The sequence below is a fragment of the Glycine soja genome, chromosome 5, assembly GCF_004193775.1.
Source record: "Glycine soja cultivar W05 chromosome 5, ASM419377v2, whole genome shotgun sequence".
In the NCBI taxonomy this organism is placed as follows: Eukaryota; Viridiplantae; Streptophyta; class Magnoliopsida; order Fabales; family Fabaceae; genus Glycine; species Glycine soja.
In genome coordinates, this window is record NC_041006.1 from 29,998,472 (window position 1) to 30,070,560 (window position 72,089).

The 72,089-nt window shown below is 33.8% G+C and overlaps 3 protein-coding genes and 1 long non-coding RNA gene across 8 annotated transcripts in view; 3 read left to right on the forward strand and 1 right to left on the reverse strand.

The window, feature by feature from the left end:
* The window catches only part of LOC114412483 (pentatricopeptide repeat-containing protein At5g67570, chloroplastic-like), a 6,027-nt gene extending 2,321 nt beyond the window's left edge, over nt 1–3,706 (forward strand). The window contains 6 exon segments of the mRNA XM_028376405.1: nt 87–200; nt 701–770; nt 773–793; nt 884–1,041; nt 1,668–2,105; nt 2,592–3,706. Of these exon segments, the coding sequence (XP_028232206.1) occupies nt 87–200; nt 701–770; nt 773–793; nt 884–1,041; nt 1,668–2,105; nt 2,592–3,392 (1,602 nt within the window). The 3' untranslated portion in view covers nt 3,393–3,706.
* A 1,019-nt stretch (nt 3,707–4,725) lies between these two features.
* Nucleotides 4,726–12,626, reverse strand: LOC114412485 (telomere repeat-binding factor 2-like). Of its 5 annotated transcripts, none has more exons than XM_028376409.1 (8): nt 12,489–12,626; nt 11,557–11,828; nt 11,118–11,329; nt 10,111–10,198; nt 9,386–9,469; nt 7,949–8,295; nt 6,961–7,446; nt 4,726–5,152 (listed from the first exon to the last, which is right to left on the reverse strand). In XM_028376409.1, the coding sequence occupies exons 2-7, from the start codon at nt 11,704–11,706 to the stop codon at nt 7,329–7,331; spliced, it is 999 nt and encodes a 332-aa protein (XP_028232210.1). In that variant the 5' UTR covers nt 11,707–11,828; nt 12,489–12,626; the 3' UTR covers nt 4,726–5,152; nt 6,961–7,328. The 5 variants fall into 5 exon arrangements, with proteins under 5 accessions (XP_028232210.1, XP_028232213.1, XP_028232209.1 ...); XM_028376412.1 differs by having other exon boundaries at nt 6,961–7,363; nt 7,949–8,301; XM_028376408.1 differs by having other exon boundaries at nt 7,949–8,301.
* Nucleotides 12,627–32,308: 19,682 nt separating this feature from the next.
* On the forward strand, nt 32,309–36,788 carry LOC114412486 (NADH dehydrogenase [ubiquinone] iron-sulfur protein 4, mitochondrial-like). The gene is made up of 5 exons (XM_028376413.1): nt 32,309–32,519; nt 33,027–33,115; nt 33,531–33,660; nt 36,263–36,292; nt 36,445–36,788. The coding sequence occupies exons 1-5, from the start codon at nt 32,388–32,390 to the stop codon at nt 36,502–36,504; spliced, it is 441 nt and encodes a 146-aa protein (XP_028232214.1). The 5' UTR covers nt 32,309–32,387; the 3' UTR covers nt 36,505–36,788.
* Nucleotides 36,789–38,927: 2,139 nt separating this feature from the next.
* LOC114411601 lies at nt 38,928–40,311 on the forward strand. Its single transcript, XR_003666498.1, has 3 exons — nt 38,928–38,980; nt 40,091–40,174; nt 40,256–40,311. It is a non-coding gene; the product is annotated as an uncharacterized LOC114411601 (long non-coding RNA).
* The last annotated feature ends 31,778 nt before the right edge of the window (nt 40,312–72,089 follow it).

Consider the following 72,089-nt stretch of genomic DNA (forward strand, 5'->3'; position numbering starts at 1 on the left):
AACAACTAGATATTTATCATCTAACTTTCTAATGAATGCCGTTTTTCAGCTTGATTGGATCATCAAATTTCTTCAATTGCTATTAGGTGCTTAATGCTTGTGTTCCATCAAAGCAGTGGAAAGGTGTGTCATGGGTGTTTAAGCAACTGAGGAAAAGTGGTCTGAAACCTAACGGAGTAACTTATGGACTTGCAATGGAGGTAATTACAGGATTACAGCATCTGACTTCTAATAATTTATCAAGTGTGTATATACTGTAATATTGAAACAGGAAGATACAATGTAACTCAGTTGTTTTTTTTTCTTTTCTTTACAAGCTGAATCTAATTGAGAATCGCTATTCTGAATCTGTAGTTCTTGTGCTATCATGTTATGTTTAAAAAATAAAAAATAAAGCAAGATCAGCTGTTCTTGGGAAAACTGGTTCCACAAGATCTATTTCTCTGATTTATTAAGATAATTATTTTGTTATAATGTGATTAATGCTATCTTCCCTATGTAGATGGATTATATATCCTTGTCTGGTGGCTCAGATTTCCACTATATTCACAAATTAACAAGCTACTTTGAAGTTATATTTTATACCAGAGCCTTTATGGCTGAATGGGAAAATTATTAGATGAAGAAAATGTTATTATCTTCAGATGTTATTACCCTCAAAGCATGTTTATATTCAAGTCTTACAGGTGCTTGTTATAAGGTAATGCTGGAATCGGGCAATTATGACCTTGTCCATGAGTTTTTTGGAAAGATGAAGAGAAGTGGGGAAGTTCAAAAGCCCTTACTTATAAAGGTAGTTCTTTACTTCATTGGTATTATTTGCTACTGATATTTGGCAGCTGATAACCGATAGCCTGATATATATTTTATCTCCCTTCTCTAGTGTTGGTGAGAACCTTCTGGAAGGAAGGTAAAGTTGATGAAGCTGTGAAAGCCGTCAGGGACATGGAAAGAAGAGGAGTTATTGGAACAGCCAGTGTATATTATGAACTAGCTTGTTGCCTTTGCAACAATGGGAGGTGGCAAGATGCTATTCTGGAGGTACTGTGTTTAATCTCTTCGAGTAAACCGCCAAATCTGGCTTTGAGAAATTTGGTGGTGGACATATTAGGTTCTGGGCACATTAGTCCCTAGAAATGACTAATGTGGCCTTTGGCCAACATTTGTTGTTCCTTAGGGTATGTTTGGATAAGGGATTAGGTGGGAAAAAGAGGGAGGGAATGATTTATGGTTAGACTTTCTATTGTTTGGGAGTCTTCTAAAAAGAGGGAAAAGGAACGAGAATTTACAATAAACTCTCCAAAACCCTCCCTTACATACTTTTGAGTTCCCCAAAGTGGGGGTTCAGGAAAAAAGTATATTAGTTTAATTATGCCAGTTTTTGCTCCTTGTTTTTTTTTTAAAAAAAAGTGAAATTGTAAATTTATATTGTTATTAATCGTTGTAATTTACTAATCTTTCATTTCCTTCTCCTGGGAAATTAGTAACAGCCAAACAAGGGAAAGAGTTTACCCTTCTAACTCTCGACCACACTGTTAGGGACCATGGTGGGGTTTTAGGTTATGAATTTGGTTGTTTACTCTTTTCTTTTGCATGTATGTGGTTAGATGAACATGTAGCTACTATAAATCCTTATTAAGATGCATTGTCCTTGAATATGGATGCAGGTTGACAATATTAGAAGTCTTCCTCGTGCCAAGCCTTTGGAGGTTACTTTCACTGGCATGATTAAGGCTTCCATGGATGGTGGACATATTAATGATTGTATATGTATATTTGAATACATGAAAGACCACTGCGTTCCTAACATAGGGGCCATAAACACAATATTGAAAGTTTATGGCCAAAATGATATGTTTTCTAAAGCCAAAGTTTTATTTGAGGAAGTCAAAGTAGCCAAATCAGAATTTTATGCCACCCCAGGGGGTGGTAATAGCTCTGTTGTCCCAGATGTGTACACATATAACTCAATGTTGGAAGCTTCAGCTAGTGCACAGCAATGGGAATACTTTGAGCATGTGTACAGAGAGATGATTGTTTCCGGCTATCAACTGGATCAAGATAAACACTTGCCATTACATGTTAAAGCTTCAAGAGCTGGCAAGGTAGAGAATGTACTTATATTAGATCTATGCTTATTTTATATTTCTGCTCATAGTGTCATATCCTATGAAGTTTGTGACTTTCAAACTATATATGTACCTAACAGTGCAGGTATTTCATCCATCAATTCCCTATCAAGGTGAAAAAAGACAATATTTTATTTTTTATTAGTGTGAGCACAATTTTCATAAATTATTTTGTACTGTGTGCAAGCATATATATAAAGCTTGAAAGAACAGTTCAGCTCATATGTAATATTTAGGCTCCTGCCCAGGATCTCAACAGAACCCTTTCTTTAATCCTTTAGAATCAGACTAACATTTGTTGATGATTTTCAGAATTAATTAGATTCAACTTCTTTTCTTACTTATTACTAGTGGCCAGTCAGTCAGCCAATGGAACCACAAAAAATACGTCTTAGTGGTTTATTTACTTTTATGTGTTTTGCTAAACGTTGAATTTGATGGTATATTTTGGTTTCAATGCAGTTGCATTTACTGGAGCATGCATTTGACAATATTCTGGAAGCCGGAGAAATTCCTCACCATCTTTTCTTTTTTGAATTGGTGATTCAAGCTATAGCTCAGCATAATTATGAGCGAGCTGTTATTTTAATCAACACCATGGCTTATGCGCCATTCCAAGTGACTGAAGAACAGTGGGCAAACCTGTTTAAGGAGAGTGAAGACAGAATTAGTCTTGAAAATCTAGAGCGGTTGTTGGATGCTCTTGGTAATTGTGATGTTGTTTCAGAACCAACGGTCTCTAATTTAACAAGATCATTGCAAGTTCTTTGTGGATTATGTACATCTAGAAACTTCTCCAGCATAATCCTTTTTGGAAGTGAAAATGCTGTCAATGGTCTGAATGAAGGAATTGATGATGATGGAAATGTGCCAAAAATTTCCAGAAGAATGATGATTGAAAGTGCTGAATCTGAGAAAGATATTCTTGTTGGTAATTACCATGCTGAACCGGAAACGATTGCCTTTAATTGTGATCAAGTCAGTGGAGGAGATAATAACAATGTCATGCTTTTCAGGCCTCAAAACTCTGATATTGAAGATGGAATAAGTTCATATGCTGATAGTCTGGAATGCACTAATAATCTAGCACTTGACAAGTTCTCCGATGAATTGAATGAGAAGCTCTGGGATGATGGAAGCTCTGAAGATGATGCTGGTGAGGAAGTAATTGACAACCCCTCAGCATATGAAATATTAGAAGTATGGAAGGAAATGAGAGAGGAGGATGGGAGTTTGTTGCACTCTGAACTTGCTTGTGGCTAGTGATTGTGAGTTGCTTTAGTGTTTAACATATGCTAGCTGAACTGTGAACAGGGATAGGAAGATGTAGCAATTTTATCGTAAATTAGCTTGTTCTGATCAAGTATAGTGATATCTGGTACGATGTTATTGGAACAAGAGAATGCAATTAAAACTTGTAAATGTTAGCAAACTTTCCCTTGGTCACAATTTTTTTGTTAGAGGCGGAGGCACAGGGGGATTATTTTGCAATACTTATGTAAAAGATAGGGACTATTTTGAATTTTTCATTAAGTTAGGGACTAATATACAACAGAGGTACAAAGTCAGGGACTAAATTGTCTATTTACTCGTTTTGTTATCATCAAATGACGTGGCACCAGGCACGTCCATGTGTCATGCCACGTCCATGTGTCATGCCACGTCATCCTTTAGTGCCACGTGGATAGTCCACGTGGCACTAAAATTGACCTCACTAACGGCGTTACTTTAAAATTTAACGGAAGGACTATTTTGCAACACTTATGCAAAGATAGAGACTATTTTGAATTTAATATTAAGTTAGGGACTAATATGTAAAATAGGTATAATCTCAGGGACTAAATTGCCTCTTCACTCTCCAGATCCCTTTGGTTTGGATCTCAACCTTCCCTCGTCGACCGGTGACCAAGGCATCAAATAGCCAATATACCCTAGTTTCATTTTTTTTTTTTTAACTTTTGATTCTCTTCTTTTGGTGGGAATTCGGTACCCAAGATTCAAGAATATTCATTATTCCTAATTTCCTTTGTGCATTTGAGTTAATTGATGATACACCCAGGCTTTGACCTAGTATCATGTTATCTACATTATGTTGTTTATCATGTTTCCAATTGCAATTCTTAAAGAAGCATATTAGTTGCTCGTAAAAGTTCGTTACTACCCTTTTGTTTACATGCACCACACTAGCACGCATAACCAAGTAACAAGTTACATTACACAATTGTTTCCCTAAGCAGTATAGATGAACTACGATTGTTAATAAAGAGCAAAATACTATTAGCTCCCAAGGTTTTTCAAATGGCATTTATCTACAACTTAAGCCAAAAAGTATTGACTATTTTCTAAATTTGGAACAAATGCTTCCATACACTTTACACATACATTGTCGTATTGGCCTTTGTATGGGCAAAAAATCAAGCCAACAGATCAACGATGTTCACAAATATAATTTTGACAAACTTCAAAAGGAAGTCATTTTATTACTTAGTAAGGTGAAGAGAGAAAGGTGAAGGGAGGGAAGTAAGGTGAAGAGAGGGAAGAAAGGTCACAAGTTCGAATTCTCCCCATTGACATTTATAATAAAACTAACATTTACTGATAATAATAATAAAAAAAAGTAATATAGTGATGTCTTAGAACAAGCATCCTTGAATATATGATCTGCATGTCAATGACAATCCATATTGCTATTTGAACACTAAAAATTGTTTCCTTCATTTACTCTACGCGGATGTCAATTATTCCATTACAAAAAAACATGGCTATTTCCACTCTTCCGTTACTGCTTTGTAGCTTTCCCCTCATTGTCTTCCTTTATAAGAAAAGGTTAAAATAAAAATGAATTGAAAAAAAAAAGCTGTTATTGATTCCTGACAGAATATTTCATGAATCATCCTGCATATTCCAGATTTACAAGCCGAAAATTATGTACAGTTACGAAAAAAACTGGCAGGAAGCACAGCAGCAGAACTATCATCTCAAGCCAACTCTGCTGATGATGAGCATGTGTAAGTCCACACCATCTGTGAAGAATTCACAAATATTAAACAGGGCTAACTAAAAAAACTAATAGAAATTACCATGTAGCATTAGAATAAACGAGCAAATTAATGCTTAGAAAGAATTAAGAACTAACAGAAATTCCTTCTATATATGTATCAGAATAATGGGGAAATGATTATGGGTTTAAAACTAAACCGACAGATATAACAGAAACTACTTTACAGACATCACAATAATGCACAACACTAATTAAAGCTTAGAAAAATCTTTTTAACCACATTAACTAACAGACCTAGGCTCCTTTCACAAGAGATGGACTCTTGGTTGCAAGAAAACGTAATGGAGAAAGTTACTTCTGAGTCCTTCTGGGGTGTTTTTATGACTGTTAGGTTAATTTTGATTCCATTCAATGAATAGAGTTTCATTCCACCTTGATAAACCTATTTGGAAAGTCCAAACTAGGGTTAAATCCTTCAAGTCATTCCATGTTGAAATTCAAATCAAATTGGTAAGTCAATTATGATCTTGAGAAGTGATAATGCAATGGAATAATTTCCAAAAAACTTCTCATAATTTATGTCTTTCTCAGGGTATCTTACATGAATCAAAATACCCTTACATACCTCAACGAAATGGGAGTGGCTAAGAAAAATTGTCATCTTAATGAAATTGCTCATACTTTGTTGTTGCAAGCTAGCATGCCTTTGCATTTATAGGGGGGTGCTGTTGTAAATAGGCACTAATTTATGATAGAATATCTTTATAAATATTCAGATTCAGATTTTATTTGTAATTATTAGTATAGAATTTTTGTATTTTCCATCTTTCACTAAATAGGTTTAACCTATTCATAGTTTCCATCTTTCACTTAATAGGTTTAGCCTATTAATAGTTTCCATCTTTCCCTTAATATGGATTAGAGTCTGTATTGAATCATCACATAATTTTAAAATTTTCCTCGTCTCCACCGCCACCACATAGGCCGGCAACCACATCAGAGAAGCGTTGTCTCTAGATCAAACCATTCTCAAAGCTGCACATCCAATCTCCTCCTTGTAGCACTACTCTCACATCGTTGCCAATTAGCCCCACTTTCAGGCCCAGTGGTCAACTTTCCCTAACCTTGTCCCACTTAGGGACTATTTGAAAGCTCTAATTTCTCCTCTTTGAACAGGACACCAACAATGCCCTTTTTCCATCATGGAGGAAGATAAAAGTTCCTCCTGCTAGTCCTTGGGTCCCAATAACCGAACCTTGCTAGGTTCATATCCAGTTGTGTTTTTCATTGCTAAGGAGTAGGGTCTATCATATTATATACAACATACGGAGACTGAAGGTGTTGCCTTCCTGTCACCAGGCAAACTAAGAAACTTGGGCAATTACCCAGGTTTGGCTTCAACATAGGCATCTTGGACATTCATCTTTTAGTGTTCGTAAGTCTTTATTTCCTTACTTGTTTACAAAAGAGTCAGTCAAATCTTTTTTTACTCTTATCATTGAGACATTTGTCAATTCACAAAACACCACCGTGCAACATTTTTTCTTAGTAATAATAGAAGTCTAAAACCTTTTAATCTTGTTCATTCTGATGTGTGGGGACCAATTACTACATCTACTATACATGTGCCTAAGTGGTTTGTGTTGTTTATTAATGATTGTACTTATGTCACATGGATATTTCTCATAAAAAATAAATCTGAGATTTCTCAAAATCAATTTGGAAAGTCTATCAAAAAGATTGCAGTCTGATAATGGCACTAACACTATGTATGTGAATAATTTTTTTTCCAAATTTCTCAAATGGGGTTGCAAAATGAAAAAACTTCACCTTCTAGAAATTGCTGGAGCTCTACTTTTCCAGATGCTTGTTCCCAAAACTTATTCGGGAGTGTAGCTGTCTTGACTGCTACGTATCTGATGAACAAGTAACCTTGTGTCTTGAGTGGTATTAGCCCATTACAACACATGTTATCATTCTTTTCCTCCCCTCCTATCATGTCTAGTCTCCCAACTCAAGTCTTTGGATGTGTTTCCTTGGTTCACTCTCACAGTCACCACCGTGGAAAGTTAGATCCACAAGCTATCGAATGTATTCTTATTGATTATCCCTCAAACAAAAAGGGGTATAAGTGTTATCACCTTCAAAGTCGTCGTGTCTATGTCTCTATGGATGTCACCTTACATGAAATTGAGCTTTTAATACAAGTCCTCAATTTCACAGGGAGAGTAGTCTACAAGTTGAGTTTGTTGTTGAGTCATTACCAATATTTTAAATCCCGGATAGTAGCACATAGTGGCCAGCCCCAAAAAAATGCTATAGTGGATAGCAAGAAAGCCAATATTGTGAAATTTTCTATATAATGTATACTATATACATAAAAATTCTCAAAAATGATAAAAATTACTCAAATTCATGATACTCATAATCAACAGCAAAAAGGCATGTGTCTTAAACAAAACAAACAAGTAAATACCAATAGAAGTCAAATGCCATAATAGACACTGTCACGAATTCATGATCAGTTTGGTAAAAAATTGGGCTATAAGATGTTTTGAGCAAATTACCCACTTGAAGAAAAGTCTAACCACATACAGATCAGCCTCTAATCAATTAACCAAGAACAAAAGGCAAAATAATATGGATGTGAAGATACTAAAGGAGTGACAGACTGAAAAGTGCAGAGAACCAGCATACTATTGGAATAATTATGATGTGATAAGCATTCTAAACATGAAAATAAAATTTAGATCAAGTTATGACCATCTCATATTCTCATCTACAGGAATCAATATAGATTTCTTGGTGAGGAAACTACCAAATATGAAGCATTTTGCATTTTAGCGCCTTCATTGCTGCTTTTGCAAACACTTGAGCAGCCTCAGCCTCAGCTTCTGCAGCCTCAGCCTCCCTAGCTGCTGCCTCAGCCTGTGCAATTGCAGCCTCTGCCTCTGCAACTGCTTTTGCAGCTGCAGCAGCTGCCTCTTGAGCTGTCAAGCCCTTCACTTTCGAAATCTCTGCATCAATTTGGGATTTTGAAAGGATGTTGACATCATCATTCTTATGTACTTCTGAAGGATCTTTGGGCTTCTCTTCCAAAAGTACCAATGAAGAGCATCTTCTTTTCTCAGAGACAGTTGAACTTGGCGCAATTCTGTACTTATGCTTTTCCTACCAAGAGATATGTTAGGAACCAAGAATTGAAATGGCAAAGAAAAGAAAGAATTTTATTGAATATGATGAGAAGAACAGAAAATGGGAGAGAAAACTCTCCTCCAAGGGTTTCCCCTTCACAAAGGATTTCTCCTTTCACAAAGAGCTAATGCTCAATCTACAAATGATAAGATCCCCCTCTCTCCTATCCTTCTTCCCCTATTTATATATGATAAACCCCTCTAACTAACCAACTAACCCCTTAACTAACTAATCAATATTCTAACCGTAGTAACTAACTCCCCCTTCCTCATAGTCCTAACAATATGTACAGGATCAACTTATTATATATTGAATTTAATTACTTGCTAAATGAGCATGTCACAAATATCGGTTTACTGTATGGGGCAATTTATCAACTCAAATAGAATTCTCTTTCACTAAAGAAATGCCCATATATGCACATTGCAATTGCCACAAGAAAATATATATCTAGTTATCTATTTATATCTATAATGATATGCTAGGCCCATTCTACAAGTATATAGGAGAAAAGGAAAGGAAAATGCTGAGGTGGAATTTGGAAAAGGGAAAGAGAGAGCTGTACTGAATGGACAGATGGCAAGCAAGGAGAAGGGAAGGGAGTCTGAGGAGGAATTAATATTAGGAGGGAAATAACAGGAGGTTATGCAAGAATCACTTGAGTGGTTGATGCCAGGGTGAGCTGAGCAGTATCCCAGTCTCAAGGTTATTAGGGGGTTTTCCTATCTCCTTTTATTTCTGTTTTCACCATTGTAAGGAGCTTAGCTCCATTCCATCACTGTTTTCAGATTTCACTCTTGTGTATACTCGGTTTTGAGAGAACCTATCAAGATACTATTCAGTTTCCTATTCCAATTGTTCAGTCTTAACATGATATAACCAATTAATCTCATTGTCAATCATTTTCTTTTAATGACTTCCAGTAATATCAAATATTTGTCACTGTCATACATGAAAAACTTCAATATGGCCTTCAAACCAGATTGACTATGTCTATTACACAGGTTTATAGGCAGAGCTTAGTGTGCTTTGCTACAGCATTAACTGATAGAAAAACTACCTTGACTATTTTGCCACTTGCCACCATATGCTTCAGTTTGGTTGACAGCAATTTACTGAGATCAGGTGGTGACCGATATTTTTCCTAAAACACATGAAAAGTTTCAGAATTACTTGCAGTTCTGAAGACATGTAAACCATCATTATACTGGTATTATTAGCTGTACGGACTATTCACCAACGTTCCAAAGCTAAATCACAGGTCATATTCAAAGCCAAGATATCCAGCATACAGCATAGATTTTTTTTCAACCATTGTTGTAGAGAGAAAAAAAAATACAGGTTTATACTCACCAGGTTAAAGCACATACAATAGGTTCATTAAAAATTAAATAAATAAAATGAAAAGTTGTCACTTCTGTAATAAGTTTTACCATGTACGTAACATGATCATAGCTAGTTGAACTTACTAGCAATTAACAAAAAAAAATAGCACTTTATGGACCTAGGAGAGAAATATTTTCAATTAGTTTCAAAGATTTCTGATGCTGTCAGATCAACCACAAAGGCGGCTGGTACATAATTATGTTAAATCATTTGTTACTATAGGGGAAAATAACATTTATTTATTAAGTCAAAATTAAAACCAATTCATTCAGGAGGGGGAAGGAAGAGGCACACAAAGGCAAGAATTAAAGTAATCTATAATAGCACTAAAATTTTGATGATCATATGCTTCTTGGGTGTTTAGATCTTACAATCATTTGTGAAGTGAAGTACAAATACCTCTATGAAAGAAGCAATGGCAACCTTGTCAGAACCCTTCTGCTCCTTCATATTGACAATGGCCTCTAATATATGATTATCCACCAACCTGCCAACATTACTACTTTCATAAGTCAAAAGTATATATATTGCTGCATAATTTCAACATTCAGAACAAGACAAAATGCTATCAGAAGTGACATCAAACATGAAAACTGTTTATCAACTATTTGCCATTGCAACTTGAAAGTAGTGCCTATGTATAAATCAAATGAATTTTTAATTTGGAATTAATACACACTGGAATATGACAACATTAAGATAAATGTACCTAAGTATGAATTCCTTTAGCAAAGAGTCAAAGTACAAAAACATTGCTAATAATTTATAGTATTTTCCTATAGGAAGCATATGAGGATAGAAATTGGAAAATGTTTAGTGAACATCAAAATGGACAACAAAAAGTAATACCCTTTGATTCTGAGGTTTATTTTTTAGATCGTGTATACAAAAAAAGATAAAAAGAGATAGAGATATTTGTATATGGTGTCACATATAGTGTCAATTTTCTGATATTCAAATAATAGAAGTGAAAAAGAATTGCAAATAAACAAATAATTATCTAACAATATAATATTTCCCCCAAAAAATAAAAAACAGAGACCCATAGCATAGCTAATATGGTCTTTGATCTTTCTATTCCTTTTTCTCTTTCTTCAATCCAGAAAGGTAACAAAACCATCTTTTTCATATGTGTTTGCCATGCTAAGAGCAGAAACAAACCTCAGAAATAACATGTGAATGCAAATTAGTCTAGTGATTTGTTCAATCATAAAAATTGGATGACAGCACACAGCTTTATGCAATCTTGGAACTAAATACTTGTAAGGGATGTAACATCTACAAGTTTACAATCCCCAGATACTATTCAAGAACAAAATTAAACAAATCAAGCATCATAGTCATTAAGCTAATTTCTTTTCTCTAGATAATAAATGGCAGATATGTTTAACTTGATCTTCTGTAACCTTGATATTTGTTCTTTCAAATTGGGGGATTGCAATGGTCCACCAGAAACTGCTATGGGCTTAGTATCAAGAACTTCATCATTTCGAACTATGGTACTCAAGGCCATATGGTTATTATCAATTTTGGGGGCTGGTAGGTTCCTTTTAAGAGCAAGCTTTGCCTTCTGCCGGGATCCCCATATTGCTGTCACATTTATATTCCTCCATTTATCCTGTTCACAGTTCAAAGCATATATACTAGTCAAGCCAAGGTAAGCCATAACTCGGGAAATTTGATTGAAGCAAAGTACAGTAGCAATATATACTGATTTTATGATGCAATACGCAGATGATCATTTGGCTAGTGCAATTGTAACATTCCCAACCCAAAAGAACAGAATAATAAAACTTCCTTTCTGCAACATTTTCCACAACATGCTAGGCAGTTGAGAAGACATACCTTGAGATCCACATTCGAACGCATACGCAAGATGGCACTGAACTCAGGATCTGTAAGTATGGTGCGCCATTTTCCTGCCCCATGTTTGAGTACTCCAGCTTTCAGCGCCGCTTCTTCTTCCGCAGTCCATTTCTGCTTAGGAGCACCCATTGAAGGAAAGCCTACAGCTTTTTATGACACTCTACTAATTGCTTCTACTCTAGAGGAAAGCTTGGAAACAGGGTAATTCCCTCTTCTACTAGTGCATCTTTGAACAAGAAAAAATCTGACTACTGTTGACCAACAAACGACACCAACAAGGAAAAAAATCGCTTGTCAACATGTGATTTTCAAGGTTGAAAAATAAAACAACAAATCAATGAAATAAATAAAACTCCTCCCACAAATCCCAAATATTGACCTCAACTCCCATATTCACTTCAATCTCATCCCTAATATCCACATGTTCAAATACATAGGTGGCAAAGGGTATTATAGCATTGCAAGAAGCAAATAGAAACATGTTTGCAATGTACTATTGGCATGCCTGTGCTATTAGGCCTCATGAAAGAAAGTTGCAATTTTGGACACAACAGAGAATAATTAAGCATTATGCGTTACGTAAAATAGCAAAATCCGAGGATTTCAATGTTCCAGCTTCAAATTCCATTAAATCAATCAAATGAAATTCACGTTGAACTAAATGACAACGAAAAGGAATGGCTTTTCCGCTCACACGGACAAAGTAACAATATTTTGAGTAAAAATAAAAATCACAACAGCGACAGTAACACAAACTAGAACCACATGCATTCAACTGGGAAGAGAAATGACTCACTACACGTTTGATGAATGTCAAAAATTACAACTTTCTTTGAGAGAGAAAAAATAATATAAAAAAATAAAGAGAAAGGGAGAGAATGAAAAAACAGAATCGGTGGAAAGAGGTGTACCGAATCAACATGCGAATGTGAGAATTGGAAAAGTTGAAGTATTTACACAGAGAGAAATTGAATAAATCCGAAAAATTTTGCCAAAAACCAGAGAAGAATGAGAGACATATGAAACGAGTTCTATTCAACCGAGGCAAAATATAAAATAGAATAAAAAGTGTCTCTTTATTTATGTTTCTGATTAAAACAGGTCATTTAGTAAGAAAAATACAAATATAAATATAAATATTCTACACTTTCTAAATTGTCCTCTGAATTCATGGGAAGGGTAGACGATTAAGAAGGTTACTTTTTTATATATAAAATATGGATTTAATAAAAAAAATTGTGTGATTATTTTTTATAAAACAATCCTACTCAAAATGCACTAAGTTAAAATTAGTTGATAAAGTATTAATTATTTTTTTACATTATATAAAAAATAGGTGTCCAGGATATCTTAGTTGAGGTCGAAGGTTTTATAAATTTGATCTATTTGATAAAACTATTATTTTAAGAATTAAAGTATTGTTTAACATTAAAAAATTGATGCTAAAAAAATAATTATGAAGATTTAACTTAATTTGTTGAATATGATACATAAGTATTGTAAATATTTTGATATTATTTTTTATTTTTACAGATAAAAAAATAATTATCATAATTTAATAAGTAGTTTCATATTTTGAAAAGAGAAAAATAATTCAAATTAAATCATAATAGTTTGGATAATTTATTTTTATTAATTTAAAAGTATTTTGTTTTAAAGTACTTGTTATATTTAGATAAACATGGAACCACCCTGTTAATAATTTTTATAAACATTAAATTTTATCCATCTAATTATTAAATTCAACATTTTAATAAAGTCAATTAAATATTTAAAATTAATTTTTTTTTTTATGAAACATTTTCAAATGCACCATATCTTTTAAACTAGGATAAAATATATTTTTTGTCTTTCTAAACTTATTAAAATTTGATTTTAGTCTCTTTAAAATATTTTGTCTCATTTTCGTTCCTTTAATTTTACAATGGTTCTTTTGTCCCTTAAAATTTGAAATGCATGTTTTTTTATTCTCAAAGTGCTTTAAATAACACCTTAAAGGAGAATGAAAAATGGTTTAGATATCTATTTTTGGATGTATAGGTTCAATTTTAAAAATTAGATATGATTAATAATATATATTTTATTTTTTATGATTTTTAGTTTAATCAATTTAAAAAATGATTTTTTGTTTAATCAAATGTTTTTTTTATTTGGCTTTTGGCTATAAAAACCTCTAGAGTGAATGATTATAATGAAGTTAATCAACCAACATAGTGTAATATAGTTGGTAAATAACATTATTTCTTAAGCATGTGATTAGGAGTTCGATCTTTGATTCATACATATGGAAAGACATCTACTTAGAGAGGTCAACTCCTTAAATGGATCTCAGTGTCTGAGGAATTAGTCATTAGCATTCGATCGAGAAATACTCGACTTAAAAAAATATAGAAGTTAGTAATTCGAAGAACGAAGATAGACAATGAGAGGCTACCTCTTGCATATCTAAAATAGTTTTTTTTTCCATCCACACCATATTGTTGAATTACATGCAACTAATCATTTGATATTCTATTGTAACTATTGAAATAAAACAACATCATACATAATTTGAGAAACAATAAAAACATTTTATATAATTAAGAAAAAACATAATTTTTCATGTAAATGAAAAACTATAAAGTACTATTTTGTTTCTTATTTTTATTGTTTTTCTTCTCCTAAAAATTTGAATTTCGTTATTGAAATATTTAAGGTGGAATGTATTTTAGGTTCCTTAATTTTGTAAAAAAAAAATGGTTTTGAAACCAATGATTGTGGTCCTTATATTTTATTTATAACTTTTGAATTTTATCCCTCACCGAGTATTCTAAGTTTTATAAAGAAGGAAAAAATTAATGTGTTCTAACCTAAGTCTACTGACATTGTTAGGATCACTACATCAAAAGTATTGTCCACTTTGGTACTTAGTGGTTTCGCTTTTGTCTCGAAAAGGCACCTTTATAGGTCAAGGAAAGAGAGTGTTTATAAATTATATTTGGCCTTGATTCCAAAGTTGTAACGTCACTAATTATTGGCGTTTTGACGACTCACTTTCTACGACACTTCATACGATGACACTTCACTCAACTTCTTTGGTGGTCAGAACCTCCACTGATCAAAATCCTTCATTGGTAGTCATTTTCGAGACCTTAACAATTTGCTTCACCTACTTTTAGGATCAATGATTGTTTTTACATACCAACACAAGACTTTTCAACGTGTTTTATCCTTACTCACAATTTCTAGGAAACTTCCCAGAAGATCACCCAACCCATAACTACTCCAAGCCAAACACGCTTAATTATGAAGTTCTTATGTGATAAGCTATCAAAAAATAGATGCATCTTGTTGGTATATGTAGTACTAATTAATTCCTTTAAGTCACTCTTAATTGTATAGTCTCATACCTTCACAACCTCCAAATCTTCCTTATTCTGGTGTTATTCATTAGGGTGTTACATGTTATGTGGGGCTTTCGACACATTGGAACAAGACCCCTAGTCAAGTCTACAAGGCAAGGTGGCCTAAGCTTCCTTTTAGCGCCAATGTGAATGTTTCGATATAAGCTTCATCATCTAAGGTTAGAGGTTGCCTACCCAAAGCATTTGAGAGTATGATATCCTCTTCCCAAGTCTACTCATTAGGTCTTTATGCCTACCTTCGTGGTAAGTTTGTTCCTTGTATTCTTGGATGGTTATGTATCACGATATGTTTGTCTTTTGTAATCTTCATGGGATCAAGCTAAGTGGTTACAACAACAACACATGTTTTCAGCCATGAATGATACTATATTGGCGCCTCACATGCGCATAATACAAGTTGGTTGGTCATCGAGTCTACAACTTAGAGGGCACTCGGTTAGCAAGCGACCCAAAGAACTTGTTTTGATTCGTCAAAATAGTCTTGCATCTATTAGAAATCAAGGCTAAGGGTAGTTTATAAAAATCCTTGTCCTTAACCTAGCAAGACACCTTTTAGCAAGGAGGAAATCATGATAGAGCCACTGAGCACCACAGCAAATAATACATTGGATATGCTGACCTTAATGATGCCAATGGACTTGAGGTCAGAACATTAACACTAAAAGGAGGGCCTAAGACACACACGAGGGATAGTAGGATCTCTAACCCCTTAGCCTTGACTGAAGGCTATTGTTCCACTATACCAAAACAGTCTCACCTTGCTTAGGAATTGAAGCAAAGAATAGTTTATAAATATCATCCTCCCTTAACCCATTGAGGTGCCAATTAAGGACAAAATTGTGAGGCTCAAACCAACACTAAAGTGAAAAATACCTCAGATGTAGTCATCCTAACAATGTAGTGGACTTGAGATTGAAATATCATAAAACATACAAGGATCACAATCATGAATTTTATAGTATATGGACTAAAAACAATTTTGACAAAAAAAAATAAGGAATTTAAAACATATGTTATCCAGATATTTAAATTTTGAGTAAGAAAAAAAGATTTGTAAAATAAATCAAAATTGGAAAAAAAATATGCTTTTGGTTTCTATAATATCAAATCGATGAAATTAGTCCTATATCTATAAGAAATTAGTGACAATGAATCCTCCCCTCTAACGTGGCTAATGACCATGTTGATGTGGCAAACAAAGTGTGATTTTGTGGCAATTTATAATATGATTTTGGATGATTTAAAACCCTTATAACTTGCATTCATAGATTGTTTAAACTTGACATTTACTACCAGTTTTTTTTACCACCATAATGTGATCGTGTGCCATGGCCAAACCAAACATTAAACCTATCAACCCTACCCTCACCAAGTCATGGTCAACTCTTAGGCAAAATAAATATAATAAAGAAGATAAAGTCAACAAGAGACAAGAGATTAGCAAAAGAAAAATAATAATCAATTTAAAAATAAAGAAAAACATAATGAAAAAGAGGAAGAATTAGAAAAAAGAACAATCATTATTGTCATCGCACGTGTTATTGAACTCTTGATAGTCTCACCATTTTTTCTTCTTCCTTGATTCTATTCTTTTCTCCTTCCTTTTTTGCTTCCCTTTTCCTTTTTCTTTTCTCTTTCCCCCTTTCTTCCCATATGTTCCTTTCTACTTTTCTCCATTTCTCTCTCTTCTATCTATTTTACTTTTTCTCCCAAATGTAGTGCATTATTGAACAAATATTTTTGGAACTTAGCCACAAGAGCATTATGGTCTTTGCTTGGTGCAAAATTTCATCGCTCACATGCCACGATTGAATGTTTGGTAGGGAGAAGTTTTTACTTTCCCGAGAATCATGATTTAGGAAACTTGGTTTTCTATGTTTGATATATATTTTAAGAAAAAATATTTCCCTAGAATTATGTTTCCTAGAAATCATTTTCATCTCACTTCCCGCAAAAACATTCTCACGAGAGGGTTGGTAATCCAACTTTCCTGACTAGGGGAAAGTTTTAAATATATATATATATATATATATATAATAAGTTATCTATTTTTCAAACAAATTGGATAGTTTAACAATTTGTAACTAAAAAACAAAAATCAATTTCAAATATATATGTTGTATCTTAAAAAAAATCAAATATGCTCCTAACAAGATGTAAGTTCTTATCTGATAGTAAGTCAGAATAATATTTCAACCAAGTAAAGCAACCTCATCATTAAATCAAATAATTAATATTTGTAAAAAAATCATTTTGAAATTAGTTTTTTAGATTTTCTTTTGCAGAATATATATATATATATATATGTTGGACAAATGATCTCAGTTATCTTAAGAAGGGGGTGAATTAATTTCCCACAAACAAACTTTTGACCCCCCCCCCTTCTGAATGAGGCTCAGAATGCAGAAGAAGAAGCAACAATCAATTTAATAATATTCTTTAAACATGCAAGACAAATTTGACTACAATAAAATAAATGAGATAAGGGAAGAGAGAAATGCAAACTCGATTTATACTGGTTCGGCCACTTCCCGTGCCTACATCCAGTCCTTAAGTAACACACTTGAGATTTTCCACTCTCTTTGTAAAAATCCTTTTACAAAGTCCGAACCACACAAGGACAACCATTTCCTTGTGTTCAGGAATCCTTACAACTTAAGAGACCTTTGGTCCCTTAATCAATCTCTTCGAATAAGAAGAGGAAGAAGAAGAATTCTCTCTTTAAGAGAAGGATATTACAATTGAAGTTTCTGGATGAACTCTTAATAGATTTGCAAGTGTTTGCCCAAGAGTTGTTGAGAGAGCATTTGGTAATGAAGTTCTCTTGGAATATCTCTCTTGCGTTTTGAAATCAGACACACATATATATAGGCCCTTCGTGCCTTTTCAAAATGGTTTGAAGACATGTCTCTTTTCTAAAAGCTTTTTCTGAAATTTTTCACTGGTAATCGATTAAAGGTTTCTGGTAATCAATTACACAATTATATTTTGAAGGGACATGACTTTTGAATTTGAATTTCAAGAGTTTCGTTGCTAGTAATCGATTATAAATATCTGGTAATTGATTACAGGTTCAAAATTCAAATTCAAAACCCTTTTTAACATTACCAAAGCCTTGGATGTCTTGGAAACACTTTGTTTTGAGGCAAGGCTTGATCTTTAGTTAATCTTGAAGCAAGACTTTGTTTGTTGAAACAACCTTGTATTAATCTTGAAGCAATGTTTCTCCTTTGAAGCAACCTTATTTGATTCTACTTTGGTATCATCAAAATCATGTATTCATACATTCACAATATATATATATATATATATATATATATATATATATATATATATATATATATATATATATATATATACTAAATCTTGTAATTAAATTAGGTGTCATATTTGTAATAAAATTTGAGTATAAAACATATTTAATGAAGTTATTTTAATATGGGGTATATTTATATTTGTATAAAAAACAACATATACCCAGGAAAGTTATAATGTAATAAAACATGAGAATCTATAATTCTCAGAAAATTTATTATGACTAATCAAATGTATTTTAACTATTCCCATAAATCATGAATCCTAAGAATCATAATTCTCATGTACAAAAAATTTATCCCCTACCAAAATGCCCTTGAAGAGTTTTAGCTTCATCTCTCAACTTAACTGAGATCGAATTTTGGAATTGACTTTTAAGACCTAAAAAAGGTTATTTATCTTCTTTGTCACTATCATTGGTGTTATCATGGGTTTGAATGAAGGAGAAAGAGGTGAATTTGTCTAAGGTTACCATTTGGATTTGTGGGTGTTTTTATGGTCTTAGGGATAAAGTTAGACAATATTTTGATAGTGGGTAGATGTGAAGTATATGAGGTTGATGGCTTTAAGCTTGACCTCCATGTCATTGAGCATGACATGGCTTTTGCTCTCTATTTGAAATTTTATTTGCTCCACAACTTTGATTATGAACGCATATTGGCATTTTCAATTGCTAACCCTTGCAACATTGTGATTCAATCTTAAGCATAACTTAAACCGAAGGGAATTTAAGAATAGAATAACAAAAAATTTGTTTGATGTATAGGTTTCACAAAAGAATAGTATAGATCTAGGTTTCACACATGCATGAGAATTTCCCTTTTGTATCTTTGCCCCTTGTGATGCACCGAGTTTCGTCCTCTATGCATAGAGTCCTTTATTTTGTGATGCTAAAAGTTGTTATGAAGATTTTATATCACAACAAGTCTTATTCTATTTACCACATCAACATGATTCCTAATTGAGTTAGATAGGAGGAACCAAAGTCAACCTTTTTTTATAAATGGAGGACAAATTTCACAGATTTGAAAATTCAAGCATCAAAACAAAGTTTACTAAAATATAGGGATCAAAATACATTTTTCTCATCTAAATTTATATTATAATTGTTTCCTTGGGTTAAATAATCTCCAATTTTATATTGAATACGATGATTAAAGTCATCAAATTTGAATTTATATTGTAATTGATCGCTAATTAAGTTAGAGAGGAGGGACTAGAGACAATATTTTTTTTTATAGATAGAGGACAAATTTCACTAATTTGAAAATTCAAGCACCCAAAACAAATTTGCAAAAATATAGGGATCAAAATACATTTTTCTCATCTAAATTTCTTGGGGTTAAAAAATCTCCAATTTTATGTTGAATACGATGATCAAGTTCATCAAATTTGAATTTATATTTTCAAGTGCAAAAATACATAAAACCCAATGATGACATTGAACAATTTGATTTCATTGAATGAAAATTTTGTACATAAACTTGATAAAAAGTAAAAATTTGTTTATCTATCCTCTCTTGGCAAATACCATAATTTTATACATGTTATGATTTATTATTAATAATATGTATCATAAAGTTTTAAATCAAATACCGAAAATGATAATATCATAGGTTAGAATTAGGATTCATAACATTCATCGTGTTGTCTCTATTTTACAGAGACCACAAATATGTTCTACATGAAACAATCTTGTTCAAGGCAAATAGGATCACTATAGCCTTCGAGTATTTAACATGGTTACATACTTAGGATTTGAACTTGAGACTACTAGTTAATATATATAAGATAGATCAAATACCACATATAAGAATAAATTTACAATGAATTTAGAATACTAAGTATATCATAAGCCAATGAGATTGATCATACCTGCTTAGGCCTTCCTCTAAACCATGCTTATCATAAACAAATCTTCATTGAGAGTGAAGAGCGGGTGGTATCTTTATCTTTTTAGTAAAAATAAATGATTTGACTTTTCTAAAATAATATTGGCAAGTAACTTTGGTTGTTGACGAGAAAATCAAGGATTGATATTTCACCATATTTATTATTTGTTATCTATGTTCACCTAATATCAACTATTGATTTCCTTGTCAAGTGTTTAGATTTGTTACTTTAATTAACCATCTAAAGTAGGTTGCACATTTCAAAGGGCTCGAATTTAAAATTAAATGTGGTATTTTGTTTTAATATAATAAACGAGGGAATAAATATGGCAATTGAATGTGTGTTACATGTCATTATATAAAAAAATTGCCACATTTTCAATTTAAATATTGTCAGCCAATCATTTTTTAAAGGAACAAAATATTATTAACGGAGGTGTGTCCAAAAGTAGTTGTTCCAAAAAATACAAATAGAGCTTATTACAAATTTAGATTTTAATCCCTCTTACACCATGTATGACCTTCCATCCCATCCCAATGCACCCAAGTCCAAAAAGTGTCAGGTGTGAGTACCGACTAAGTATCGGAGTGCAATTGTCAAAGTCACCATAAATCAACCATAAATATGATTTTTAAAGTAATTATTATTAAATAACCTATGGTTAGATGACAACATATTTTTTTACACTCCTTTAAATATATATATATATATATATATATATATATATATATATATATATATATATATATAAACATCCAAGTCTATCCACTCGATGACATTAATTCTCCTCCGCATTTACTTTTATTTGAACACTTTCTTCTCACAAATTGGTGAGCTTCACTCTCCTAACATGCATATGGTATATGCTTTTATGCCTTTAATTATACTAGTATTTATCATGTGCTACACATAAAAATGTTTGTTAATACAAATAATTTTTTAATTTATAATAAAAAATATTTTAAAATACATAAATTATTAATAATTAAAAAATTGTAAATTTTTCTAGCATATAAATTATATTTTATAATTATGACAAAAAAATTAGGCTAATTGCAATTTTGGTTTTCAAATATGCGATTTTGGTCCCCTCTAGTCAAAACAATAAACTCTTGAGACACTTGCTTTATTTAGTTAATTTATAAAAACTATTTTACATGTATCATAAGTCAAGAGTTATCATTATTTTTTTAATTATAAAAATTAATTTGAAATAAAATATTTAATATTTATTATTTATTATAAAATTTAATTTAATATAAATTATAAAAAAATTATTCTTACTTTATTATAATTTTTTTTAAAAAATACATAAACTAATATATAGATTATTTTAAAAAATTACTTTATATAATTTATACATATTACTTAAATACAAAATAATATTTAAATAATATAAAATAAAAATTTATTACTTTTTATGATTAAAATAATTTTTTTTACTATTTATATATAAAAATAAATGCACAAAAATTATATAAATTACATAAAATAATTTACATATTAATTTATGTAGTTTTCTTGATTTTTACAATAGGTATTAAAAAACTGATTTACTAGATAATTTTTTGTAGTTAAAATGGAAATATTAAGATGTAAGTATCATAAAAAATTAAATATCAAAATTTCATTAATTTATATAATTATAATAAAAATAATTATATATTAAAATAAATTTACTTAATTATTCTAACTTCCATGTTAATTAATGCAATTATATTGATTTGTAAAATTAGAGCAAAAGTAATCTGCATATTAAAATAAATTTTAAAAAATAATTAATGAAAATAATGTATATATTAATTTATGAAATTTAATTATAAATTGGTAAAATAAAAATAAAAATATGTAAAGTATTCAAAATAAAATATATAAAATGATATGAAATAAATTAAATGAGAGTTATATATTAAATATTTTTTTAATTTATAAATTTTTATAATTTTTAAAAAAATAGTAACTCTTGACTAATGATACATGTAAAATAATATTTATAAAACTAATTAAAAAAAGTAAGTGTTTTAGTGGTTTATTACTTTATCTTTAATTTCTTTGAATAAGAAGTTATGAGTTCAACTTTTACTAAGATTTTTTTTTCCACTTTATTTAACCCCTACCACATAAGTGTTATGCCAACAACCTCACGCAAGCACTAATATGTCACATTAAAGTTAATGTTTAACTTTGGATGATCAAATGATGATTATGACAAAAGAATCAAAATTACTTATTTTAAAAAATAGGGGGACCAAAATGTCTTAATTTAGAAATAGGAGGACAAAAATTATAGATTTGAAATTATAAGAAGACCAAAATTGCAATTTAGTCAAAAAGTTATTGTGAAATATTGTTATTTTTAATTATTGATAATTTCTTTTTGAAAAAAAAATTCAAATGAAGATATTGAAAATGATAGATTGGAAGAGATAAGATGTTAAGTAAAATTGTTCAATTTGTTAGGAGCATATTTGAATTTTGAGAAAAAAGAATATCTCTCTCTCTTTCTCTCTCTCTCTCTCTCTCTCTCTAACCATGTGGTGAGATGCATGCCTAAAGAGTGAAGTTTGTCACTTCATGAGAGAAGATTATTCAAATGAGAGAGAATGTAAGGGAGAGTGAATGCTCCACGAACCAAATAGACTTAGATGTTTATCTATACAATTAAATAAAGGAAATACGATTTGTGTTAGTTGTTTTTTGTCTCCACTTTTGCTTAAGATTGTTTTACCCTTTGCCAAATGCATATCTCGCTTAATCCATTTTGTTACCTCTTGATTAGAATGGTTTAGGCAATACAAATTTTGGTTTATTCATACTATCAACAAATCTGCCCTGCGAGGCCACCACTCACTTCAAGTTAGTTTCTCCCATTTATCCTCCTCTCTCTATAAATTTCATCATCTTTTGCCTCCAATTTCTTATCTAAAACTACATCTTTTTTTATCTCACAATAGCATATTTATTTATTTTTTCTTCTGTGTAAATACATATATGAGTAGGGAAAAAGGATTTCTTAGGTGGGGAATTTCATAAATCTTATTTTCCATCTTTTCTCTCGATTAATTTTCTTTATTTGATTGGACATTTATTTATCTAACAAAAGCATACTTATTTTTGTGTGCAGATACATACTTGAGTTAGAAAAGATGATTCCTTAGGTAGTGAATAAAGTTGATATAAGTTACTCATCTTTCTCTTTTCAAATTAGATCACAAACTTGTGTTGGTCTCTTTAAAGCATCATCACATTTATTATGGTAAGAGGGATTTCAAGTTCATGACTAACTGGCTAGTTGATAACTCCTTCAATGATATTGTCAGAGATGCTTGGGAGGGCGCCTTTGTTGGGATGAGGTTGTTTCTTCCTTCAAGGGCAAGGCCTCATCTTGGAACAACCAATCTTTTGGGAATTTTTTCATACTAAAAAGCGTTTGCTGGCAAGGATGGAAGGTGTGGATAGGAGGCTTGAAGACAGACATTCGTTGGGCCTTGTGAAGCTTAGGAGGGATTTGTGGAAAAAGTATAAGAAAATTCTCCATCAAGAATTTATTTAAGACAAATGTAGGGAATTATTTTCGGAATCTGTTTAAAGATGGGGGCAACCCAAAGTGGTAGTGGAGGGGGATCATTCCTAAGTTGATTGTGAATGATATTGGCTTTGTCCAGTCCGACCCCATAGATTACGAGTGCAAGGTTGCTTTGTTTAGTATTGACCCCCTTAAGCTCCCTTAAAGTTGCTTTATTCTTCCAATACCAATGGGAGATTGTGGGTGCCTTGGTCTGCTGGAAGGTTCTAGAAGCCTTTAATGACCCTTTACCCATTGCCAATATTAACAAAACTCATATTTTGTTAGTATTGAAAATGGACACCCCTTTCTCTATCAGACAGTATAAACTGATAAGTTTGTGTAATGTCATCTACAAAGTGATTACTAAGATCATTGCTTCCCAGATCAAGCACAATATGGATGGTCTTATATCCCATTACCGAGCCAGTTTTATTACGGAGAGGCAAGGGAGGGAAAATGTTATCCTTGCCTAAGAAGTTTGCCATTCCATGTGTTGCACCAACTATTCATTCCTCAATTTAATATTCCAATGTCTATCTTTTGTTTCCTTCAAAGTGTTGGTGAATGGTGATAAAACAAAGGGTTTCAAACCAGAGAGGATACTTCGTCAATGAGATCCTCCATCTTTGTATCTCTATGCTTTATGTGAAGAGGTTGTCACAACTTATTCGGTTGAAGGTGAATGGGGAAGTTTGGAAGCCCATTAAGCTTGCCTTTATAGGACTTAACATTTCTCACTAATTCTTTGCTGACGACCTCCTCTTTTTTGGTGAAAGGTTTCTACCAACAGATGAGAGTTATCTTGGAGTGTTTAAATGTTTTCGCTACAGCTGATGGCACCAAAGTTAGTTGTGACAAGACTCAAGTGTTTTTCTCTAAAGGTGTCAATCACAATGTCAGCTCTCGCATCATTAGCATGGCGGGTCCTAGGACATCTCCAATTGGAGATATCATTTTGGGTTCTTAACCACCTTTTTGGTGGATTCGCAATGTCATATCACTCTTTAAGATCTCTTGAACTTTTTACTTCAATAGTGAATCTCATTTTGAGATCTTAAACTATTTTTCGTAGACCCCATAAGAGACCTACTTTCTAATATTTATTTATAAATTATTTTAAAATAATAAAAAATAATTAAATGTATTTTTTTTAATTTCAAAAAAATTTATAATGAAAATACAAAATTTATTAATATTTAAAATATTTATTTATCAATATAATTTAAAATTTTGATAATACATAAAATTGATCGGAAAAAAAATACAAACATCAACATTTAGCAACAAAAATTAAATTTCATCATTATTGTGATCAAAATGTTTCCAAATATGCTCCACCAAGTCTGGTTGAAGTTGTTGATGAACTCCTCTTGTATGCATATAATGTCTTGTTTGAAGGTATGCAACAAAATCGAGATAAGCACCACGAGATACATCAATATTTGGAATCTCTTCGTCAATATGATCGTAATCAACATCAACATTACCATTGTATGTATCTCGTTCCTTCAACAATCATGTTATATAATATAATGCATACCAAGATTGTGTTCTACATGGTACCAATATGCCAATTACACGATGAATCACATATAATTACGAAATGAGATTTGAGCACACCAAATGCTCTCTCCACATTCTTTCTTGCCACTTCTTGACATTTTGCCACTTCTTTCTTGCCACTTCGATATGACCACATGACAACGAACCTTTCAGAATGTATCAATAAGGTTTTAAAGGATTGTCGCAACATTCCCATAACAGCATTGGTGAAATCAACGTACAGTAGGTGTCGAAAGTACTTTATTGAGAGTGGCCACCAAGCCCAAAGACAGTTAAATGAAGGCCAAGTATATTGTTCAAAGCTTGTTAAAGAACTGAGGAAAAATCAAGAACAAGCTTGTACGCACATCGTTCGCGTGTATGATATCCACTCCACAAGGTTTGAAGTAGAGGAGAGCTTCAACCCTATAACGCAACGTGGCGGACAAAAGTGGGCAGTAAACTTGAATGGTCGTCATAGTCAATGCGGAAGGTATTCTGCGCTTCACTATCCATGTTCACACATTATTGCAGCTTGTGGTTACGTGAGCATGAACTACTACCAATATATAGATGTTGTTTATACAAACGAGAACATCTTAAAAGCTTACTCCGCACAATGGTGGCCTCTTGGGAATGAAGCAGCTATTCCTCCTTCTGATGACGCATGGACACTTATCCCTGACCCAACTACAATTCGTGCGAAAGGTCGGCCAAAATCAACAAAGATAAGAAATGAGATGGATTGGGTCGAACCATCTGAGCACCGACCAAAATGTAGTAGATGTGGAGCCGAAGGGCATAACAGGCGTCGCTGTCCAATGCAATCTGAGCGTGGGAGTTGTTCAAATCGTTGATTTATGTATGTTAGTCGAGTGACTTGTATTTGTTTACGTCCTGTTCAATGTATTGAATTTCTGGGGTTCAATGAATTCGGTAGTTAAAAACATTTTGCCTTTTGTACATGACTTATTTGTGGGGTTCAATGAATTCGTTAGTTAAAACCATAAACATAAACCCTAAACCTAAACCACTAACCCTAACCCTAAACCACTAACCCTAAACACTAACCACTAACCCTAAACCCTCACACTAACCCTAACCCCTAACCACCAACCCTAAACCTAAATAGTAACCACTAACCCTAAACCCTCACAACTAACCCTAAACCCTAACCACTAACCCTAAACCTAAACCCTAATCACTAACCCTAAACCCTCACCACTAACCCTAAACCTAAACCACTAACCCTAAACCTCAACCACTAAACCTAAACCCTAGCCACTAACCCTAAACCATCACCACTAACCCTAAACCCTAGTTTGATGCGCGACATAAAAATAGTCATTATGATTACTAACCCATAACCCCCCCTAACTCATAACCCTAACCCTAACTCATAACCCATAACCCCTAAACCTAAATCATAAACCCAAAGTCCTAAAACTAACTCATAAACCCTAAACCTAACTAATAAACCCTAAACTTAACTCATAACACTAACCCATAACCCCTAAACCTAACTCATAAACCCTAAGTCCTAAAACTAACTCATAAACCCTAAACCTAACTAATAAACCCTAAACTTAACTCATAACCCTAACCCTAACTCATAACACTAACCCATAACCCCTAAACCTAACTCATAAAACCTAAGTCCTAAAACTAACTCAAACCCTAAACCTAACTCATAACTCATAACCCTAACTCATAACCCTAACCCTAATTCATAACCCTAACACATAACCCCTAAACCTAACTCATAAACCCTAAGTACTAAAACTAACTCATAAACCCTAAACCTAACTAATAAACCCTAACCCTAACCCATAACCCCTAAACCTAACTCATAAACCCTAAGTCATAAACCTAACTCATAAACCCTAAACCTAATTCATAACCCTAACCCATAACTCATAAACCCTAAACCTAACTCATAACTCTAACCCATAACTCCTAAACCCTAAACCTACTTTAATTTTTCATTTAGAAGTTGAAAATGGTGTTTGTCGTTAGTTAGTACCATTACTTATTTTCATTTGTCTACTTTAATTTTTCTTTACGACTTTATTTATTATTCTAGTTTGATGCGCGACATAAAAATAGTCATTATGGTGTCCACGATGGTCATTCCATAACAAATAGTCATTGAAAACGAAATTCCATAACAAATTACATAACAAGTACTATGAGATACCATAAATTAAGTCTGAAATTAAAATTACAAAGATACAACACAAATTTTAAATAGAGACATCAAAATCAGTCATTATGGTGTCCGTGATGGCGTGAGGATGTGCCACATGGTTGATCCCACCTTCGGGCTTGACGATCTGGATTTCTTCTTACGCGCTGTCTCCGCCCTTGTTGCTCAGCCTCTGCAGACAACTCGTGACGCAAATCAACACCTAATAAGTCACCCATATCAGGTTTTGCTTCGGGTACATCCCATTGCGGACCTAATGGGGCATTAGGTGTTGCCATTGGGGCATCATGTTGCTGCGAAGGGGTCATGGTCGACCATGAAAAATGAGGATGTGTTTTTGCAACACCACCATACGAATGTTCGCTTGCAGACATATCAGTGTCATGACCTTCGAAAGGATACTGATACATCTGCGAAGGATACTGAGAAAATGTTGGTGGCGTGTAATACATTCCATGGCCACGCTGCTCCATTTGTTGGGAAAAATCTTCCGCTTGAACAATCTCCCTTCGTCTGTCAAAATCTCGAGTTTCAACACTTGACTGAAGCATGTGAAACTGTTGTGGGGGAAATCGACGCTCTGATACTGGACCATGTGCCACAGGCTCAGTGATCCTCTCTTGCTCTTGGGATAAAATCGCTAACTTTTCCACATATGGCACAAGATCATCAACTGTCCATGTGTTTCGCCCTTGTGGTGACACCATATACTGCAATGTCTCCACAACTTCACCCAGCAATTATTAGGGTAAGCAAATTAATGTCGATGCTTTAAAAAATAAATTGAAGTTAAATAATTAAAAAGAAGTAAATACCAATGTAGTTGTGTTTGCATTGTTTGGGTCGACAAACATTTTTTTTTTCCGCCTATACCAGACCATGTAATCTGAGTTAAAACTCAATAGGCCCTCCTGTCGAGGATAAACGTCGACCCTAAACTCAGCTCGATTATTCCACTGACTGATAAATGGGGCCAACAGCTGGAACCAATTTTCATCTTGTTTGCCTTTCAGCATTAGCCCATGGATATTCTGTGGTTGCGAAGGAGACTCCGGAATAGGTTGTTGCATTCCAAATTGTCATAACACTCTATCCGGTTGGTGCCACTTTACAACATGGAAACAAATGAGTGGCACCACTGTGCACCATGCCGCACTGCCAACCAAACAAATGGGAGGCAACATCGACATAACGGTTGCTGTGTAAGGCTCCCACAGAAACTGCATACAATAACACAATTGTTAATTTATCTTAAACCATGACATTTTATTTATTATTTAACGAATATATAATGATTTTTTACCTCATGCCGTTTCATGATATCCAATTTGCGATGGAAAACTATTAGATCATCATTGCCAATATGTTGGTTTCCACGTCGCAGCCACTTACAAAAAAAATATGAAATAATTAGTGCTGACGCGTTACATTATTGATTATTTTCAAATGAATTTTTTTTGAAACAACTAACCTGTGTCCCAGTGGTTTGTTTTCTATTATAGGAGGAGTTCTCTTTGGAGCCAAAGTCATGCAGCGTTCCCATGCCCACATTTGGATTAAGATGCACATACCTCCGATTGATTTTATTTTGTAATCGGTGGTGCTGCACATCTCTTTGTATAAATAAGCAAGCACAATAGGTCCCCATGCATACGTACTGCACTGCTCAAAGTCCCGTAAAAATTGGAGGTACCTTAGGGAAACTTTACTGTTGCTTTTGTCAACAAATAGAACACCTCCTATGAATCTGAGGATCCATGCACGGGTAAACCTTTGTAATTGTTCTACGTTACCGTCATGGATATTTATTTCTGAAAAATGGTGAGCCAACCAACTTAATTTGACCACACTGCCTTGAAGTTCACCTTCTTGTGGTCTGACTCCCAATAATTCTTCACACAATTCAGCCCAATCAAGATTAGTCTGACCAATTAATGGTGCCCCCTCAGTACGAAGACCTAACAAGACTGACACATCTTGAAGAGTAATCGTAGCCTCTTCGCATCTCAAGTGAAAGGTGTGTGTCTCGGACCTCCATCTTTCAATCAAGGCTGTAATTAATGAAGAATTAATTTTCAAGTACCCCATCTTCATTATCCAATAAAATCCAGATTGGCGAAGCAGAGGAATAATTTCCTCTGGTATTTCTTCTTGTCCTTGATAAATGAGGACATCTCGTCTGATATGTAGTTTTCTGTCTGGTTCCCCATTCCAAACATGTTCTGAAACATGTTTAGGTTGCATCCATAAAACGTCTCCATCTATTGGACCAAACTTAATTTGTATACTTGATGAAGATGATGATGAAGATGCCATTGATACTTTGCAATAAAATATAATCCAAAAAATTGACAGCAAAAATTTAACATAAAAAAAATTAATTTCACTTACAACATATTAAGTAAAATCTCAATAAATAACAAAATACATCAATTTGAACGACAAAATACTATACAAATAACAAAATTATAAATTAAATTACATAAAAAACATAAAAACATAAAATACTAACTAAAATACTATACAAATAACAAATTTAAAAATTTAAATACATACATAAATTTAAATAAATACATCAATTTAAATAAATTACCAATTTTTTTCTGATTAATAAAATTAAAAAATTAAATTACATATATTGCACAAATAAATTAAAATAAATCCAAAAAATACTATGGAAACAAAAATTTAAACAATACATATAATTAACAAAGTATCATATATTCGAATAAAAATTAAAAATAAGTAAACTAAATAATATTAACATTCTAACAAAATTATAAATTATATTACATAAAAAACATAAAATACTAACTAAAATTCTATACAAATAACAAAATTAAAAATTTAAATACATACAGAAATTTAAATAAATTACCAAATTTATTTCCAATTAATTGATTTTAAATTAAATTACATATATTGCACAAATAAATTAAAATAGATACAAAAAATACTATGGAAAAAAAAATTTAAACAATATATATATATATATATATATATATATATATATATATATAATTAACAAAGTATCATATATTCCAATAAAAAAAATAAGTAAACTAAATAATATTAATATTCTAACAAAATTATAAATTATATTACATAAAAAACATAAAATACTAACTAAAATTCTATACAAATAAAAAAATTAAAAAATTTAAATACATACAAAAATTTAAATATATTACCAATTTTTTTTTCGATTAATAAAATTTAAATTAAATTACATATATTACACAAATAAATTAAAATAAATCCAAAAAATACTATCAAAACAAAAATTTAAATATATATAATTAACAACGTATCATATATTCCAATAAAAAAATTAACTAAACTAAATAATATTAACATTCTAACTAAATTTAACATATCATATATATAACATATTCAATACCATACAAATCTAAAAAATCTAAACCAAATAATACTAACATACCAATTTAAAAAACTTCAACAAATTCATATTAACAAATTAACTACAACTAATGTACCGTATAACACAAATATTTAGATACCAACTAAAATTATAAAATACACATATAACACAAATCATTTTCTTATTTTAAGGTACTACTTAAAATTTGAAATTATCACCTAAACTAAACAAATGTAACATTTGTATACTAATCAACATCTACACATATATAAAACAAATAATACCATACTAATTTATAAAATCTAAACAAAATAATATTTATCAAAAACTAAACGAAATCACAATTAATACTAACTTAACATATGTATACTAACCTAACTAATATTCTTAAAATAATATTTATAAATCAACTAAAACTAACCTAACATAAACCTAACCTAACCTAAATAATATTAATATGTCAACTGAAATTATTTTAACACATGTATATATAACAGAAAAATATAGGGCAAACAGCATTAAAAAAAATTAACTTACCCGAAGCGTGCATTAAGAATAGCAATCCAAAGCACGTATGAAGAATAGCAACCACACAGTGTAGTGTAGGACAACACAAATAAGATTCAAAACTTCACCTAGAATACGTAAAAAATTTCTCAATTAAAACTGAAATATAAATTAAACTTAACTTAACATATATATAACACAACAAAATTTAAAATTTTCAGTTAACATAATACTTACAAGAACACGTAATACCAAGAGAAGAAACAATGCAATGGAAGCAGCAATATGAGAAGAAAGGAATGTAGTGAGGAAGATACAAGCAGAAGAAGAAAGCATGCATATGGGAGCCACATATCTCGCGTTTTATAAAAAAAATTTTGAACCTCAACTCGCCTACACCAATGACGAGTTCTTCCCTCTGCGCCAAGCCTGTGCCCTGCTGCAGCACGTAGCCTGCACACGTAGCCTGCATGTAGGCTGTGCCTCTCCTGCCACGAACTCGCCAGTTTGACTGGCGATTTGCTTGGGACTTGCATGTGATTTACGTGCAAAACAACCCCTTGAGAGAAATTGTTTACAAATGACCCATCTGAGAAAAAAGTTTATAAAAGTGCCCCACAGGGGACAATTTGCCGGTCCTTGCCCCCATAGGTTAATATATATAGTGACTTTGGGCTCCTTTTTATCATTTTTTAAAGTTTAAGTATTATAATAAGTTTTAAAATATGTTAATATATATAGTGACTTTGGGCTCCTTATTATCATTTTTTTAAGTTTAAGTATTATAATAAGTTTTAAAATATTATAATTATAGAGGATTTTATTTTTAACTCTACTTTTAATTGTAAAGGACTTTTTTATTATTATTTTAAAAAGTAAAGGGCAAGCTGATAATTTTTTAAGTTTTAACAGTAAACGAAAGAAGAGAGGTTTCGCGATTCCATTTTCACTAGGTCCCGTTGTGTGTGCACGGAATCAAATTTCTCATCGACGATGGCGAATACCCTACAACGCGCCCTACGCGCCACCATGGCCCGGCGGTTCTCCACCGACGCATTGGCCGAAATTAAACGAGGCGAGATCGGAATGGTTTCTGGAATTCCTCAAGAGCACCTTCGTAGGAGGGTATTCTACTGTTTCTCAAGTCTCTTTTTATTTATTCTTTTATTATTTTAATTCACTGCTTCACTTCACTTGCCCAATCATTTTCAATGCACACTTTAAAAACCCTAGCTTTCGTTCACCAAATTTCTTATCTTATTCTAGTATTGTCTATGCTCATTTTCTTATGATACTTATGGATCAATCTTAGCATAATGATTTTGGCTTGGGTAGATTCAATTGCATCCATATTCATGTCAATTAGAGGATATCAATGTTCATTTGGGCGTAATAACCGAGACTGTGAGAGGTGAATGAAGCTAATCGTGACCATTCAATCTTAATAGGGATTCAGTATTCGTGATTAATTTCTTTCACCTTTCCCACTTTCACCTAATAGGCTCTCCCAGATTTTATTTACTGTCTTTAAAGTTTACAAATAATTGATGCATCACTAGATCCCTTATTGCTAACCATTGTAAGTTTGTAACTCAATTTGCCCTTTTGCTTTGTACCTACACTGCAATGCAGGTTGTAATTTACTCTCCTGCTAGAACTGCATCTCAACAGGGATCTGGGAAGGTTGGAAAATGGAAGATCAACTTCTTATCTACCCAAAAGTAGATTATCTCTCTTTCATTTCCTCACAGTTCTTTCACTGTTCTTTTAAAACATCATTGTCTGAGTTATACAATTCGGGTCCTTTTTTTCTTTCAAAAGTAATGGGTTTGATAACTGGGTAGGTGGAATGCTTGGGGTTTTGCTTGCATTGAATATGAGTTATGCTGACAGATTTATGATTTGAATTTATTCATAATGGTGAAACTTATGCTATCATTCATCATTGGCATTTCTTGTACTATGGCAATTTTCATAGGTTTTAGTTTCAAACTTATTACACTTATGATTCCAGGCATCCCTGGATAGTTTAAGCAGTCGCTACAATTTCAGTATAATATTCTAAATTAGAACAATTATTTTGTGAACATTAATGATGGCTCAACAAATAGTAATTTTCAACTAATGTGTTTATAGGTGGGAAAATCCACTGATGGGCTGGACATCCACTGGGGACCCCTACTCTCATGTTGGTGATTCTGCCTTGACTTTTGATAGTGAAGAAGCAGCAAAAGCATTTGCAGAGAAACATGGTTGGGAGTATTCGGTATGTCTTGCTCTATTGGGTCACTGAGAATATCTTTTGTGTTTTTTGAGTCTTCAAGGTGTCTCTTGATGCGGTTGATGTCTGTTCTTATTGAAATAAACTATATGCTACAAATTATTATAATGGAGCTGGATCAGAATATGGAAAGTAAACAGAGTGTTCATTGACAGAAACCTTTATCTCCGCCTCTGTGTTATATCGTTAGGATACAATATTAGAGATGAGGAAATGAAGAAAAAAAGCTAGTGCAGAATAACAGGTCCCTAACCCTCCTATTTTGAGAGACTTTTACTCTCCCCTAACTTGCTCTCAATCAAACAATAACTCCCTTAATTAAATCCACATCTCCCCCTCCAAAAAGTTATTTGTTTCTCCTTGTCCAATTCCTAAGATGATGTCCTCAAGGTGAAATTCAGAAGCCTATCCTCTGGCAGTTATACTGTCTCCCTCATTCTAAATTGTCCTGTAGTAAAATTACTGCAAATTGCTTGTTTGGCACACGATCCAGGCAATATTTCTTTTCACACTTAAAACATAGCCCTTGTTATTTGCTTGTAATTTTGCGTCAGAAATCATAAAGTCTCTTGAACTCCCTCCTTAACTTCTCAAAGTACCATGATGGCTGCAAAATCTACCACTGAGCTTCCTCTTTGTGAGTTAGTCTGTGCAGATAATCTAGAACCAACTTAACATGTTGCTGTTTTGCATGATGGATAACTTTTGAATGTAGCCCCTCCTTGTCTGAAGATTCCCCTTTGTTCTATATTCAGTTCTTCTCAGTGATTTGCCAAGCATAATCCATCATTTCTGGTAAAAGTTCTAGTGTGTGCAACTTCATTTTGTTCCTTCTTCCTTTAACCTGTTCATGCAAAGGATGCACAGAATTCAAGTTACTCTCCATAGTCTTTGATGGATGACACTTGTTTCGAACACAACTTGTATGGCTTCTGCATCATTGAGGGTTGGAATGTCCTAATCACAACTGTTTGAAACTCTGCCCAAGAGTGACTCATCTCTGAACATAATTCCCATTTCCCACCATTGGAACCTAGAAAGTGCTTGCCCTTCATTGCCCACCGTCACTGCTTGTAATTTTTCCCATCTGGTATCCCTTGGAGCTCTTAGTAATGCTCAACTGTTGGCCATCCTTAAAAATAGTGTGCTGCAGTGCTGCTATAGTGGCATAGTGGTGCAGAGCGGCCCCTGCCCACTACGGGGGCCGCTGTAGTGGAGCGGTTTAGTGTAGCAGTCATAGTGGACGAAATAGCAGCAGCCCAAATAGTGGTAGTAATTGCGCTATGTGTTGATTCCAAAACAGCCCTCCAAGCAGTGACATTAGGGCTTTTGGGGAGCTATTTTTGGGGTTTCAATTTCCTAAAATGAAATCTGCAGCTGTTATATTAGTGAAAATGATAAAGACTTGGATTTAGTAGATGATGAGTGGTGATTCTTTTATAGGAAACTTGTATTTGACTTTTATTGGTATTTATTGTATGTGTTGTTTAAGACACCTATGATTTTTTATTGTTAATTATGAATGTCATTAATTTTGAGTATATTTTATCATTTTTGAGAATTTATATGTATATAGTTTACATTATAGAGTATAAACTATATAAAAAATTTCTCCTGCTAGAGTGTTTTGGAGCCAGCCACTACGCGCCACTATTCAGGATTCAAATCTCCTGGAAACAGGGTTTTCAAGCTTCCTCTAGGGGTTCACTCCCACTTTCAATCTTGAACCAATCCTTAGGTTATTACTTCATCTCTTAGTCAAATGGCTGCGAAAAGCTCCTTTAGATCAGTGGTGGTCCTCCTCCAGTAGACCCATCACACTGCTGCCTTCAGAAAAATTGGTGTCTTCATTGAAATGTCGAGATTATATTTCCAAGTTCTGACATCTCTTCAAGCTTCTTTAATTGAGTTTCTTGAAACTTCAGCTCATTTTTGCTTGGGCCTAGTCCTCTTCCACACATTTCATTCATGCATTCATCCAGGACTCCATCCTAGTATGCCCTATGTAAACTCCTAGACAGGAGCTCTGATGCCAGTTAATAGAACAGGATCAGAGTGTAGAAAAATAAAATAGAATGTTTATTGACAGAAACCTCTATCTCTGTATCAATGGGTTGCAAGATGATGAGGAAATGAAGATACAAAGATAGTGCAGAATATATGCCTAACCCTCCTATTCCGAGTATTTGAGAGACCTTGCTCTCTCATCCAATTCATAACTCCCTTAACTACCCCCCTCCCTCACCCCGTCTCCCTTGATAATTACATGTGGTTTCTACCATATTAGGTGCACTGATTCATCTTTTTTCTTGCTCATGGTGCAACCATGATATTAATTAAAATTGTATTAGTTTCAATATGGCACTGAAGTGACTGAACTATCTACCAATGGAGAATCAGCATATCTTGTTTTTCAAATGATTGTGAGACGTTTATCATTAGAGTATGCTTGTTAGTCATTAATTCTGTTTCAAGAATCAGGCCACTAAATAGAAATATCCACTTGATTGTGCATTGGTATTCCTCATGTTTAGGCCTTTAGGGTTTTGTTTTTTTATTATTAACAAAAGCTCTAAACTCGTGGCAGGTGAAGAAGCCCCACACACCATTGCTGAAGGTTTGAACATCTTTCAATATCTGTACTTTAATTTTACCCTTTTGAACGACAGTGGCATTAGTTTCTTTTACAACCTTGTTTGTGACAGCATTGTGCTGTGCCCTCAATAATAATAGCTCTATACGTGTGTTAATGCTTACTTGTGGTTGCAGGTTAAATCATATGCGGACAACTTCAAATGGAAGGGACCACCCAAATCTGGTGAAGAGTGATTTGTTGGTTTGTATTCATGTTAATGCATTCCGTCTTCTGGAGTTTAACGTGCAGCAGTTTTCTCTGCATCTTTTCTTGGAAAAAAGAAAGTTTTAATGTGAATTACTGATTGGAAATAAAAGGGACTGATCTGCCATTTATTTAGTTTTCTTCTATGATGTAGATACTGCATCTGTTTATAATCGATTTGGCCTACCATCTTAACTGAACGCTGTAATGAACAATTGGTTGCAGGACAAACTGATCCAATAATAGCTGCTGACTCTGGGCAACAGTTTTTATATACTTAAGAGTAATAATTATCGTAAAATTTTCCGTTGTCTTAAATTTTGACAATAGTACATAATTTATTTAAAAATGAAAAGTTTAGCTCCCTTTCTGTAACCTGTTAAACCTCCCAATCCAAACATAGTGAAACACCGGTGATCTGGCGAAGGTTGTTATCGTATCTTCTAGGAGATCAGCTATGTGATGAAATGATGTTTATTTCATTAAAATACTAATGCCCGAGTAGTTAATTACAATCTCTATTTGATAATGTAAAAAAAAAGGTAAATTATGTTTGTAGTTATCGAATTTTCACTAACTTTTATTTTTATTCTCGAAACTTTTATTTGATCAATCTTATTCCTAAACTATTTCTCCGATTGATTTTAATTTGGTCTCTACTGCCAAGTCTCTCTATTAACTAATGACGTGACAGTTAAATATGTAGTGTTTTTTTTCCCGGCAATTAAAAATACTAATATTTGATTGGGATAATTATTTAAAATGTTATTAACCATTTTCTAACTGTTAAAAATTGCCAAATTTCTCCACTAAGGCGTGCACACAGCCTTTCCATTTCATAAACCCAGATTTCACATTACAATTTAAGAAAAACAAAATAAAATCAACTTATGGATATGAATAAAGTAAGGATTATTGCTCCATAACTGAAGGAACCATCTCTTGTATGTCATTTTAACAAACTACATTTTGAACAATGGGGAATTTACCAGCACTTACAAATCCGAAGCAAGAGCATCCCCTCCTGAACTGTTAATTCGAATAACAGCAGCCTTCTATTTATATGACTCTGGGGAGAAAAAGAAGGCCCAATCTGACCTCCCAAACTAGGACTAGGACACAGATATAATAACAAAAAAGAATAAAGCATTATAATATTGCAAAAAAGTTTCAGGTTTGGCACACAGCAACATGGATGAACAACGAAAGCCAACGTTATCAGTGTTATGGAATGAAAGTATTCAACGAAAAAGGTAAGAAGAGAAAATGAGTGTTTTGAGGCCTTACACGGGTGCAATAATGGTGAAAATTGGACAAGATATTAGAAGGATAGAAATGAGGCGAGGATTGTGTGTTAAAGATACCAGGAGTTAAATTAAATTGCTACAATGACAGTGATTTAGGCCAAAAAATTTATGGACAACTTGTTGACATGATGATTAAATCACTTTCGATATGAAGTTTAAAGTTTATGGAGTTAAAGCTTCACATTTTCATGGCAAATCTTAAGGAGCACTTTAGATTTATGAGATTTTTGTCTTATTTGAATTCAGAATAAGTTTTAGATAGTGTTTTTGTTATTGTTGCAGATTTTATCTTTTATGTTTTGTTTCAATTAGTGAACTACCTGTGTTTTCGCACAGGTCACTTGATTGATTGCGCACATTTGTTAATGTGTAAATAATATATATATATATATATATATATATATATATATATATATATTATTTGATTAAATAATATTTTGTAAATTGAAAGTATAGCAATAAACAAATAAGTTTTGAACATGAGGAAATATGGTGCAAATTTAAGCATTAGAAAACATGATATCATAACACTACTAGAAAAACCAGATTTAACATCGGCGGATTAACATTGGTTTTTGACAAAACCGATGTTAACGTAAACGCGGTGGCATAATTGTAAATAATGTGTATTTCTTAACATCGGTTTTTTAAAAACCGATGTTAACAAAGCGACGCTAACATCGGATTTTTGAATAAAACCGATGTTAACGTTGACATCAATTTGTTAACATTGGTGTTTTATTGAAAACCGATGTTGAACTTACATTTTAAATTATATTTGACGCCACCTATTTCGCTCGCGCTCCCTTCTTCTCCGTTTACCCTCTCACACTCTCTTCTTCTCTGTGTACCCTTTCGCGCTCTCTTCTCCATTGCACTATTAACATTGAAGGTTGTTGTTCTCCATTGCACTGAAGACTGTGACAGGTACATTTCGTCTACCTGTGTTGTTCTATTGAACTGAAGACCGTGATCGTGCTAGGTCTGTTTCTGGAACTCGTGGTTAAGCTAAGGACCTTTTTTGGTTTCTGGTGCAAGGATTGGGGAAGTGGTGGTCACCTGAGGTACATTTGACTGGTAGTACGTGCTCTTTGTGGTGAGCTGAGGTACATTTCACCTGAGGTACAATCTCGCCGGCATTGTCGTTGTTGTGTTCGAGGTAAGCTTCATGTCTTCATTGTAACTTTGTGCTTCTGCGTACGTGGTCTTTGTGCTCTTTGTTCTTATAGATTGTTAGTTAGTTTCTTAATTAGTTACTACTACTAGGGTTTGGAATGCAGGTAGTCTTGCTTGGAAAGCTGTGTCAAAATATTGCCTTATTTTGTTGAGTTGTTGCTTGGAAGCATCTACTTTCTTCCTTCACTGTTGTTGTGTACTCGTTTCTTTCATGCTCTAGTTTTTGTTTCCATGCTTCATATCTTATAGCTTTTTGGGATAGTGTCTGTTCAAGTTGTTTGGCCTTATTGTTCATAGCCTTATGCCTGATGTTTAACTTCTGCCTGATGTTTTTAATATCCCCATTGATTCCTAGTATTTGGTGGGATAGGAGCTTGAAGGAACAGAATTTGGTGTTATTGATTGAGGGTCAACTATCCAATGCATGTATAATTCGAATTATTGAGGATCAAGATACCCTACAAACCCTTGTGGAGCTATGGAGACATGGCTTACATCATAGGGGAGCAATCTTGAAATCCCAAAATCTGGTGTTCATACCTTTGTGCTCTAACAAATCTGTTTGTTCAGCTGATAGCAATCATTGGAGAAAGAACATGATATGAATGGATTTCTATACTTAGCTAATTTCTACTGCTACTGCTATGAGACTATACTGATAACATTTTTTTTGCTTGCTTTATTTCATTCATTCATGGTATTTATAATGGCTGATACACTTGATAGTGGGGGACAAGAATATAACAAAATGGAAATATCACTAACAGAATTTATGAAATTATCCTATTAGCTATAACAAACTCCTGACAAGATAATAACAAGGCAAAGCTGGTCTGATTGTGGGGCTGTGGCTGCTATCTACACCCCTCTCTCTGTGTGGTATTGCTATGAGAACACTATATCTGCTTTGTGAATGTTAAATGATGAATAGAAACTAGAATAGTATGCCTGTCACATGAATAACTAATACTTTTAATAGCCAACAAGTAGTTTGACATAGTTTGGTTGAGAAAAAGCTGAATTAGTTTGTTGTACTTGAACTTGGTTTGGCTTTGAGTTCTTCTAATGCCATTACTCATTATATGAACTCCAGGTGAAGCTGAATTACTTTGTTGTAGTTGAAGTTGGTTTGTCCATTGGTGTTCTTGTGGAAGCTGTTTCATTATATCAAGTCCAGGTAAAGCACATTGTTACTACTTTTTATATATACATGTATATGTCTAAACCATGTATTAAAACATGTATTAAAACACTACAGCCAAATACAACTAGCAGGTACGTGTTAAAGTCCTTGAAGCTTCAAGCTGACAGAGATTTCAGAAGTTTGTATAATCTTAGTTGAAGCTGTGAGTTTTCATTGATATTTTTTACATCTGTTTAAGCTTACTTACTTGAGAATGTGTTTGAAATTGCTGGTATTTTTACCATATGCCCGATCTGAAATTTCTGGTTAAATGTATGTCTTTATGAAAATTTCTTAAGGTGATAATTAGAAGGATTAAGCCATATATAGTCTAAGTGCAAGGTTCTAAGGCCAAAGTATTATTTGGAAACAATAATTGTCTTGATATGAATTTGTTACCCTTCTCCGGGTCTTCCTCTCCTTAGTTGCCATTTTCATGGCCACCTTACACTTTGGCTAACTTATATATATCATCAAACCACTTAAAGCACAAGCACATGTTCTATCTGACAGCAACTGCTAGCCACCTCACATAAGGCATTTCATGCTTTTAGGATTGTTTCGTTCCAGTTAAAAAAGAATGAAAAAAAATAGTAAAATAAGATAGAGTCCATTCCTAATAAGTTATTAAGTGTATGCCATAAATTAAAAGGAATAATTAGTGAGAAATTGTTTGAACTATAAGGTGTACCCTGCAAACTGATAAAAAAACTATATATCTATCATATTGTCTTATGCAAAAGCATATTCAGTAAGTTGGGAGCAGAAAAGTAACTTTGGAGAGAAAGTGGCTCCTTTAGCTTCTACCTTTGAGTGATCAAGTTCTGCCTTTCTCTTCTTTAGCAATGACTTTGTACCCCACTCATTGTTATTCTCACTATTTCTCTCATGATGTTCTGCCTTTGAGTGATTAACTTTGGAAACTTCAGTAACTTGTCCATTCTTGTCAGCCAACCTATGTTCCTGAAACTGCTGATTTTGTACCCCAGCCATTGTTATTCTCACTATTTCTGTCCTCAGCTTCTGCCTTTGAGTGATCAACTTTGTAATCCTTGTAGCATTTCTGCATGGTTTGTCATATGTTGTAGCTACTGTTCTACTTGAGAAGTGGCTTTTGTTGCTAACTCACTATCAAAGATTCTATCATCAGCATATTGAAGGATATTAGTAGGCTCTTTTTGCTTCCCAACTAGATAGCTTCTATAGGGGTAGTTTTATGAAGGCCTCTCTCATCATACCGATGACACCTTCACCCACTATATTAAAAAGCAAAGGGGCTAAAGGGTCCCCTTGCCTCAAACCTCTAGTGAGGGCAAATTCCTTTGTAGGGCTTCCATTAACTAGGATTAAAATGGTGGCTAATTGGAGGCAGGCAGTAATCCATTTTCTCCATTTAAGACAAAAGCCTAACCTTATCAACATGTAATCCAAAAAAGACCAAGATACAGAATCATAGGCCTTTTCAAAATCCACTTTGAAAACCATAACTGGCTTCTTTCTCTTCAAAGCTTCCTCAACCACCTCATTAAGGATCAGAATTCCATGAAGGATATGTCTGTCCTTTATGAAAGCTGACTGCCTTTCATCAATTATCCTAGATAAGACACTCCTCAACCTATTTTCCAAAAGCTTGGCTATTACTTTATACATGCAACCAATGAGAGAAATAGGTCTATAGTCATTTAAAGACTGTGGATGGGTTGTTTTAAGAATAAGAGCCAAGAAGGAGGCATTGCTACCTCTAGGGAAGCTGCCATGAATATGGAATTCATCCACAAATATCCTGAATTCAGGTTTCAAAACCCCCCAAAATTCGTTAATAAAATTGAAATTAAAGCCATCTGGCCCCCGACATTTGTCTCCACCACATGGCTGAATCACACGTTATAATGACAAAGGCACATGGCTGAATCACATAACCGACCCGCTGAGAAATATGATCATTGTTGAAATTGAAGATCTGTGTGACCCAAATTATTAGATAGCGATTAGCTGTATGAAATCTAAGACTCCTTTGTTTTAATAAAAGAATTATAATATTTACTTTCAATAATTTTAGGAAGATTCTTCTGGTGTCAAACAAGCTATCAGATTCTAGTTGGTGTGCTTTGCACCGCACGTCACTAGTGATTTTAATATATTGATATTTTCTTTCTTGGATAAAGCAGTTATTGAGATTTAAAAAGAAAATCTTGAGTAAGGTTAAAAACATTAACCCCCAAAAGCAATTTTTTTTTTATAAATAGCATAATCTTCTCGTTTCCTTCATACAACGAGCCGAGTGTCATCAAATAACCAAAAATTTGAACGAAATATCAGGCTATTGGCCACTCCTGTACGATTCAGTTAGTTTCTACACAGTTCTATTCCGGCCACCTTGTATAATTTGTGTCAAACAAGTGGTACCAAGCCAATAGGTTAAGTTGGGAAGTTGACAAAAAGTCATAAAACCTGTAACATTTCAAAAATCCCCAAATTACCTTAACTAATTCTACATACAAAATAGTCCACAATGTGTAGCATCTAACAGATTTTCAGCGCTCAAGTTCACTAGAATGCTATCATTTCCCGAAGAGTAGTCTTTGTTTTTTGGGGCTGTTTTTTTAGAGTTACCATCTGTTTTTAGGTGGTTTCACTTTATAAATACGAACTCTCCAATTCTGTGTAGTGAAAGCCTCTTCCAAGTACTCAAGCTTTATGTCTTTATTTCCAATTTCAACACCTCTAGCACGATCATACCTGTCATTGCAAGATACACGTTATAGATAGATAAATAAATCATATACATACTTGAAACAAAACATGTTAACACACATACACAATATTCCCAAGTTATTATCTTGCCTGTTTGAAATCCTCATTCTGGCTTGTCATTGGACATGGTTAATAAAAGAAAAATGTACAATATTTCAAACTTGTTAATTACCTTCATATCATATCATATATAGTATGTAATAAACCCTGTTGGCTGGAAATAATATATATATATATATATATATATATATATATATATATATATATATATATATATATATATATATATATAAGAATGATATCAGTCAGTATTGCAGAATAACAAAATGATCGATGCTAGCTAGTTGTTTAAGAGTGACTACATGTTAGCTTGAACAAGTTAATATATATATATATATATATATATATATATATATATATATATATATATTTTGATCAGCCAAAATAGTTTTTTTGAACTGCAAAGATAATTTATATTAAAGTATGAAAAGTACCAGTGGTACTACAAGATACATAGGATAATAAACTCCTGTGAGAACAGAAAACAACAACCCAACAACAATCCACAAACCCTGCCCTTCCAAAAAAGCATTAAATAAAAACTAAAGACATTGCTGATGACCAATGGTGAAAAGGGACATTAAAATCCCTTTCCCACCCCTTCAACCAAGTCCACATAAGGAAGAGTGTACTATCTGCCAGCTTAGAGATATCAAAAGACTGATTATGAAATATCATGTCATTTCTGAGCTTCCAGATTGAGTTTGTAGCTGGAAGCCACCAAAATTTCCATCTTCTATTAGTAGCCATTGATCCTGCTGTAGATGAATGCTGGAGGAAATTATCCATTGGCCTACAGTGGATGACTCTGACTTCCTTCACCCAAGAAAAGAATTCCCACCACAGAGGCAGAACTTTGTCACAGGTGAAGAACAAATGAGAGGCAGACTCAGGTTGGCTATGGCAGAATGGGCAGAGGTCACTGTCAGTTTGAATTTGTCTCCTAGATAGGTTATCCTTAGTAGGAAGTCTATCCCATAACAATCTCTAGGCAAAAGATAAGGCTCTAGGAGGGATTTTAATATCCCAAAGTTGATGGAAGCCTAGATGCTGGACTTCATAAGGCTGCTCAGCTTTGATAACTTGGTATGCAGATTTGGTAGAAAAAATCCCATTAGTTTCAGCTCTCCAAACCCAGGTGTCCTTCAGGTTGCTATTTAACCTGATTGCTGTGATATGTTCAATAAATTTTGAAGTTATCCCCATCTCATTATCAAACAAATTTCTTCTCTAAGACAGATTCCATTCCCACCCATTTTCAGAGAAGGATCCCATATCAGCCACAATGAGATTTCTTTGGGAAGAGATTTGGTATAATTATGGAAATTGGTCTTTGAGGGGAGTCCCATCATCAACCCAAGAATCTTCCCAGAAAAGAATTTGATCACCCTTACCCACCTTCCAGCAAACTTGATTAGAAGCAGTAATCATACTTTGGTGTTGGTTAATGGCCCTTAGGTCAGCCCACCAAGGAGAAAAGTACTGCTTTTGAGGCCCCTGATCCAATCCTCTCTAACCTTTGTATTTAGAGATCAAAATCCTGTTCCAAAGATGATCTGGTTGATGAAACATCAGCCATTTCCATTTGATTAGGAGAGCATTATTGAGGATCTTAATATCTTTGATCCCCAAACCTCCCAAATCTCTAGAAGCACAACATTGTCTCCAAGATATCCAAGCAATCTTCTTCCCTTCTCGAGCAGCCAAAATAGTAATATATTAATTAAGTACCAGAGGTACTAGAAAATACATAGACAACTCAGGATTGGTCCCTATGCAGTATTTGAACCAATGCTGAGAAAACAAAGATAAAACAATTATTTGCTTGATTTTGCTATCCTATACTATTAGAAAATCCTGCTCTGATATTGGATGACCATTGGTTGAAATGAATACCGAAATCCTTCTCCAAATGTGTGAGCCATGTCCATAACAAGAAAATTGCATCATCTAATATTCTTTTAGCGTTGAAACTCCCATTGGAGAATATCATGTCATTTCTTTGCTTCCAAATGGTCCAAGTCAATGCAATCCCCTGTTGATACATAAAACTTTGTGGAAAATTACTTGACCATTGATTAAAATGCACTGTGAAATCCTTCTCAAAACCCCTAAGCCAAGACCATAGGAGGAATATTGCTTCTTCAAACAGTTTATTAGCATCGAAATTTGCATTAGAGAAGACTATACTGTTTCTAAGTTTCCATATGGACCAAGTTAAAGCTAACCACCAGCATTGCCATCTATTATTCCTTACACCAACAGCTTGAACACCCAAATGTTGAAGGAAAATGTTGCTTTGGGCTTAATGGAAAAGCACCCTTAATTTGCATCCATGACATGGTTTTCCACCAAATGGGTTGTACTTTACTGCAGACAAAGTTCTTAGGCATAAGTTTAGCCTCAGACAAAGTTCTATCAGAGGCATTGTCTTCAATATCATTTAGCTTCTGCCTCAGGTGATGGACTTTGTTGATATTGACATCCCCATTCTCTTTACTCCACTGTTTTAGTCTGATTTGAAATTCCTCAGCTTGTTTTTATGCACGATTCCCCCCCAACCAACCTGCTGGTCTCTGCTCCAAGCTTCCATCACTGCTATATGCTAGGGTTTCCTTGAATGGTCTATATTTGGTGTTTCCCCCCTCTATATTTCGTGCTTTGACTCTAGGGATATCCACAATATCTTTTTCTTTCTGATCCTGCTCACTGCTGATTTTATTTTTCAGAAGAAATAAATTCAGTGTTACGTATGACATGGACTATGGTTTTTTTTTCAGGTTATCATATACTACTTTTAATTGACATTGTTCTTGAAGGTCGTTCGGGTTATAGCAACTCCAGGTACGTACGTAGGAACTAGTATGTATATACTGCTGTTTCATTTAAAATGTTATATAGTGGTGTTTGCTTTAAAATGTTATATACTGGTGTTTGATTTAAAATGTTATATAGTGGTGTTTGCTTTAAAATGTTATATACTAGTGTTTGATTTAAAATGTTGCATACTGGTGTTTGATCTAAGTTGCCACCCCAAAGAAAGTGTCTTTGAATGATAGTTAGTCTATTAATCACTGCTGTACGGGCACTGAAAAAAGACACATAAAACAAGGGCAATGCTGTTAGGACAACATTAAGTAGAGTGAGTCTACCAGCCATAGAAATGCTTCCGTGGTTCCATTTGCCCAATTGCAAGGCACAATTTAAGTAATCAACAGCAACACAGCACCAATCCTCAGATTGCCCAATTGCTCCAAATTGGCTCTTAGGAAAATTGATTCTCAGGCCAGAAACCATCTCAGAACTTCTAAGAATGACCTTCACAGCTTTAACATTATCTAGTAATTTAGCAATGACTTTGTAAACACATCCTATGAGGGAAATAGGTCTGAAATCACTAATAGATTGAGGGTCCTTAATCTTAGGAATAAGGGCAATGAATGAGGAATTGAGTCCCTTAGGAAATGAAGCATTCACATGAAATTATGCAATAAACCTTAGAAACTCAGGTTTCAGCTCCTTCCAAAAATGCTTATTAAACCTTATCTCCTATATGTTAAAACCAACTTATATACTTCAATTGTAATTTATAAAGATGCTTCCATTTTAACTTCTCTAAAAGCTGCTGTGAATAATTAAAAAAAAACCTTCTCTAAAACCTTATTAATTTGAACTCGTGCTTGTACATAAGTTGAATTAATTTTATTTTAAAAGTTGCAGTGCTTATTTTTCTAAAAGCTGCAGTGCTTATTTTTCCTCTGCACACCTTATGTCCCCCTCTTTAAAAGGGTCGACCATCATGTCCCTCTGAATAGGAGTCAGGACATTGAATGAAACCCCATCCAGGTTAGGTTTGAGCAGATGAGGTTCATTGACCAAATTATGATTTTCCACCCAGATACCATCAATCAGCATCCCCCTCAAGGCATTTCTCCTCCTGCTATTGTTAATAATTTTGTGAAAGTAGGAGGTATTACTGTCCCCCTCTTTGATCCATTTGCTTCTTGACTTCTGTCTCACAATAGATTCATGAAGAGTAGCCTTTTCCCAAAGTTCAGCTTGAACTTTCTTCAGCTCTTGGACTTGTTGGTCCAAATGCTAAGCTGTCAAAGAATTCTCCAAATCATTCATCTTCTGTTGAAGTTGCTTGACCTTGTTGCACAAATCTCCTATATTGTCTTTACTCCAATTTTTCAACCTTTGTTCGAGGTTTTGTAACTTGCATTTTAGAGCAAAACCACCCCACCCCATAGGCTGATTTTCTTCCCAACAATCCCTCACTACCTTCTGTTAATCGTTATTCATTAACCATCCATGATAAACCTTAAAAGGCTTAGGGCCCCAATCAATGCTCTTACAATTCATGATGATAGGACAATGGTCAGAGTAATTCCTCTCAAGGTTAAATTGGGAACTATGTGGCCACTTGGATAACCAGCCATCAGAGACTACCACTCTATCCAATTTGCTTTTACATGATCAATTTGGCCTAACCTAGGTAAAAGGCTTACCCACACAAGGAATGTCATCTACCTCCATAACAACAAGCCAATCATTAAATTCAGTTAACTTAGCTTTTGAGAATGTCATTGTTATCCGTTGGTAGTTGCATAATACATCGCAAAATTGTAGTGTCCTCCAAAGAAGGTGAATTCATGCTGCTGCAAATTGATTGTAATGCTTGTTCTGGCCTTAGTGGTTTAGTAACTCTTCAATATAGGAGTGCATCATGTGGCTGATGATGTTCACAATATAATGATCCTTTGGTACCCTCGAATGACCCCCCACACACGCAGACACACACACAACCACACACACACACACACAGAGTCACACATACACACACACATATACACAAACACACACACATAGAGACAAACACACGCAGACACAGACACAAACACACACACACACACACACATAAAGAGACAGGCAGACACACACACATAGAGTGACACATACACAGATACACAAACACACACACATAGAGACAAACACACACAAACATAAAGAGAAAGACACACACACACACACACAGAGTCATACACACACACATATACACAAACACACCCACACAAAGTCACAGATAGACACACATAGACAAACATACACACACACACACACTCACCCATAAAGAGACAGACAAACACACACACACACACAGAGTCACAGACACACACATACACACACACAAAGACACACACACAGAGTCACAGACACACATATAGACAAACACACTCGCACACACAGACAGACACACACATAAAGAGACAGACACACACACACAGACACACACACAGACAATTGTTGATGTCCTTGTATGTTTTTGTACGTCATGAATGTTCTTGTATGTCATGAATGTTATATTTCATGAATGTTCTTATACGTGCTGAATGTAATTTGCTATATAAACAACTGTTGTTCATGCTGAGAGAACCGTAGATTCTCGTTTGAGACTGAATGCAATGATTCTTGCGGATAGTTTGCATTAGTCATTGTATTTAGTCTTGAATTGTCCGTTTGGACAGTTTGGGGAGACTGGTATTTTTATGTTAGACTCATTCGGTCAGGTTATTATTATTTTGATTAATTTGATGAAATTTCGGTTGAATGCATTTCAAGTTGTTCTCTGAGTGCATACTTGATTATCATGAAATTAATTTCACCGATGTCATGTCGTGTACTTGGAGACCAATGCGAAATGCTGCCGAAATTTACTCAAATTGTTCAAAATAATGCTAACCATGACGTTTGAGGCTAACATAAAAGACAGTCTTCCTAAATGGGATAGGGCCACACCTATAAATAAAAAAGTGAGATTTGCATGCATGGATTTGCTTAGATGGATCGAAGTTGGATCAATCAAAGTCGCATGAGCCCACAATATGAGGATGGCGTGGAGCAGTTCTAGCAATTTGCTTCAGAAAGAGGTCGACCGAATGAAGAAGAAAAATATTATTGTCCTTGCATCAATTGTTTGAATGGAAGACGACAACTACTGGATGACATATGGGACCATCTATTATGTGATGGGATGAAGAAGAATTACACGACGTGGATATGGCATGGTGAAGTGACTGACATGCAGAGTGGGTCCCAATCTGAACCGTTTGATGTAGAAATGGGAGATCGCTTGGAGGACATGATTCGTGACCTTGGACAAGAGTCTTTTCAGGAAGCACACAACCCTGTGTATGAAGGATTGTAGAGTGATTCAAAGAAGCCTTTATATACGGGGTGTAAGAATTCCTTAACCCTGTTGTCTATGGTGTTAAGTCTGGTTAATGTGAAGGCCAGGTATGGGTGGAGTGACAAAAGTTTCAACTCACTGCTTGAGGTAGTGCACAATCTGCTTCCAAAGGACAACACACTGCCTAAAAGTTACTATAAGGCGAAAAAGATTCTGTGTCCCATGGGTATGGAGTATCAGAAGATTCATGCTTGCCCTAATGATTGCATACTCTACAGGCATGAATTCCAAGAAATGTCCAAATGCCCTATGTGTGGGACTTCATGGTACAAAGTGAAGGATGAAGAGGAAAAAAATTATGATGAAAAGTCAAAGAAGGGCCCCCTCAAGGAAGGGCCCCCTCAATATAGGAGTGCATCATGTGGCTGATGATGTTCACAATATAATGATCCTTTGGTACCCTCGAATGACCCCCCATACACGCAGACACACACACAACCACACATACACAAAGACACACACACACACACACACACACACACACACACACACACACACACACAGTCACACACACACACACACACACACAGATACACAAACACACATACATAGAGACAAACACACTCAGACACAGACACAAACACACACACACACATAAAGAGACAGACAGACAGACACACACACAAAGTGACACACACACAGATACACAAACACACACACATAGAGACAAACACACACAGACACAGACACAAACACACACACACACACACACATAAAGAGACAGACACACACACACACACACTCACAGAGTCATACACACACACATATACACAAACACACCCACACAAAGTCACAGACAGACACACATAGACAAACATACACACACACACTCACACATAAATTACAGTGTAGTTTACAAAAGCAAAGGTGAAAGGAAAGATATTGAGCTGGTAGAGGAGGAAGAACCAAAGATTGTTGCTGATTGTTCTAGTGAAACCTCTAATAAATTTGAGATTTATAAGGAGGAAGCAGTGAATGCAGCACAGAAGCATAAACCAAAGAGGGTGGAGAGTGTCAATGCTGATGCAGAAGCCTTTGGTTATCACTGAAAAGTTTAGATTGGTCTATTCATTCTGAAGTTGAAGCACTAGAACATATGAAGAAAATACATACATGCCATCAAAGTGTGTCATTGAAGAATAAGATAGGAGATTCAATTGTGCTGAAGATAGGAGATTCGGGTAAAGTTGTGATAAAGCAAGACATGAAGGGAAGAGAGCATAAATATGGGTTTAACAACAATAAACGTGAGAAGCCAGAGAAGGTAAGGGTGGTGGATGATGACACTGGCGATAAACATGAGCTGTTTGAAGTCCTAACGATGCCATCTAGATGTGTATTTTTCAAGGTCTTCATGTCATTCCTTCATCATTCAACGTCTTCATGTCATTCCTTCCCCGACAGTTTGAAGTACTATTCTGAATGAGTTGTCTACAATTCCAAAAATCTAACCAAAGTTTGGTTGCATTGAACCCACTTTGACATCCTTTAAATCCCATGGAAATGTAGCTCTCAGTGCACACTATGTAATCTTCACCTGTCTACGATTATTGTCATTTGTGCTACACAGTAATTTTCTTTCATGTCTTAAAACAAATTTAAAGCACAAGTATCATAAGACATCATCAACTTGAATTTATCAGACTTTTCATTTATCACACATTTTCACTACTATTACATCTTATCCTGTTTTGAATCACAATTAAAAACCACAAGTAAATCACTTATGACTTATCCTCTTTTGATTAATCCTTTTTTGAAAGCACACACACACACACACACACACACACACACACAGACACAGAGAGAGAAAGAGACACACACACACACACCTACAATAATAAAGCATGACCACCCCCGAACCCCACTATTCCAGATTACTTACATAAATAACTGTTTATGTTGATAATTGTCTGTAATCAAAATTTACATTTTGTATGTTGTTATATGTTATTGTATAAAGGATCATGGCTTCTCCACCTGCCTCCCCTCCTCCTCCTTCTTCTCCTTCGGACGCATCGGCTTCGCCGTCTGCCGTGAAGCGGACACGCAAAGCCTCACGTCTACGATAGTTGTCTACTAGACCACCTGGTGCTGAGAGACCAGTGGTCCATGTAGATCCTACTACCGGTAAGGCCGACGGTCCCCACAGGAAGAAATTATGAACATATTTGGGGATTGTGGCACGTGATAAGGTGGACGTCACCTATGAGAACTGGAAGGAGGTCCCTACTTCTCAGAAGGACCTGATTTGGGAGGATATTCAGGTATTTTCCTTTTCTTATTTGATTTTGTTTAATTAAAACCGAAAAAATACATTATTGTAACAAATAAACTTTATTTGATGTTGTCAGGCGGAATTTGAAATTCCAGAGGCTGCTGACAGTAGGACGAAAAGGAAGTTACTTCAAACCGCGGGGGAGAGATGGAGGCAGTTTAAATCAGACCTCATGAGGAAGTGGGCCCTTGCAGCCGATCAGGACGGTGTGGAGGACACTGTCTGTGAGAAATACTGCATTAGCAAGGAAAAATGGGCCCAGTTTTGCCAGACTCGCAGAGACCCTTCTTGGGAGGTATGTTCCTTGCCATATAAGTTGTTTTCCAAAAAACATTAACTTGCTATACTTCATTCTAGCCATTTGAAACATTATTGTTTTATTTTTCCAGGATGTGCGCAAAAAGGCACAGGCCATCTAGAAGCAGAACACTGCCCTCCACGTTCTGTCTCATGGGGGTTATGACTATTTGGAGCAGAAGCTCCTGGCTAAGAAGACCAAGAAGAAGTTGGAGGAAGCTGCACAGTCAGGAAGCGTTGATGGTGTCGCCATCAGGCAATACTTTGGATTGGCTCCACGGACGTTCCGCAGCTCTTCCTCCCTGCCTCCTGAAGAATTGCAGCAGCTGACCCAGCAAATCAGGGACCAGCTAGAGGAGTCCATCATAGAGAGAGTGACGCGGCAGCTCATGGCATCCTTTAGCAGAATGCAGTCTTAGATTCAGTCGCAGATGCAATCTCAGGGACTTGCACTACCTGCCGAGCCTCTGGTTGGTCCCTCCGGTCCTCGAGTGAGCACAAAGGGGAGTTGTGTTGATCCCTCAGGAAACGATCCTGAGATGGGTGACTCAGATAGGTGCGGCTTGTACATCGAAGCAGATCCTGCTCGCCTGGTTGCCCTAGGGAGAGTTTATGAGGGATCCACTGTTGTTCATAACACTCCTTTGTTGCCTGGCCAAGTAAAGGTGGGTGTGGAGGAGGCACTTCACACCTTCCTTACTTGGCCAACACATCTGGTCAAGTCTTTATCACAACATGTACTATAGTCTTACTATATGTTTCTTATTTTTAAATTAATTCATTCAGCGTGCCTCAAATTAGGCCATTTAACTTTGTTTAATGAACATGTAGCTGTCTCTCCGGCAAAACCACCTCCAAAGCCCGATCCGAAGGTCGATGATCCGCTTTATCTGATGACATTGACCATCCCAGAGCTTTTCTTGAGGCCTTATCAGGTTACATGGGATGCCACCGTGTTCGGGGTCTTTAATCCGGATTTCCCGCTCTACTTAAAGCATGAAGACCTCTCCGAAATCGCACACGATGGTCAATGTCTCAGCATATCAGTGTTACAGTTGTGGATTTTGTAAGTCATTTTATATTACTTTTAATTACCTAAGTTATTGCTTTCAATTCATAAATATTTAACTTTGACTTAACATAAACAAGCATCTCACTGAAACATGTATGCGAGCGGGGAATTCTGATATCTATGGATTCCTCGAGCCACAGTCCATTCAGAGGTCTGGGCAATCGCAGTTTGAGTCTGAAAGTTACATAAAGAGTTGGATGCAGAGTTCAAAACGCGATGTCTATCTTGGAGCCTACCTAAATGGGTAAGTCACACAAAATAACTGAATTTAATTAATGTTTACTAATATACTAACCCATATTCGTCTCCATTGCAGCGCACATTGGCAGATGGTGGTCATCCAGCCCAAGGAACACCTAGTTGTCTGGTTTTGTTCATTGCATAACATGCCAGACAACTACCTTAAGGGGATTATTAACATGTTAGTGTTCTTTTCAATACAGTTGCATTGAAATACCTCAACGTACAACACCAATTTTTAATTGTTACTCATCTGGAACAGTGCTTTAAAAGGTTTTGATGATGCTCCACAGCCTAAATCAAAGGCTCCTGCTAGGATTGTCGTCAAGGTAAGTCATTTACATAAAACTTCCACTTATATATATTTCTTATGTGTCTGTACACTAGTTGTTTAATTAATATCCAAATTTCATTATGTAATTAGTGTAATAGACAAAAAGGAAGTACTGAGTGCGGCTACTATGTCATGCACTAGATGTCCACCATCATTTTAGGAACTTTTAGGAATAACTGGGAAGCGGTACGTTTATTTCAAACAAATTCAATTTTTTTATAATTTGTATTACATTATTAACTTATTATGATTTATTTCATCATGCAGTATTTTAACGATCCTAGACCATTGGAGCCAAAGAGATTAAAAGCGTTGCGGATCCAGTGGGCACAATATTATCTCCGAGTTAGAGATCAGACCTAGGATTTTGGGACATTAACTTTAGCTTAATTTACTTTGGTTTAACATTTTTGACATTTCCTATGTAATTTGAACATTGAATTCATTTGTTGATTGTTCTTTATGATAAATGAATTATTCGATGTTTATTATGATTAAAACTGGTTGAAACCAGAATAAAATGTTTATTTGCTGTGAATTGGGTCTGAAATTGAATTTTACAGGTATAATTTTGAGTTTATTGTAAAAACAGAAAGTTTATATAAATTTTTTTTTGAAAACAACATCGGTTATTAACAAAAACCGATGTTAATATAGTAAACAACATCGATTATTTACAAAAACCGATGTCCACATTCACCTTAATATCGATTGTAATAGAAAACCGATGTTAACGTTTGTATATTAACATCGGTTATTTGTATATAACCGATATCAGAGTTTGTATGTTAACATCGGTTATCTGTTAATAACCGATGTCAACGCTTGTATATTAACATCGGTTATTTATAAATAACCGATGTTAACATTTGTATATTAACATCGGTTATCTACACATAATCGATGTTATACACAAAGAACTATACCAAATAAGTGTATGCATCATCAACGTTGACATCGATTTTCTAGAAAACCGATGTTAATATACAATATTAACATCGGTTTTTGCTGCAAAACCGATGTCAACGTTTATCATGCGTACACTTTTTTTGTTGTAGTTCATTGTGTTTAACATCGGGTATTTAGAAAACCGATGTTATCATATTTATGTTAACATCGATTTTACAAAACCGATGTTAACATTGATACATTCAACAGCGGTTTTAGAACCGATGTAGAATGTTCTAAATAACCGATATTGAAAGTGTAATTTCTAATAGTGTACAAAAGCACATCAGTCATAAAATAGAGTTGAAATTTACTATATTACAAACTATAATTTAAAAATCCTAAATAAAAGATAATTAACAGCACATAATGTGATTCTTAAATCATCATCTGAAGTTTGGCTTCGCGGAACATATCAAACTTGCCCTCCTAATTGACAGTAGCATATTTAGCCAATCTAAAAGATAAGATAGAAATTAAAAAAATTAAAATATTATAAATATGACTTTAGAATATATTAAGAATTGAAAATATTGAATTATAATTATTTTAAAGTGTATACCTATTTCATAATGTACTAAATTGGTGGATATGTGGATTAAACATAATGTTGGCACTAGCGGGACAAGATGAATTGTAGCGTTGTCTAAGAAAATATCGTTAATAAAGACAAAATAAAAAGGATGATATGAGAATAAAACTAACATAGATTGTATAATGAAAAATAATATGTTAAGTTATAACTAACCAAATGGCAAATGTCCAAATAACTAATCAAATAATATTTTAATCTTATTTAAATTTGTAATTATTTAACACTAAAAAAAGTATAAGTGATGATTGGAAATATGGATGACGAGGGGATAAGACAGGAATATATATGTCGTTTTTGGGTCAACCCAACCTGAATGGGAAGAAGAGGGTCAGCCAAACAGCGGTCCACTTTGTACATTTGCTGAGGCAGACCAATCGGGCATTTTAGAAAAGGGAAGGGAACTTTTATCACCGAAGGAGGCAGTAGAAATGAAGGAGGCGGGAAGCTACCGCTTCTAGAATGCAAGCTTATCCTTTACTTTTTTTAGAGCGTACCTCTATTGAAAAAAAGGTTGATGGATGAAGTAATCGGAATGACAAATGATTACGGTTGCGGAAACCAGATAAAGTCGGGAACCTTTTGAATCAAAGTAGCGCCGAGTACTTCGACTACAGGGGGAGGGAAGCTTCGTAGGAAGTCCTTTGTTTTTGCTTTTCTTTTTCTTTTAACTTAATATGTTGTTTGTTTACTTTGTTGTAATGTTGTGTTTAGTTGTGTGGCTGGTTTGTCTATGTGTGCGTAAGCTTCATAAAGGGTCCGTCGACTCTTTCTAGAAGATTTAAATAATTAAGTGTCTGTAGACGCAAAGTAGTGTGTTTTAATGTATGGTGTTCTTTGTTTTTCGTCTCCATCTTTGTCGAGGATAAAATTTTATATTCACCTCCCTCTTTGTTTGGCGTCAGATATATTCATTATATTCTCATTCTTGTCCACTAAAATGATTACCACTTTAAAATAATATATTTGTAGATGTTTTTTGTTTAATTTTAAAACTAATTTTAGATGTAACTAAATTGAATAAGCCATAAATTAAAATGAAATGATTGATAACATAAACTCAATCTCAATAAAAAAAAATGTCAAGTCTATAAAAAGAATAAATGTATTTTGAGAAAACATAATTAACCATTTAAACTTTTCCAAAATGAGTAGAAGTAATTAATGTAATATATATTCAATTTATTAAGGTAATTGCTTTTTAAAAAATAATATTTGTGTGGTGAGTATATTTTTTTACAAAAATCTAAAGTATATTGTTTTTATGGTCAGTAAAAACATAACAATCAGATAAAAGCCTTTGGATAGAAGTAAATATCATGTGAATTTATATATTAGTAAAAAACATAGATACCATGCAGGATTTTACTTTTACAAATTAGATTTTGTGAATTTATATATCAATTTTTATATAAATTGTTTATTATTTTAATAATATGATATTAGTAAATAATACATTTATTAGAACAAATATTTATTATATTGTATTGAACAAAAAATAATTTTCGTATTACACAATCTAACGTCACAATGTAGAATGTAAGAATAAAAATAATAATATTCTTTTTAAAAAATGAAATCTTATTTTATTAATTTTTTTTGTTGGATATCTTATTTTATTAACTTGTGACTCAAACAAAAGAACCATTGAATAAATAATACCTTATATAGTATTTGAGATCGGGTAATCCAAACTTTATATAGAATTGCCAAATAGTTAATAGTTTTGGAAATTAACAATTCACTTTAAATATAAAACATTTAACATAGTATACAATAAATTTCTTCCTAATATTTAGAAATGCACTTTTTTGTGGATGGTATGAAAGGAACATCTACAATTCTACATTTGATGATAGACGTAAAAATAAATGGCTTGGTAATATCCTACCTTGCAATACAATCCATGAACTTCTTTGGCACCTATATGGTATACCAGTGGCAAATTTCCCCAGATGGGGTGCTTTTACAAAGTATTTCTCCAAATGAGGTTCTTTTGAAATATTTTACATGGGGGGGGGGGGGGGGGGGGGGGTTGTTTTCTACGTAAACTGCATGGGAAACATAGCAAACCGCCATTGCCAATGACGAGTTTGCTGAGCATCTCCCACGTGGCAAGGAAAACGCCAGTGGTGATGGTGATTTCATGCCACCTGCAAGTCGCCAGCTCTTCTGGCGAGTCTGTGCTTCGTTTCGGAAATCGCTAGTTTGACTAGCGGGTTGGCTTTGCAGGGGGAGGTTCAGGCGTAGGCTAGCGGTGCAGCTACGGTGCAGTGGTGTAGGAGCAGAGAAATCGCCAGTCATGGTGGCGATTTGCCCTTTTTCAAAAAAAAAATTTTGGCCTATAAAGCAATGCAGGAGGTGCTCCCTTAGTCTGCTTCGTTTTTGCATCTTCACTCTTCACTGCATTGCTTCTTCTACCATTGCTGTTTGCTTCCAGTGCTCCCTTATTTTCTTGCTACAGGTTTGGGTTATTGGTAACTATGCTGTTAACTGAATTTTTGTTTTTTTTGTGTGATATATTAATATTAATTGATAAATTTTTTATATATTGTAGGTGAAGTTTTTGTTCTTCTTTGGCCTACACTTTTTGGTTGCTTGTCTTAGTACTTATTTGAGGTAAGTTAATTTATTTTTATGTTGTTTGGTATATACTTTTATGTTATATGCATATATGTTAAATTAATTTTAGTTGAGATATTAATGTTATTTAGGTTAGATTTTTGTAAGTTGTAAGTTATTAGCTGTGTTATATATATATGTTAGGTTAGTTTTAGTTAATTTATAAATATTATTTTAAGAATATTAGTTAGGTTAATATACATATGTTAAGTTAGTATTAATTTTGCTTTAGGTTAGTTTTTGATAATATTATTTTGTTTAGATTTTATAAATTAGTATGGTATTATTTGTTTTATATATGTGTAGATTTTGGTTGGTATATATATAGTACGTTTGTTTAGTTTAGGTGATAATTTTAAATTTTAAGTAGTATCCTAAAATAATAAAATTATTTGTGTTATACGTACATTAGTTGTAGTTAATTTGTTAATATGAATTTGTTTAAGTTTTTTTAATTGATATGTTATTATTATTTGGTTTAGATTTTTTAGATTTGTATGATATTATTTATGTTATATATATAGTATGTTAGGTTTAGTTAGAATGTTGATAGTATTTAGTTTATTTTTTTTAATTTTTTTAATTTTTTTTAGTATATTGTTTAAATTTTTGTTTCCATTGTATTTTTTGGATTTTTTTAATTTATTTGTGTAATATATATAATATAATTTAAATTTTATTTATTGGATAATAAATTGGTAATTTATTTAAATTTATGTATGTATTTAAATTTGTAACTTTGTTTTTTGTATAGTATTTTAGTTACTATTTTATGTTTTTTATGTAATTGAATTTATAATTTTGTTAGAATGTTAATATTATTTAGTTTATTTATTTTTAATTTTTATTGGAATATATGATACGTTTTTAATTATATATATATATATATATATTTATATATATATTGTTTAAATTTTTGGTTCCATAGTATTTTTTGAATTTATTTTAATTTATTTGTGTAATATATGTAATTTAATTTTAATTTTATTAATCAGAAAATAAATTGGTAATTTATTTAAATTTATGTATGTATTTAAATTTTTAATTTTGTTTTTTGTATAGTATTTTAGTTACTATTTTATGTTTTTTATGTAATTTAATTTATAATTTTGTTAGAATGTTAATATTATTTAGTTTATTTATTTTTAATTTTTATTGGAATATATGATACGTTTTTAATTTTTTATATATATATGTTGTTTAAATTTTTGTTTCCATAGTATTTTTTTGATTTTTGTTAATTTATTTGTGTAATATATGTAATTTAATTTTAATTTTATTAATCGGAAAATAAATTGGTAATTTATTTAAATTTATGTATGCATTTAAATTTTTAATTTTGTTATTTGTATAGTATTTTAGTTAGTATTTTATGTTTTTTATGTAATTTAATTTATAATTTTGTTAGAATGTTAATATTATTCAGTTTAAAGATTTTTAATTTTGTATAGTATTTTGTTGTTCAAATTTATGTATTTTTTTATTTAGTGACATTTTAATTAATTTGTTGTAAGTCAAATTAATTTTTTTATGTTAAATTTTTGTTGTCAATTTTTTTTATTATATTTTTTTTACAATATCGATGACATCTTCGTCCTCGTCTTCATCAAGTATACAAATTAAGTCTGGTCCGATAGAAGGAGACGTTTTATGGATGTAACCCAAACATGTTTCAAAACATGTTTGGAATGGGGAACCGGACAGAAAATTGCATATTCGGCGAGCTGTCCCTATTTATCAAGGTCAACAAGAGATACCAGAGGAAATTATTCCTCTGCTTTGAAAATCCAGCTTTTACTGGATAATGAAGATGGACTACCTCAAAATAAATTTGTCATTAATTACTGCCTTAATTGAAATATGGAGGCCCGAAACCCATACATTTCACATGAGATGCGGAGAGTGTACGATTACTCTTCAAGACGTCTCTGTATTATTAGGTCTGCCTGTTGATGGGACACCATTAATTGGTCAGACTAATCTTGATTGGGGCGAATTGTGTGAAGAATTGTTGAGCGTCAGACCACAGGAAGGTGAACTACAAGGCAGTGTAGTAAAATTAAGTTGGCTGACTCACCATTTCTCAGAAATAAATATCCATGATGGTAACGTAGAACATCTACAAAGATTTACCCGTGCATGGATCCTCAGATTCATAGGAGGTGTTCTATTTGTTGATAAAAGCAGCAGTAAAGTTTCCCTAAGGTACCTTCAATTTTTATGGGACTTTGAACAGTGCAGCACGTATGCATGAGGACCTGCCGTGCTTGCTTATCTATATAGAGAGATGTGCAGTGCCACCGATTACAAAATTAAATCAATCGGAGGTATGTGCATCTTAATCCAAATGTGGGCATTGGAACGCTGCACGACTTTGGCTCCAAAGAGGACTCCTCCTGTACTAGAAAATAAACCACTGGGGCACAGGTTAGTTGTTTTTTAAAAAAAAATCATTTGAAATAAACCAATAATGTAACGCGTTGCCACTAATTATTTCATATTTTTTTGTAGGTGGCTGCGACGTGGAAACCAACATATTGGCAATGATGATCTAATAGTTTTCCGTCACAAATTGGATATCATGAAACGACATGAGGTAAGAAGATCATTATGTATTCGTTAAATAATAAATAAAATGTCATGTTTAAGTCAAAATTAACAATTGTCTTATTTTATGCAGTTTCTGTGGGAGCCTTACACAACAACTGTTTTGTCGATGTTGCCTCCCATTTGTTTGGTTGGTAGTGTGGCGTGGTGCGCAGTGGTGCCACTCATTTGTTTCCATGTTGTAGAGTGGCACCAACCCGATAGAGTGTTGCAACAATTTGGAATGCAACAACCTATTCCGGAGTCTCCTTCGCAACCACAGAATATCCATAGGCTAACGCTGAAAGGCAAACAAGATGAAAATTGATTCCAGTTGTTGGCCCCAATGATCAGTCAGTGGAATAATCGAGCTGACTTTAGGGTCGACATTTATCCTCGACAGGAGGGCCTATTGAGTTTTAACTCAGATTACATGGTCTGGTATAGGCGAAAAACAAAGATGTTTATCGACCAAAACAATGCAAAGACAGCTACATTGGTATTTATTTCTTTTTAAATATTTAACTTCAATTTTTTTAAAGCATCGACATTAATTTGCTGACCCTAATAATTGTAGGGTGAAGTTGCCGAGACATTGCAGTATATGGTGTCACCACAAGGACGTAACACATGGACAGTGGATGATCTCGTTCCTTATGTGGAGAAGCTGACGATTTTATCCGAAGAGCAAGAGAGGATCACTGAGCCTGTGGCACATGGTCCAGCATTAGAGCGTCGATTTCCGCCACAACAGTTTCACATGCTTCCGTCCAGTGTGGAAACTCGAGGTTTTGACAGACGAAGGGAGATTGTTCAAGCAGAAGATTTTTCCCAACAAATGGAGTAGCGTGGCCATGGAATGTACTACACGCCACCAACATTTTCTCAGTATCCTTCGCAGATGTATCAGTATCCTTTCGAAGGTCATGATACTGATATGTCTGCAAGCGAACATTTGTATGGTGGTGTTGCGGAAACACATCCTCATTTTTCATGGCCGACCATGACCCCTTCGCAGCAACATGATGCCCCAATGGCAACACCTAATGCCCCATTAGCTCCACAATGGAATGTACCCGGAGCAATACCTAATATGGGTGATTTATTAGGTGTTGATTTGCGTCACGAGTTTTCTATTGAGGCTGAGCAACAAGGGAGGCGACAGCGGGCACGAAGAAATCCTGATCGTGAAGCCCGAAGGTGGGATCGACCATGTGGCACAGGCTCACGCCATCACGGACACCATAATGACTGATTTTTATGTCTCTATTTTAAATTTGTGTTGTATCTTTGTAATTTGAATTTCAGACTTAATTTATGGTATCTCATAGTACTTGTTATGGAATTTCGTTTTCAATGACTATTTGTTATGGAATCACCATCGCGGACACCATAATGACTATTTTTATGTTGCGCATCAAACTAGAATAATAAATAAAGTCGTAAAGAAAAATTAAAGTAGACAAATGAAAATAAGTAATGGTACTGACTAACGACAAACACCATTTTCAACTTCTAAATGAAAAATTAAAGTAGGTTTAGTGTTTAGGAGTTATGGGTTAGAGTTATGAGTTAGGGTTAGGGTTTATGAGTTATTGGCTAGGGTTATTAGTTAGGTTTATGGTTTATGAGTTACGATTAGGGTTATGAGTTAGGGTTAGGGTTTATTAGTTAGGTTTAGGGTTTATGAGTTATTTTTAGGACTTAGGGTTTATGACTTAGGTCTAGGGGTTATGGGTCAGTGTTATGAGTTTGGGTTATGGTTTATGAGTTAGGTTTAGGGGTTATGGGTCAGTGTTATGAGTTTGGGTTAAGGTTTATGAGTTAGGTTTAGGGGTTATGGGTTAGTGTTATGAGTTAGGTTTAAGGGTTATGGGTTAGTGTTATGAGTTTGGGTTAGGGTTTATTAGTCAGGGTTTATGACTTAGGTTATGGGTTAGGGTTATGACTTAGGGTTTATGAGTTAGGTTTATGGGTTATGGGTTAGTGTTATGAGTTTGGGCTAGGGTTATGGTTATGGATAAGGTTATGAGTGAGGGCTAGGGTTTATTAGTCAATGTTTATGACTTAGGTTATGGGTTAGGGTTAGGGTTATGGGTTAAGGTTAGGACTTAGGGTTTATGAGTTAGGTTTAGGGGTTATGGGTTAGTGTTATGAGTTTGGGTTAGGGTTATCAGTTAGGGTTAGGGTTTATTAGTCAGGGTTTATGGTTAGGTTATGGGTTAGGGTTATAGGTTAGGTTGAGGACTTAGGGTTTATGAGTTAGGTTTAGTGGTTATGGGTTAGTTTTAGGACTTATGGTTTAGTGTTATGAGTTAGTGTTAGGGTTATTAGTTAGGTTTAGGGTTTATGAGTTAGTTTTAGCACTTAGGGTTTATGAGTTAGGTTTAGGGGTTATGGGTTAGTGTTATGAGTTAGGGTTAGGGTTATGAGATATGTTTAGGATTTTTGAGTTACTTTTAGGACTTAGGGTTATGAGTTAGGGTTATGGGTTATGGGTTAGTAATCATAATGACTATTTTTATGTCGCGCATCAAACTAGAATAATAAATAAAGTCATAAAGAAAAATTAAAGTAGATAAATCAAAATAAGTAATGGTAGTAATCAAAAATTAGGGTTTAGGGTTAGAGGTTAGGGTTTATGGGTAGGGGTTTGGGTTTAGGGTTAGAGAGTAGGTTTTAGGGGGATAGGTTAGGGTTTAGGGGTAGTGGTTGATGTTAAGGGTTAGTGGTTAGGGTTTAGGGGGAGGGGTTAGGGTTTAGGGGTAGTGGTTGAGGTTAAGTGTTAGTGGTTAGGGTTTAGGTTTAGTGGTTGAGGGTCAAAATTAGTGGTTTAGGTTTAGGGTTTATGTTTATGATTTTAACTAACGAATTCATTGAACCCCACAAGTAAGTCATGTACAAAAGGCAAAATGTTTTTAACTACTGAATTCATTGAACCCCAGAAATTCAATACATTGAACAGAACGTAAACAAATACAAGTCACTAGACTAACATACATAAATCAACGATTTGAACAACTGCCACACTCAGATTGCATTGGACAGCGACGCCTGTTATGTCCTTCAGCTCCACATCTACTGCATTTTGTTCGGTGCTCAGATGGTTTGACCCAATCCATCTCATTTCTTATCCTTGTTGATTTTGGCTGACCTTTCGCACGAATTGTAGTTGGGTCAGGGATAAGTGTCTATGCGTCATCAGAAGGAGGAATAGACGCTTCATTCCCAAGAGGCCACCATTGTGCGGAGTAAGCTTTTAAGATGTGCTCGTTTGTATAAACAACATCTATATATTGGTAGTAGTTCATGCTCACGTAACCACAAGCTGCAATAATGTGTGAACATGGATAGTGAAGCGCAGAATACCTTCCGCATTGACAATGACGACCATTCAAGTTTATTGCCCACTTTTGTCCGCCATGTTGCGTTATAGGGTTGAAGCTCTCCTTTACTTCAAACCTTGTGGAGTGGATATCATACACGCGAACGATGTGCGTACAAGCTTGTTCTTGATTTTTCCTCAGTTCTTTAACAAGCTTTGAACAATATACTTGGCCTTCATTTAACTGTCTTTGGGCTTGGCAGCCACGCTCAACAAAGTACTTTCGACACCTACTGTACGTTGATTTCACCAATGCTGTTATGGGAATGTTGCGACAATCCTTTAAAACCTTATTGATACATTCTGAGAGGTTCGTTGTCATGTGGCCATATCGACGTCCTTCTCTATCGTAAGCCATCGTCCATTTTTCCTTTGAGATGCGATCAATCCATGTTGCTATGGCTGGACTCAGTTCACGAAATTTTTCTAAATTTTGATAAAAAATGTGCTTGCAAGGAGTGTAGGCTGCATAAAAATAGTTATGAATAACAATTTTAAGTATAAATGAAAGTAAAATAAACGTGACCATCAAATATGAAATCTTACCCAATTTCTTCAACATTTCTTTTTGTTTGGCATTATTGAATTTTCGATTGAAGTTGCTTGCTATGTGTCGCACGCATAGACATGATAACCGTGGGGAGGTTGCCAGCCAAGTGCTTCGTTAGCGACAACAGACTTTATACTCGCGTGTCGATCAGATATCAGACAAAGACCATTTTTATCTGTGACATGTTCACGCAAGTGTGCCAAAAACCATGACCACGCTGTCAATGTCTCACCTTCGACCACGACGAATGCTAGAGGAAGAACACCACCATCTCCATCTTGTGATGTGACCATTAAGAGGGTCCCATGGTATTTGCCGTACAAATGTGTGCCGTCAACTTGTATGATTGGCTTACAGTACTTGAAAGCCTCTTTACATTGGCCAAAGGTCCAAAAAACTCTATGAAATTGGCGGTGTTCGCGACTAACCGTATTTCCAACGATAAAATCGTCATGTAGTATTTGAAAATACGATCCAGGAGAATGATTTTGCATGTGTGTTAGCCACGACGAAAGTTTCGCATATGACTCATCCCAATCGCCATATTCAATAGCAATGGCTTTCTGTTTCGCCAACCAAGCTTTTTTGTACGACACCTTGTACGCAAATTGACTGTTAATCCTCTCTTGAATCAATGAAATTTTTATGGATGGATCTTCTCTGATCATGCCTGTGAATAGAATAACAAAATTTAAATGACAATTAAGGCTAAACAATAACATAATATGAACATAAAATACGTACCTACTACACAAGTGGCAATTAAATCTGAATCAAGTTGCTCGTGATCTTGGGTCATGGTCATATTGAGACATGTGTGTGGTCCACCCCATTGAGTGACTTTCCATGAATAAATTTTTTTAGATAGAATTGCCCTCATGTAGAATGGGCAAGGACAATCTGCATATTTATTCACGCAACCAACCACATACTTGTCCCATTTGCTTTCAACCACTTTGAAACTTTGATGCACCTTCATAACATATTGTTTGACCGCATTCTTGACCGCTGATGTGCCATCATTTTCTTCTATTTTCTAAACCCTTTTTACACCATTTTAATTACTAATTGGTCTTAATTGTCAATTAATTAGGCAGTTTTATTATTTGGGCCCATTTAGCTAATTTGATGTTTTTAATCTAATTTCAGGAATTAATGAAACATTGGGCTTAATCCGGATTTTGGTTGTGGACTTGAAGAGGGCAAATAAAGTAGCGCTTACCTTAGTTAATTTCTAATTAGGAAATTTCGCAATTTTATTTTATGTTGTTCAGTGTTTATTTCGTTTTGGGCCAGAGAATTGTAATAGGGCCCAGTGACTTTGAGTGACTCTTTTTAAATAGCAGCCTTGGGATTCGTGCAAGGCATTCTGTTATGCTATTCATTATTCAGAGCTTTTGTTTTAGGGTTTTACGTTTTCTGCTTTGATGCTACTGTTCACGTAATGCAATTTTACGTTTTCTGCTTCTAATTACAATTTCGTTCTTGCTTCTTCTTCTACTTTCATTTACGTTTCTGTTCATTTACGTTTCTGCTCATTTACGTTTCTGCTTCATGTTTCATTTGCGTTTTCTGTTTGAATCCATGGAAGGCTAGATTTTCTGGTGTTGTTTCCTTTTGAGGACGAAGCCCAACTCTCTTTGAGGTTTCGCTTGTAAAGTGGTTTCCTGGCAGTTTTCCCTTCACCAGTTATCCCAAATTCGTGAATATTAATCAGTGCACGCTTCGTGTTCGATTAATTGCCTCTGAGCCTAACTTGCGTTTATGCTTAATGGACGAAGGGCTAACTGGTGTATGTGGTGCCTAATCATGTATTGAAAACCCTAAGTTGATTTTCGCTTAGTAAATTGAAATAGGGTTGGATTAAGTGGTTGACTGTTAGGGACGAATTCTCCATAACCCAGGATAAGAGAATGGCTTCTAACTCAGAGGAAACAACCCGTTTTTAACATTAGTAGTTTCGTATTCCAGTTTACTTGTTCTGCTCTTTAATCACAAAACAAACAAACCCCCCCCCCCAATCGTTACTATTACTGCAAGTATATTATGAACATTTGGTTTGTCACTGCTCGTTGGGAAACGACTTAGGATCACTTCCTAGTTACTGCATTTTCATGTTTATTTGATTCGGGTACGGCCTCGATCAACCACATCTTTACTATCAAATTCCATGCCAACATATAATTCTTGGCCAACATTAAAACTGGATGGCATCTCCAAACCACAAATGTCCTCCTCATCAGGATGACTCCAGTTGATATTATTATAATGCAAAGCATCATTCCAAAATGGATTCTGAATTCCTTGTACACCTTATAGTCCAAAAAAAAATTTCAAATCATACTTATTTGGCCTTTAATACAATTGTCGTTAAATAATAAATGTATTGACGTATTTTTTAAGAGGAAATCATACCTTTTGCTGGGTGAACAATTCTTACTGGTGGAATCATGTCGGGGACTTCATTGTCTATATCTGATATACTATCAACACTGTCATCTTCGTCTAACGACTCTTCAACGTATGAGTTAGACACAAGATAATCATCATCATCATGATCATCATCTTCGTCAAGATTTAAATTGCTCATATTTGTTGGCGGTTGTGTGTCATCATTAGATAAATAATTTCCACATGATGTAAGGGAATTTGCAGAATGAAACATTGAACCACCAGCCACATCCTTTTCTATGTACAATTCTAGAACTGACATTTCTTGTTGTTGTTTAAAACTTTTTAGCATCGTTTCAACGTCTTCGTCATCGCAAATTTGCAAGGCAATATATTTTCCTGACACTAAAAATCTACAACTGATAGCAGAAATAATTTCATTATTTTCTAACTTTACCTTGTCTCCAATTTTTTTCTTCAAAGCATTAAAACTAATTCCACGTTTAATCTGAATGGCTTTTTTACTACCTTCGAATATTACACCATCATTATCTTCATATACCCTTCCATTGAAATACAACACTGTTATAACTGAATTCATCGTCTACCTACAAAAACAATATTTTAACACGTCAAATAATTTATAAAATGGGTATGACAAAAAACTACTTAAAAAATTAAGAAATAAAAATAATTACTTAAAAAAATTACTTGAAAGCTGAAATCTAGTTTTAATTAAAAATTACTTAGAAAAATTATCATACAAATTATTTTACCGCAAACTAAGAAATAAAAAAAATTACTTAAAAAAAATTACTTGAAAGCTGAAATATACTTTTAATTAAAAATTACTTAAAAAAATTATCATACAAATTATTTTACTGGAAACTAAGAAATAAAAAAAATTACTTAAAAAAATTACTTGAAAGCTGAAATTTACTTTTAATTAAAAATTACTTAAAAAAATTATCATACAAATTATTTTACTAGAGACTAAGAAATAAAAAAAATTACTTAAAAGCTGAAATCTAGTTTTAATTAAAAATTACTTAAAAATAATTATAATACAAATTATTTTACTGGAAACTAAGAAATAAAAAAAATTACTTGAAAGCTGAAATCTAGTTTTAATTAAAAATTACTACAAAAAAATTATGATACAAATTATTTTACTGCAAACTAAGAAATAAAAAAAATTACTTAAAAAAAATTACTTTAAAGCAAAAATATACTTCTAATTAAAGATTACTTAAAAAAATTATCATACAAATTATTTTACTGGAAATTACAAAATAAAATATAAATCTAATTTAATGATAAAATTAATAAAAACTATACATTCAAACTGCTATAAATAATTACTTACATAAAATTATAGCACAAATTATTAATTTCAAAAAAGGAACGTATTATTTTGACTTCCAAAAAAGGAACGTATTATCAATTATAATTTTTTTAATATATATAAGAACATGTTATTTTTACTTCCAAAAAAGAAACATATTATTTTTTAAGTAATAATATAAATAATTTACACTAATCATGTTTTCATATTTATTTTATTAAAAAAACTTTAGTAACCTATAAATAAAGAAGTATGTTTAAATTTAACATAATTTCAAAATGCACGTTTTTATTCTAGTCAGACATAACCTATATTAATGATACTTAAAAAATTGTTGTACGGTAAGTATTATTGTTTTTTTTCCTCCTTGTGAATAACACAATAAATGAATTTATTATGAAAATTTTAAAATAATGCAAACATGAATAGTAACTGTGTGAAGTTGAGCACAAAATCAAACAAGGGCATCTGCAAATTTCAAACAAGGGATTTATCTTTAAGCCTCAAATATCAAACCTTATGCAGATAAATCCTTAAAGACTCATAGTTTTGAAAAAAAAAATTATAACACAAATTGTAGCCTCATTCAAATATTTAAAATTGAACAAGCAAATACAAAACTTTATGTAGAATTCCTAAACACTCACAATTTTAAAAACTGAAATGTTAGTACACAACAACGTTGAGATGAATTTCGCGTGTATAAAGCCCTTAAATCTGAGTACAACAACGTTGAAGAAGCAAATGAGCGGAATTCCTAAACAATCACAATTTTAAAAATTTAAATTTGAGCACGCAGCAACGTTGAGATGAATTTAGGGTATATATAGCCCTTAAATCGCCACCAGCAGTGACTAATTCTTCTACCCTAACTCGCTGGTGGGAGTTGCAACTTGCCCTCAAGTTGCCAATGGCAGTTGCAACTCCCCTACCTGAAAAACGTGCCTTCTCTTTCATCTGAAAAAGCTGGAACAACCCTGCAAAAGCAAAACTGCCAATTTGACTGGCGGTTTACTTACCTGAGCCCAAACTCGCCAGAAGAGTTGGCGACTTGCAGGTGGTACGAAATCGCCATCACCACTGGCGTTTTCCTTGCCACGTGGGAGATGCTCAGCAAACTCGCCATTGACAATGGCGGTTTGCTATGTTTCCCATGCAGTTTACGTAGAAAACAACCCCCCATGTAAAATATTTCAAAAGAACCCCATTTGGGGAAATACTTTGTAAAAGCACCCCATTTGGGGAAATTTGCCGTATACCAGTTGTCAAGAGTTATGTTATTAAAGATTTCTGCATAATTGCATGCTAGAGCATACATCTAATTTGTAAAAATTTGAACTGTCAAATTTTATTAAAGAATAATTGAAATAAAATCAACGGCTTGCGCTTGGGCATCTAATACATTCTTTCCACAAAAAAAAAACCATGAAGATAAAGATAATATATTATTAATAAAAAATAGCAGCTAACACATTCACAAGAAATGAAAGGTCAACCTACGAGAGTACAAATAGGGAAGCAGTTTACATTGCCAAAAAGATAGAACCCGACCTACAGACATACCAACATACCCAACAAACAATATTGTAGGACTACGTCCTATCCCCAACAAATCCTTTATTTACAACGAAAAAGACCTCAAATCATATATCAGAAGCGACTTTTTCCTAAAACACAATACTAAAATGGGTTTGATCCATTCAATGTAGAAATAGTGAATTATATTTTCGAAATTTGCGAGTAAACTAAAGGTTTTATCCTTCTCGATCAAAAGGAGAAACTTGCTTTATCTAATTTCTCTTTGATCCAACTCCACAATCGAAAGATGATTGAGTCAAGCACTTTTTGCACATATGGTTCTTTCCCTCTAAAAATTACTTCATTATTGTGCAACCAAATACTCCAAATGCTTGTTTGCCAGACAATCGTCTAACTTCTTTGTAGTTTCCCCCCCTAAAGTGTTCCCAAATGCCGCCAAAAATGTGCCTTATAGTCTATACGCAAAGGTTGTTGTGTGCCAATCCATTCATAACACAGTTTCCATACATTGTATGAGAAACTACACCCAAAAAAAAGGTGCACAAATGTCTCAAGATGCCGATGACAGAAGCAGCAGATTGAAGCATCTGCTCTATGTATACTATTCCTCTTTAACAACCCATCTTGCGTTTGAATCTTATCCAAAACAACCCTCCACCCAAAAGAGCACACCTTAGATGGCGCCTTTAGACTCCACACAAAATTTTCTACAAACCAGAATCCAGTGATAAGGGATTATTATGAATAAGTGCATACACATTGCACACAGTATATCCTTCACTCATTAACCCTCTCCAGCTCCAACCATCCTGAAACTCCTTATTAGGTAAGGAGGATCCAACATGGAACATCAATACGTTCTTTTCATTAAATAAGATGTTTTCATGTTAAAAAGTTTATTATTGCTAAGTAGAGATCGAGAACAATAGAACGAACTTACACAATAGTTGAGTTTGTGAATGAAATAACATGTGCTTTCCTTATAATGGTAATCATAGTTCACATGCTAAATATATAAATATTGAACAGGTTTTGTTATCAAACAACATTAAATGCATAGAACCATTCTTATTAACATGTTATAAACTTGAATTTGCTTTATTTTAATATGAATTTTCATGCCATATTCATACATTTCGATATATTTTATTTGATAAAACTCATGGTTTACTATAAATTTGTGAAAGACACATGCTTAAGAAGTTTCATGTGAAAAAGAACTAAGTATTATGAATTTTTTGAGCTAATAAGAAGACCTATGGCTACGGTAATTTTCACATGTGCGATAATTTTATATAGTTGTAATAATTTTGTATGCGTGTGATAATTTTGTATGTATGTGGGTTGTCTGCGTCGGATTTGTCACTTAAAGATTGTAAGGATCACATGCTAGATTTAAATCCAAATTGATAATATTCTTTAATTAAGGAAAGATAGAAGTGAAACCTTCACATAGTATGATAAATAAGGAATAAAACCTCTCTTGTTAGTTCTTTTGTTCTCTTTACGTTCCTAAGAGTTCCGAGAGAGAAGAAGGTCATGTGAGAGTTTCTTGAGGAGTGCAAAATTCACTATTGGGACAAATAGGTCAAGTCTCATTCTCTTTTGGTATGTTAGTGTTCTTTATTGGGATTTCTAGTTTTGCCATGGCCATGGTCAGCTAGTCTCCCTAATCCGGGATTGTGATGTAGCCATACTCTTTTAACACGTTTTTTGATTTTAATGAACCCTTGATGTTTTCCGGTCAATTAAATCTCTTGTTTATTCTTTATTTGTTAATTTGAAATTGATAACCTTCAATCTTAATCTATTACATGACAGTGACCATGTATGCATAATTGATTGACCTAAGAAGAGATTGCTTCTACGTAACTTGCTTGATGAAACTAGTTATGAGAAATTCTAGTAGATTAATTAATTGATCACCCTTGTTTTGAACTTAATCCTTTGACCTGATACAATATTTATGTGATAAATTGAGTATTGATTAGGACAAAGAGTGTTTTAAACCATGACCAAAGATTAATAATTGAATTTGGAAATATCAGTAATTGACAATATTTGGGGTTTTGTTAGCATTAAAATGAGGGATAATTGAAGTAAATGTGAAATCACAATCATAGGCTGCTTATTATAATTGTTTTCACATAAAATCTTGTATTTTTATTCTTATTTACTAAATTGAGCAATTGACTACAACTATCTTTCATTTAATTTAACCTTAATTGCTTAGTTTTACAAAATTAATTGTTTGGAAACACAACTAGTCCTTTGGATTTGATATCTGAATTTTTAGTCCATTCTTACCACTACGTAGGGTATGCTTGTCCTTAGAATGAATATACTTTTACGCATCAATACACTATTGGAAAAAATAAATAAATTAATAGATTGAATTAATGATCAATGATAGGGAAAAAATGAAGGATTTGTGAGGGAACAACCATGCCCTCGATTTTCTTTCTCTTTAAATACCCACCCAAATCCAATGAGACTTTACAATCAACCCATGCTTAACAAAAATAGAAAGATTAGGAAATCAAAAGAAAGAAAGGCAAAATGGGAAATTAAGATTTGCTTGCAAGTGATTGAAAATATTCCTAGAGTTGAATCATATTGATGAAGACATCAAAGACTAAGCCCAAGCTCAAAAGGAAGTCCAAGAC

Excerpts from the sequence above, each read along its gene's own strand:
- LOC114412485 (XM_028376408.1), bottom strand. The coding sequence starts at position 11,706 with ATGGGTGCTCCTAAGCAGAAATGGACTGCGGAAGAAGAAGCGGCGCTG. Across the intron at positions 11,330-11,556 it reads GTTCGAATGTGGATCTCAAG|GATAAATGGAGGAATATAAA; the intron begins GTATGTCTTCTC and ends AACTGTGAACAG. Across the intron at positions 10,199-11,117 it reads TTGAAAGAACAAATATCAAG|GTTGGTGGATAATCATATAT; the intron begins GTTACAGAAGAT and ends TAATGTTGGCAG.
- LOC114412486 (XM_028376413.1), top strand. The coding sequence starts at position 32,388 with ATGGCGAATACCCTACAACGCGCCCTACGCGCCACCATGGCCCGGCGG. Across the intron at positions 32,520-33,026 it reads AAGAGCACCTTCGTAGGAGG|GTTGTAATTTACTCTCCTGC; the intron begins GTATTCTACTGT and ends ACTGCAATGCAG. Across the intron at positions 33,661-36,262 it reads AACATGGTTGGGAGTATTCG|GTGAAGAAGCCCCACACACC; the intron begins GTATGTCTTGCT and ends AACTCGTGGCAG.